Below are 70,416 nucleotides of genomic sequence, written 5' to 3'. Positions count from 1 at the left end.
GCAGCGGGGCGGGCGGAGTCCCGGGCAGCCCCAGGCGGCTCCAAGCGGGGCAGGGCGCGGGCCGGGCACGAGGGGGTTAATGAAGGGCTCATCCCGCCGCAGATCTGCGCATCGCCCAGAGCCCCAACGGCACCAACCCTCCAACGGTCCAGGGAGAGGCTCCAACGCCCCGCGCGAGCCAGGCAGAGCCCGCAGCGCCCAACGCTCCTTCGCAGCCCAGCTCCGCCTCCCCCGCCCAACGTCACTTTCCTCTCGGGAGAGTCGGAACTACATCTCCCAGCCTGCCCCGTGGTCACTACCGCCCTCCTCCACAGCTCAGGTAAAGGAGGCCCCATCTCATCCCCGCCCCTCGCAGAGACCCCGCCCCGCCCCCGTCACCCGCCCCAGGAGCAGCGGCCCCGCCCTCGTCACCGCCCCAGGAGCACGGCCCCCGCCCTGAGCCCCCAGCCCCGCCCCCTCCCACGTGCCGGTCCCTGCCCGCGGCCGGGGGCGTCCCCCTCGCGCCAGAGCCCGAGACCCCGGGAGCAGCTCGCGGGGCCCGAGACGCAGCGGCCTGTGGGGGGGAGGCGGGGCCGGGCTCTGCCCGCAGCAAGGCCGGGAAGGGACCGGAGGGGAAAGTGCCCCCTGGAAGACTGTCCGGCCCCAGGTTCCACCGCCTGGTCCTGCTGCTGTGCCAGCGCCCCCCCCCCCGCTGCTGCCCCCACCCACCGCTGCCCAGCACCCCCCCCCCAGCTGCCAGTCACCCCCACGCCCTGCTGCTGCCCCCCCTGCCCAGCGCCCCCCCCCAGCTGCCAGTCACCCTCCGCCCTGCTGCTGCCCCCCCCTGCGCAGCGCCCCCCGCTGCCAGTCACCCCCCCCGCTCTGCTGCTGCTGCTGCTGCCCCCATTGCCCAGCGCCCCCCCAGCTGCCAGTCACCCCCCCCGCTCTGCTGCTGCTGCTGCTGCCCCCATTGCCCAGCGTCCCCCCAGCTGCCAGTCACCCGCCCCCCCTGCTGCTGCTGCCCCCCCCAGCGCCCCCCCAGCTGCTGCTGCCCCCCCAGCGCCCCCCAGCTGCTGATGCCCCCCCTGCCCAGCGCCCCCCCAGCTGCCAGATCACCCCCCCGCTATCCTGCCCCCACTGCCCAGCGCCTCCCCAGCTGCCAGTCACCCCCCCCCGCCCTGGTCCTGCTGCCCCCCAACACAAGCGCCCCCCCAGCTACCAGTCACCCCCCCGCCCCTGCTGCTGCCCCCCTGCCCAGCGTCCCCCCAGCTGCCAGTTCACCCGCCCCCCCCTGCTGCTGCTGCTGCCCCCCCCAGCACCCCCCCAGCTGCTGCTGCCCCGCTGCCCAGCGCCCCCCCAGCTGCCAGTCACCCGCCCCCCTGCTGCTGCTGCTGGCCCCACGCCCAGCGCCCCCCCAGCTGCCAGTCACCCGCCCCCCTGCTGCTGTTGCTGCTGCCCCCCCTGCCCAGCGCCCCCCCAGCTGCCAGTCACCTGCCCCCCCTGCTCCTGCTGCCCCCGCCCCCCCCCAGCTGCCAGTCACCCCCCCCCTGCTGCTGCTGGTGCCCCCCCGCCCAGCGCCCCCCCAGCTGCCAGTCACCCCCCCGCCCCTGCTGCTGGTGCCCCCCCTGCCCAGTGCCCCCCCAGTTGCCAGTCACCCGCCCCCACCTGCTGCTGCCCTGCCAGCTCCCCCCCAGCTGCCAGTCCACCCCTCCCCTCTTCCCCCCCGGCCCACCGGCCCCCCCACCCGCCAGTCCCCCTCCCCCCAGCTGCTGCTACCCCCCCTGCCCAGCGTCCCCCCCAGCTGCCAGTCACCCCCCTCCCTGCTGCTGCTGCCCCCCCAGCCCAGCGCCCCGCAGCTGCCAGTCACACCGCCCACCCTGCTGCTGGTGCCCCCACTGCCCAGCACCCCCCCAGCTGCCAGTCACCCACCCGCCCTGCTGCTGCTGCTGCCCCCCCGCCCAGCGCCCCCCCAGCTGCCAGTCACTCCCCCGCCCTGCTGCTGCCTCCTCCCCACTGCCCAGCGCCCCCCCAGCTGCCAGTCACCCCCCCCGCCCTGGTCCTGCTGCCCCCCCTCCCAGCGCCCCCCCAGCTGTCCGTCACCCCCCGCGCCCTGCTGCTGCTGCTGCCCCCCCCTGCCCAGCGTCCCCCCAGCTGCCAGTCACCCCGCCCCCCTGCTGCTGCTGCCCCCCCCAGCGCCCCCCCAGCTGCTGGCTGCTGCCCCCCCAGCGCCCCCCCAGCTGCTGCTAGCCCCCCTGCCCAGCGCCCCCCCAGCTGCCAGTCACCCGCCCCCCTGCTGCTGCTGCTGCTGCCACCCCCTGCCCAGCGCCCCCCCAGCTGCCAGTCACCTGCCCCCCTGCTCCTGCTGCCCCCCCCAGCCCAGCACCCCCCCCGCTGCCAGTCACCCGCCCCCTGCTGCTGCTGCTGCCCCCCCGCCCAGCGCCCCCCCAGCTGCCAGTCACCCGCCCCCTGCTGCTGCTGCTGCCTCCCCTGCCCCAGCGCCCCCCCCAGCTGCTGCTGCCCCCCTGCCCAGCGCCCCCCCCCAGCTGCCAGTCACCCGCCCCCCTGCTGCTGCTGGTGCCCCCCCCTGCCCAGTGCCCCCCCAGCTGCCAGTCACCCGCCCCCCCCTGCGCTTGCTGCTGCCCCCCTGCCCACGCCCCCAGCGCCCCCCCAGCTGCTGCTTGCCCCCTGCCCAGTGGTGCCCCCCAGCTGCCAGTCACCCGCCACGCCTGCTGCTGGTGCCCCCACTGCCCAGCTCCCCCCCAGCTGCCAGTCACCCCCCGCCCTGCTGCTGCCTCCTCCCTACTGCCAGGGAGTTTTCCTGCTCCATAGTCCCCCTCACGTACCCTCTTAAAGCACCTCCCCAAAGGGCTCCCCTGCTGCCCATGTGAAGGGTGGCGGGGGGGGGGGGAATTATTACTGTCTGTTTATGGAACTTCCATATACAATCCCGTCACACTGTCCAACTACTGTCACTTACTTGGTATAAAATCTCTTCAGAACCGGGTGCTTTTCTCTCATTATCAAATATTTCTTTTTAGACCTATTTCTTCCCCAGTTCTCCAGGATAGATTTAAAATATCCCGTGTGCGGTGCTGTAGTAGCCATGGTGAGCCCAGGATATTTGAGGCTGCCCCCGTGATTTATATACAAACGTTCCGTGTTATTCTCCATCCCATTCCTTATGGATCTGAACACGTTCGCTTTTCTGCTGGCCGCTGTGCAGTGAGTGGAGCTTTGCATTGATCTGTCTACAGCAGTGCTTCCCAACCTTTTTGTGGCCAGTAGCACATTCATGTTTTCAGAAGAGTGTGGCGGGCGCCAACCATTTTTCAAGGCTTATTTTCTGTTTTTACATTAAATATACAAAAAAGTCATTTAATATTACATAATATATGAATCCATAAGATAAAAACGTTAATTTTACATGTAAAAGGTATTAACTAAATTATTCGGCAATTACTCTTTCACCTTCCCATGTCAATTTGCTCTTTTTTATCTACAAAATATTTTACAAAATAAATATCATAAGCAGTTTTCATCTTCTTTATTTTTAAAAAAGTAAAACATTGCTGAACTTCCGGTCCAAATATATTTATTATCCTTCCTTTAACATAGACTGAAGCCTGCAGCCCCAGAGTTCTCTGTTCCCAGCCGGGGCTGGGCTGCAGCTTCTCTCCAGCTTCGAAGCCGCAGCCCCGCGCCTGCCAAGGACAGAGAACGCCGGCGCCTGCAGCCCTGGAGAAAAGCTGCAGCCCCGCGCCTGCCAGGGACAGAGAGCACCGGCGCCTGCAGCCTGCAGCCCCGGAGAAGCTGGAGAAAAGCTGCAGCCCCGCGCCTGCCAGGGACAGAGAGCACCGGCGCCCGCAGGCTGCAGCCCCGGAGAAGCTGGAGAGAAGCTGCAGCCCCGCGCCTGCCAGGGACAGAGAGCACCGGCGCCCGCAGGCTGCAGCCCCGGAGAAGCTGGAGAGAAGCTGCAGCCCCACGCCTGCCAGGGACAGAGCACCAGCGCCCGCAGCCTGCAGCCCCCGGAGAAGCTGGAGAAAAGCTGCAGCCCCGCGCCTGCCAGGGACAGAGAGCACCGACGCCAGCAGCCCCCGAGAAGCGGGAGAAAAGCTGCAGCCCCCCACCAGCCACGGACAGAGAGCACAAGCGCCCGCAGCCTGCAGCCCTGGAGAAGCTGGAGAAAAGTTGCAGCCCCCGCGCCTGCCAGGGACAGAGAGCACCGGTGCCTGCAGCCTGAGTTCTCTGTACCCGTCAGGCGCAGGGCCACAGCTTCTCTCCCCTGCTGGGCAGTAGGTGGGTGCACATAACTGCCCCAGCGGGCGCCATGGTGCTCGTGGGCACCGCATTGGGAGCCACTGGTCCTACAGCCACGTGCAGATCCCTTTCTTTAGTTGTGTAGCCGATATGTTTCTGCTGACGCTGCTAGGCATAATGCATGTTCAGTAGGGGGTTCTCCCCTACTAATGCTGCAGTGTCCTTCTCCTCTAGGTTAGTATATTAATGATCTCATTTTGGTGTCACGTGTGTCAGTTCATTGCCATGGCACTCGTGTGCTCAGACATCTGAGGATGCTCTGCAGAAAAGCTCCTTGAGTGGGGTGATCCTCAGGGAGTAGCTCAAACCTCCAAAGTGCCTGGCCGGGGCAGGACATTGGCACAGCGAGGGAGGGGTGTGGCAGTGATATCACAAAGGCCTTTTGCAGGACCTCAGACTATTGGTCCAAGGTGGTGGGGAGGTGGTGACCTCACAGAGAGATGCTGACATCAGCCAGGCAGGACAGGGGCGAGGGGCCAGGGAAACCTCAGAGACCCCTGTGGCTTTGCTTCAGCAAGTCTCCTTCTCCAGGTCTCTCTCTGAGGACTGAGAGAGTATTCGGGTTCATGGACATGAGTGCCAGGAGGAACCTCTTTCGAGTTTTCTCCTTCCCTTTTAGTGATTTTAGTAGAAAACAGCCGTCCCTGTTTTAGAAGGTTAAGAGCCTCCTGGAGGTTTGAAACCTGTTCAGTCTGATCCATCTGGTGGGAGTTGAATTCTAGGCATGGAAAACACGAGCTTAAGGAGGCAGAATTTTATTGCACACCTGGGATTTTGTCCCTTAGAATCACCGGGGCCATTAGGGTTTGTCCTTTTTGTTTCACCTTTTCCTCCCTCCCTCCTTTCGCTTCTTCTCTTGCTTCTTTTGTCCTTTCTCCTGTTCCCCTCCCAACACCAGGAGGTAGGATGGGGTGGGTGTGTGTTTTGCGGGGGAGGGCTCTGCAGCTCCCACTGTGGGAGGTTCCACCCAAAAATGTGGGGCTGAAATAGTGTTCAGGCAGTCAGGACCAGATTAACCTTCTGTGGGTCCTTGTACCAAACATATTTGTAGGCCCCTATGTAGTCACTGTGGGCTCCGAGTGTGGGCCTGGTGGGGGCAGTGCCATTGGTGCCATAGCAAACCCGGTACTGAACCTCAGAGACATTTTTCATTTGATCACACACCTCTCCATGACTGTATGCATTGCCATACACAGCTCCCTCAGCCCCCAGGTTTTCTTATTGAGCTGTACACCCAGGTGGGTTTACCAGTGTCCACAGTGAGCAGAACTTTCATAGTGATCAAGGAAACTCCCCACAGATTTATCTCCTTCCTCATTCAGACCTTCTCTAGCCATGTCTCCAATACCCACCCCCCCATGTCACCAGTCACGGCATTGCTTGAACCTTGCAACGGCAGCACTAGGGACTCTAAATCCTCAGCCCTGGCCCTAGGCAGCTGCAGACTCTGCAGTTAGGCACTTCCCTCCTCTAGCCCATGGCTTTAAATACCTGTGATTCCCATCACCTGCAGCAGAGGCCACCAATTCCCACGTCCCCCTCAGCCAGCACCTAGTCGTGCAGAAAGTGAAGCCTGGATGATTTTGGAGGCTGGGGTGCCAGGAGATTCCCGTCCCGGAGCAGCAGCTCTGCAACAAGCTCACATGCCCCCCCTCCGCTGTGAGACCAGGACCATGTGAAGACAGTGGGGTTACCCCGTGTATAACCAGTTCTGGCCAAAGCCTGTCGAAGTGAGTGGGAGGCTTTTCATTGTCTTTAATGGGCTGTGTATAGACGCAAAGGCCCCATTCTAGACTCCAGGAGCAAAGTGCCTGCTGTGCGGCACTGGTTTACTAGTGTAACAGGAAGGTCTCACATTACCTAGTGAATAAGCAACACCTCCTACAGCACCTAACTTTTTCTGAGACGCTTCCCACCCAATTACTAAATGTGAACCTGCTTCCCTTACAAGGGCTGAACATATCAGGTGAGATGGTCACAAAAGCAAGGCACTTCTGAGTTCAGCAGGGATTTTGGATGCGCACAGAACACAGACAGGACTGGTTCCCGCATGGTTACTGCAGTAAAGTGGAATAATTTTCAGCTTGTGTGATTGGAAGATGTCTGGATCCATCTTATAAGACTGTCCTACATAAATGAGGAAAACTTGAGGTGCCTTTATTATTCTTTTGTTCCACTCTTTGTTTCTATGGGGGATTTGCCAGTGCAATATCACTGTCTTCCTTTTAAACAAACAAAACTAAAAAAAATGGTAATGGCTGTTGAAAATAGCAATTCCAGCCCTAGTGAGCACTGGGAAGACCCCAGCATTTGTTGCTCAATTTTATCCTACTTTTTCTACAGCAAATGATAGTGGATCAGCATATTTGATTTGGGAGAAATGAAGTAACAGCTGCCCAAATTGAGCTTGAGCACTCCTGAATTTTGAGGGTGTTCAAATCTGGAAGGCAGGCGCTAGATTCCCTTTCTGAACATTAGCTAAATATGGAAAGGAAAAAGTCAATTTCTATTTTCATGGCTCAGAAGTGGAAATCCTCCTGTGCTGTTGCTGAAGCTGCCCAGGTCCTCTAGTAAAGCCTCCCCTCCCTTACTTACCATTTTAACTTCTGGTGGGATCCACATACCTCCCTTGCCAGGCTTCAGATAGAAGGGGACACTGTCCATTTAGTCCACCCAGTTCCTCCCTTGGGGGCTGCCAGGCGAGGTCACACCAGCATCCCTAAGCCAGTCTGGGGAAGTCTTCTGAGGGTGCTACCTGGGCTAAAGCCTTTGTCATGAATAGTTAGTAAAGGGTTAAAGCATAGTACCTGGTGGGCATCTGACCTGAGGACCAATCAGGGAAGAGAATTTGAAACTCCTAGGAGGGAACTTTTCCCTCTGTTTGGGGGGGTCTTTGTCTTTGGCCGTTTGGAGTTCAAGAGACCAGACGAGTTAATCAAGTCCCTACAAGTTCCACCTTTCTGAACTAATTTCTTCTAGTCAAGATAGTGAGTATTAGAAGGATACTTTGTGTCCTTATCTAATAATCCTATGTTTGCAATTCTGTGTGTTTGTTATTGATTATTCTTAATTCTGCTTGTACTGGTTGTACTGAGAAAGAGAGAGGATTCTCTCCAGAACTTAGCAAGGTTATACCCTATGAGTGCCCAGCTTGGATTCATAGAGATTCTGTATTTTCTTTTGTTCTCTTAATAAATTATTTTCTTTTCTTTGGACTTGGTTAATTCCTTCCCTTGGGGAAATTCAGGGGAAGGGGAGGGGGAAGTGGGCTGCTTCCCTGTGTGTAGAGATTCAAGGCGTTTGAATCCAGGCATCTCTGTCTCCAGAACAGGCTGGAGAGAGGGAAGAGGGGGGGAGGTTCCTCCTCTGTGAATTGATCTGTGTTCCCAAAGGGGGAAACAGGGGTGTCCCGGCCCACGGAATTGACCGGGTGGTGGCAGCCGAAGGGGAGACCTACCCTAGGATTTTGGGGTGGGGGGAAGACATGCGGGTCCTCACTTTGAAACCGCCCAGTTTCAAGTGAGGGTAGACTCTGACATGGTGGCAGCGGAGTTTCGAACCCATTGTTACAAGCAGTTTTTTTCAGCTGGGCTACGCTGAAGGGAGCTATTCTCTTCTTCTAGAGCAGGAAAGCAACCTGACAGAAGAGGGAGTTTACAGTTTCAGCCAGGTTGGCTGGAGGGAATTAAGTTCCAGCAGGCTTTGTTGGAAGCAGTTTTCTTCTGTTTGCTTGAGGCAGCTTGAGGAAAAGGCAAGTTTCAAGCAGTTTTCAGGGTTAGGAGGAGTTTTTTTCTCTGCTGGCTATGCTGAGGAAAAACTCTTCCCTAGAGGTGTGTCCTTCCTTTGTGATATCAGGTATCACTCAGGATTCCTAAGGTGGGGGGAAGTGCTCGCCAAAGTACATTCCCATCCAACAGGAAAAACAGGTTTGGGGGGGGAAGAGACAAACCCTCCAGCCAGGTTTTTTTTTTTTTTTTCTCCCTGTGTCTTTTGAAAGGATCAGGAGACAGGAGAACACAAATCCCTGAGGAATAGACCAGATTTTTCTCAGGGGTATTGTTAGCAGCAGCCTTTCAGCTGGGCTGCTGGGTACAGCAACTCAGAGCAGAGGGAGACAGAGAAATTTTTTTTTACTCTTTCCCTCTTTCTCAGTACAAACCAGTAACATTACACAAACCACAATTTGCTATACAAAGGATTGATTTCTCTTTCTTTACTCAAGTTATCATAGCCAGGGTTAGGGACTGTCAAACACCACAGACAGTTCACTGACTGCATAGGGGTGTGGCCAGCACCAGAAGGCACACAATCATGAGTACTGGTGAAACAATTAGCAAACTTGACCTGGCCAGGCTGCAGGCTGAAGAAAAACAAAAAGAACATCAAAGACAGATGGAACTAATTATTGCAGAAAGGGCCAGGGAAGAAGCTAACCACAAGAGGGAGCTGGAGAAACAAGAGGCTGAGCACAAGAGACAAATGGAAATCCTGAGGGAGACCCACCAGCAGGCTCTGGAATTAGCAAAGACTAAGCAGCAGGAGCCAACCAATCCAACCCCTTTTCAACCTACTGATCAACCTTCTCGGAGAAAATTTCCTGCCTACAGGGCAGGGGATGATGTTGAGGCCTTTTTAGAAAACTTTGAGAGGGCCTGTATTGGATACCATCTTCCTAAAGATCAATACATGCTGGAGCTGAGGTCACAGCTCAGCGGACAATTATCCCTGGTGGCAGCTGAAATGCCTAGAGACCTGATGGACGACTTTCCACTGTTCCTAACCAAGGCCAGACTCAGAATGGGCATCACCCCTGATCACGCCCGTCAGCGTTTCAGAGCCCAGAAATGGAAACCAGAGATGTCATTTCCAGAGCACGCTGCTTACCTGGAAAAAACACTATTTCTCCTGGATATCAGGATCCAAGGTTAAGGAGCTAGACGACCTACACCTCCTGATATTGATGGAACAGTTCCTAGATGGTGTTCCTGAGAACATTAGACGCTACATCCAAGATGGTAAACCAAAAACTCTCACTGAGGCAGGAGAGATTGGAGCCAGATGGATGGCATCGGTAGACAACACGAAAGCTACTGCCAAGGGGAGCGAATCCAACAGGGTACACACCGACACTAAACCCTACCGTCGCGGACCAATCAAACCCACACCTACAACCCACGGACAGTCACACTCTACCTCTTCTTCTACCTCACCAGTCTCCAGTAGACCAACACAAACCGGTGACCCATCAACTGGGCGATGTTTTCAATGCAATGAATTGGGGCATATCAAAGCCAAATGCCCAAAGAACCTAAACCGAGTGCAACTCCTTGCACCTTCACACCAAGGAAAGCCGGACATAGATGTATCTCAAATACCCTTAGAACATAGGGAAAATTTGAGAGTGGACGAAAAGGAGATCATCGCATGGAGAGACACTGCAGCACATGTGTCAGCTATCCACCGAACCTTCGTGGACCCCAAATTCATCAACCAGAAAACCAAAGTGACAATTCGACCCTTCATGTCAAAACCTGTAACATTACCTACAGTGCGTTTACCTGTCCAGTACAAGGGCTGGTCAGGGAAGTGGACTTTTGCTGTCTATGACAACCATCCGATTCCCATGCTACTGGGGAACGACTTGGCCCGACACATTGAACAGCAAAAAACAGAGGGAGTGGTTACACGCAGCCAAGCCAGACGAGCTGCCGGACCCATCCCTGTTCCTGAGCCATCCACCGGGACCCCGTCTGTGTTACCAGAGACCCAGACAGAGGTGGTGGAACCGGATCCCAGGCCAACACCAACAGCAGCCATAGTTCATCCAGTCCCAGAACCGGAACTGGAAGGACACCCAGCGCCAGCACCGGCGCCAGCTATTACAACTCCACCGCCAGAGGGCGACAACGGGCCTGAACTGGCAGAAGCAGCAAACAACCCTACCCAAGAGGCTCAGCCGGAGCCTGAAATGACACTTTGTGCACCAGCGGGGAGCGGTCCACAGTCAACGGAAACAACCTCATCACCTACATCGCTTCCAGAGGAACTGGTGTCTCCCGCCTCAAGGGAACAGTTCCAGAGAGAGCAGGAAGCTGATGACAGCCTCAAGAAAGCATGGGTGGCGGCACGCAGCAACCCACCGCCTCTCAGCTCTACTACCCGATCCCGGTTCGTTGTGGAGAAAGGACTTTTATACAAGGAATGCCTTTCTGGTGGACACCAGGAGGGCTGGCATCCTCAAAAACGGTTGCTAGTTCCAACGAAGTACCGGGAAAAGCTCTTAAGCTTAGCCCATGATCACCCTAGTGGCCATTCTGGGGTGAAACGAAGCAAAGACAGGTTGGGAAGGTCCTTTGACTGGGAGGGATGGGCAAGGCGGTAGCCACTTACGTCCGGTCCTGTAAGGTATGCCAAACGGTAGGAAAACCCCAAGACCAGATCAAGGCCCCTCTCCAACCACTCCCCATAATGGAGGTCCCATTTCAGCGAGTAGCTGTGGATATTATGGGTTCTTTCCCAAAGAAGACCCCCAGAGGAAAGCAATACATACTGACTTTTGTGGACTTTGCTACCAGATGGCCGGAAGCAGTAGCTCTAGGCAACACCAGGGCTAACACGGTGTGCCAGGCCTTAACTGACATTTTTACCAGGGTGGGTTGGCCCTCTGAAATTCTTACAGATTCGGGAACAAATTTCCTATCAGGGACCATGAAAGACCTGTGGGAAACTCATGGGGTGCATCACTTGGTTGCCACCCCGTACCATCACCAAACTAATGGCCTAGTGGAAAGGTTCAATGGAACTTTGGGGGCCATGATCCGCAAATTCGTCAATGAACACTCCAATAATTGGGATCTAGTGTTACAACAGTTGCTGTTTGCCTACAGGGCTGTTCCACATCCGAGTTTAGGATTCTCACCATTCGAGCTGGTGTATGGCCATGAGGTTAAGGGGCCATTACAGCTGGTAAAGCAACAATGGGAGGGGTTTACACCTCCTCCAGGGACTAACATTCTGGACTTTGTAAGCAACCTTCAAAACACCCTCCGAGACTCTTGGGCCCTTGCTCGAGAGAACTTAAGAGATGCTCAAGCGGAGCAAAAGGTCTGGTATGATCGACATGCCAAGGAGCGGTCCTTCAAGGTAGGAGACCAGGTCATGGTCTTGAAGGCGCAACAGGCCCATAAGATGGAGGCGTCCTGGGAAGGACCATACATGGTCCAGGAGCGCCTGGGAGCTGTTAACTACCTCATAACATTCCCTGATTCCTCTTTAAAGCCTAAAGTGTTTCATGTTAACTCTCTAAAGCCCTTTTATCCCAGAGAATTACAGGTCTGTCACTTTACAGTTCAGGAAGGAGATGACACCGAGTGGCCTGAAGGTGTCTACTACGAAGGTAAAAGAAATGGTGGTGTGGAAGAGGTGACCCTCTCCACAACCCTACAACGTCTACAGCGGCAACAGATCAAGGGACTGTGCACTGACTTCGACCCCTTGTTCTCAGCCATCCCAGGACGGACTGAGCAAACCTACCACTCCATTGACACAGGTAATGCTCACCCGATTAGAACACCACCCTACCGGGTGTCACCTCATGCCAAAGTTGCTATTAAACAGGAGATTGACAAACATGTTGGAGATGGGTATCATCCGCCCTTCTACCAGTGCATGGGCATCTCCAGTGGTTCTGGTTCCCAAACCAGATGGGGAAATACGCTTTTGTGTGGACTACCATAAGCTAAATGCTGTAACTCGTCCAGACAACTATCCAATGCCACGCACTGATGAGCTATTGGAAAAGTTGGGACGTGCCCAGTTCATCTCTACCATTGATTTAACCAAGGGATACTGGCAGGTACCACTAGATGAACCCGCCAGGGAAAAATCTGCCTTCATCACCCATGCAGGGGTGTATGAGTTTACTGTGCTTCCGTTCGGACTGCGGAATGCACCTGCCACCTTCCAAAGGCTGGTGGATGGTCTACTAGCAGGATTGGAAGACTGTGCAGTTGCATACCTCGATGATGTGGCCATTTTTTCTGATTCATGGCCCGAACACCTAGAACATTTGAAAATGGTTTTAGAGAGCATCAGGCAGGCAGGACTAACTGTTAAGGCCAAAAAGTGTCAAATAGGCCACAACAGAGTGACTTACCTAGGACACCAGGTGGGTCAAGGAACCATCAACCCCCTACAGGCCAAGGTGGAGGCTATCCAACAGTGGCCTGTCCCAAGGTCAAAGAAACAGGTCCAATCCTTCTTAGGTTTGGCCGGATATTACAGGCGATTTGTACCACACTACAGCCAAATCGCTGCCCCACTATCTGATCTGACCAGGAAAACCCAGCCAAATGCAGTTAAGTGGACTGATGAGTGTCAGAAAGCCTTTACCCAGCTTAAGGCGATGCTCATGTCGGACCCTGTATTAAGGGCCCCAGACTTTGACAAACCCTTCCTAGTTACCACCGATGCATCTGAACGTGGGGTAGGAGCGGTACTAATGCAGGAAGGACCGGATCACAACTTCCATCCTGTCGTGTTTCTCAGCAAGAAACTGTCTGAGAGGGAAAGCCACTGGTCCATCAGTGAAAAAGAATGTTACGCCATTGTGTATGCCTTGGAAAAGCTACGCCCATACGTTTGGGGCCGGCAGTTCCAGCTACAAACTGACCATGCTGCGCTAAAGTGGCTTCACACCAACAAGGGAAACAACAAGAAACTTCTCCGCTGGAGCTTAGCTCTCCAAGACTTTGACTTTGACATTCAACACATTTCAGGAGCTTCCAACAAAGTTGCTGATGCACTCTCTCGTGAAAGTTTCCCAGAATCAAGTGGCTAAAAACTGTTCTTAATATGTTTTCATGCTTAGTAGTCGATGTAATAGTGCATGTGTTTTATTACTCTGGTTGTTTTACAGTTCTAGGAGGAAATCGCCGCCAGTGGATCCCACTGTGACGATTTGGGGGGCGTGTCATGAATAGTTAGTAAAGGGTTAAAGCATAGTACCTGGTGGGCATCTGACCTGAGGACCAATCAGGGAAGAGAATTTGAAACTCCTAGGAGGGAACTTTTCCCTCTGTTTGGGGGGGTCTTTGTCTTTGGCCGTTTGGAGTTCAAGAGACCAGACGAGTTAATCAAGTCCCTACAAGTTCCACCTTTCTGAACTAATTTCTTCTAGTCAAGATAGTGAGTATTAGAAGGATACTTTGTGTCCTTATCTAATAATCCTATGTTTGCAATTCTGTGTGTTTGTTATTGATTATTCTTAATTCTGCTTGTACTGGTTGTACTGAGAAAGAGAGAGAATTCTCTCCAGAACTTAGCAAGGTTATACCCTATGAGTGCCCAGCTTGGATTCATAGAGATTCTGTATTTTCTTTTGTTCTCTTAATAAATTCTTTTCTTTTCTTTGGACTTGGTTAATTCCTTCCCTTGGGGAAATTCAGGGGAAGGGGAGGGGGAAGTGGGCTGCTTCCCTGTGTGTAGAGATTCAAGGCGTTTGAATCCAGGCATCTCTGTCTCCAGAACAGGCTGGAGAGAGGGAAGAGGGGGGGAGGTTCCTCCTCTGTGAATTGATCTGTGTTCCCAAAGGGGGAAACAGGGGTGTCCCGGCCCACGGAATTGACCGGGTGGTGGCAGCCGAAGGGGAGACCTACCCTAGGATTTTGGGGTGGGGGGAAGACATGCGGGTCCTCACTTTGAAACCGCCCAGTTTCAAGTGAGGGTAGACTCTGACAGCCTTCTACTCCTTGGGCACACTTGTTCCCCATTCACACTGCCACCCCCTTCTAGCAGCCAGCTCCCCAGCCACAGCAAGCTGCAGCGCATGGAGTCTCGCAGCTTCCTCCCTTCCTTTTCCTGTTGATAGCAGCCAAGGGAATGCTGGGAAATGTAGTTCCTTCCCTGCTCCAAGGCAGGGAGCTGGCCAAGGAACTACAGCTCCCAGGGCCCCGTGGGGTCTCAGCTCCCATGCTGGATCCGGGCTGCTCTAAGGCTCCGTTTCTGCAGAGGGGAGGAAGCGAGTGTTACAGGCCTGGAAAATCCTTGGCGTTCTCGTTACACAGGCATTCCCCGGCATGTCTTGCTGACTCAATCGGTGTATCCCCTTGATCCTTTCCATGGATTCATTGTACTGCTGATGACCCTGGACGGGCCATCAAACAGGCTAGGCAGTGCTGATGCCAATAGATCTGAGGGTGTCACCCAGAAACACAGTCCACAGTCTGGAATACTGATATACCCTACGTATCTATATCTCACAATACAAAGGTGATACAAACAAAAAAAATGATCATACTTGGAAAATTATAACATTTTCCCTGACACCTAACATGGCATATCTAGCACAATTCATTATTAATACCAATATGATAAAATTGCAAAGTAATAATAATAGGAAGCGTCTCACAATTCCATGCAGTGTCACACTTAGTAAACCAGGTCCTTGAAGATGCAGAACACTTTGCTTAGGAGGGATTGAAAAATCCACATATCTGCTGGGAACACACACACAGGCCCTGTGTCAGTCTGTAATCCTATGTTCACTCTTCTGGAAAATTATGATCAATTTTGTACACAGTATGGTTTGTGAAGTATCACTTGAAATCACATAATCTACTGAATATTATCCTCCTGTTAAAATGTGTAGCAACACTGTATGTAAAGTTATGAGATTTTACTGTAGGATATTACAAAAAGTTACAATTCTGGGGAACACCCACAGACCAGTTCCTCAGAGACAGCAAGGCAAACAGCAATTCGCTGGCAGGGGGAAGGTGTGAAGAAGACATTTACATTCTATCAGAGGGAGACCTGAAACTCATATCTCCAACAGACAGCCTGTCACCATGACTCAGCTGAGAACTGAAGTTGTTTCTAATAGAAAGGACTGAATTATAAAAAGAGGTGAGGAAAATGCTTGGGACTCTCTCTCTCCCCTTTCCCTCTGCCCATGACAAATCCTGAAGAACTGAACTTGGGAGGCAGGGGCAGGTTACGGGGGAGTCCTGGCTGAAAGGAAAGCCAGCCTGTCTCAGCACATGGAGAGAGAAGCATTTGCTTTGAATCCATTTTAGCTTGTTAACTTAGATGTTAATTTGTGTTTTATCTTTGCATTTATTTTGTAAACAATTCTGACTTTTATGCCTCATTACCCTTAGCCACTGAAAAGATTTTTTTCCGGCAGTTAACAATTTTGTTTTATTGTTTTACCTAACCAGTGTGTTTGGATTCAAGTGTGTTGGAAACTCCATTTGGAATGACAAGGTTGGCACATGTCATTTTCCACTGATGAAATGACAGATTTCATATGAGCTCCCATTGTTCAGTAGTGTGCTGGACAGTGCAAGATGCACATTTCTGGGAGAAGTCTGGGAGCAGAGAATTTTCTGGGGTTCTCCTGTGGGGTGCTGTAATTTGTGAGTCACTGACTAGCAGCACTCAGTACTGTGTAGCTGGGAGCGAGTTACATGCTGGAGACTGTGTGTTACCTGCCCAGGAGTGGCTGTTCTCACAGTAAAGCAGTGTAAAAGGCACCCCAGCTTGGGAACTGAGTCTCACAGCTGTTCAACAGTCCAGATTGCACTATGGTTAATGTCACAGACACTCAATTTCAAAGAGTCTCCTAGAACACATAGAAAGTAAATCCATGTCCCAGAAATCAAAGTCTCTAGAGAGAGGGCAAGTCTCCCTGGCACTGCTTCTTGCTGACAGACAGGTCCAGAGACAATGAGAGAGTCCTGGGGAAGCTGGGAACAGTAACTATGGGCTGGTGGGGTTCAGGGGAGAAAGGGAACAGGAAGGGCAGGGATATCACTGATTGCAGGATCTCAGCAGTACTAGATGTCAGGATAACACATAGTGCAGCTCATTGGAAAACAATCTCAACTATACATAAAATTATGGGGTCTAAATTATGTTTCCACTCGAGAGATTTTGGAGTCACTGTGGATAGTTCTCTGAAAACATCCACTCAACGTGCAGTGGCTGTCAAAAAGCAAACAAGAAGTTGGGAGTCATTAAGAAAGGGATAGATAATAAGACAGAAAATGTCATATTGCCTCTCTATAAATCCATAGTACACCCACATCTTGAATACTGTGTGCAGATGTGGTCTCCCCATCTCAAAGAAGATATATTGGAATTGGAAAAGGTTCAGAAAAGAACAAAAAAAATGATTAGGGGTATGGAACAACTTCTGTATGAGGTGAGATTAAAAAGACAGGGACTTCTCAGCTTGGAAAAGAGACAAAGGGGGGATATGAGAGAGGTCTATAAAATCATCACTGGCGTGGAGAAAGTGAATAAGGAAGTGTTATTTACTGCTCATAACACAAGGACTAGGAATCACCAAATGAAAATGAATAGGAAGCAGGTTTAGAACAAACAAAAGGAAGTATTTCTTCACACAACGCACACTCAGCCTGTGGGACTCCTTGCCTGAGGAGGTTGTGAGGGCTAGGAATATAAGAGGGTTTAAAAGAGAACTGGATAAATCCATGGAGGTTAACTCCATTAATGGCTATTAGCCAGGCTGGGTAAGGAATGGTGTCCTTAGCCTCTGTTTGTCAGAGGGGGGTGATGGACGGCAGGAGACAGCTCACGAGTCCAGAACGCTGTGGAAGATAGTGCCATAGTGTAGCACTCCTTCCCACTTCCCTCACCCTCCAGATCTAGGACAAGGAATTGGGCAGGAGTTTTCCCAATGGAACTGGAAGTTCCTGCAGTTTTCAAGAGGGGAGAAATGCAAAATCTGTGATTTCACCTCACAGTGTTTGATAAGTGGCTAGAAAGTTATCACGGTGACTGGGCCTGGCCGGGGAATGTCGGGCAGTGCTTGGAGCCAGGATTCTGGCACAAGCTGATCAGAGAGAAGGAACATGGTTAGTAGCAGCCCCCAGAGCCTCCATCCAGGGGCCCCCAACACCCAGAACCCAGATCCCCCCAGCCAGGGTCCCACCAGATATTTCCTGGGATCCAACTCCCGGAATCCCTGGCCAGAGAGATCCCAGATACCCATCAGAGCACCACCGGCCAGAGAACCCCCACCAGATCTTCACTGCCAGGCTGGGAATCCCACCAAGAGCCCCCACCAGCGAGGGACCCCAATTAGGAACTCACTGCCTTCCTGGGATTCCCCCACTGCCCTCCTAGGACCCCCGCCTGCCCTTCAGCAGAGAGGTAAGACATGTCCATGCCCTGTCACTAGCAAATAATGGTCACCATGGAGCCACCCCAGAGGTGGCTACATCACAGAGACCATTTGTCATGGGGTTTACGATACTTCTGGACCCACACTGCACTCAGAGTGACCTCCTCATCCCATGCCAGCTGGAGAAAAGAAAAGGGTCCAGCCAACTCACCCGTTACCAGCTGGGAACCACTGATCCCCAAACAGGGAGAGACCTCTGGCTTTGATGGGTATTAAATATCTGGCTGGTCTTTCTTCGGCAAACATTTTAACAGAGGTAAAGGAGGGAACAAATGATTTGCAAAGGAGACGAGAAAGATGATCTCTGGGCAATTTAACTCCCTACAACATCCAGGATGGAGAAGAACTCAAGGCAACAGGTTCCCTCGAAGGAAGAAGTTGGTGGGATTTAGAAACACGGGGAACAGCCCCAAACCACAGAGGATTTTTAACTAACATTTAATAATGATATAGAAAGAGGGAAATCCTGAGCTTTGAGAGCAACGTTCAGAAATGAAAGAGAAAGGGTGGAAATCTGAGAGATTTTGGATCCATTTTGCAAATTATAGAGAGGAACGTGGAAAATCAGAGGGATTTTATATCAGTTGTTGATAGGAGGCAAAATCTGAGTGTTTCACATCAATATTTGATAAATGAATAGAGCGGAAATGGGCAACATTTGCAAACATTTTATATCCATGTTCAAGAATCTGAGGAAAGGTGTCAATCTGAGATTTTCTTTGTATTTTATCATGAGAGAGACAAGGAAAAAAATCTCAGGGGATATTCACTTAGAATTAGACAACTATAGAAAAGTGGGGCAAATGTTTAGAGTATTTTATATCAGTCTTTGAGATTTGCAGAGAAAACAAGCCACAAGCTAAGCAATTGATAACATGAGAGAAAAATACCAAGATCTGAGGGGGATTTTATGTTGCTATTAAATAACTAGAGGGAAAAGGGAGACTGTTCGACTGCATTTTATGAGACTATCCAATATATAAACACAAAGTGATGGTTCCCCACCCCCCCATTGCCACCATTCACATGAGCAGCAGGGAGCCTGGGAGGAGCTGATTTAAGGGGTGGGGGGAGCTGGAAGGCTCCCTGGATAAAGGAAGCGGGCGGAAGTGGGGGACAGGCAGGTGACTGGCACCTGAGGGCTGGGGGAAACTGTGTTGGTAGTTTGGGGGCAGTGGTGGGATTGGGAAATGGGGTCTGGACAGTCTCCATGGGGGACACATACTCTTCCCGTCCCCGCCTTGGCAGAGAACGGGCACCTCCTCCCATCCCCACCCCAGGGGCAGCCATGTGCTGGGGAATGACTCATGGCAACAATTTCCCACCTAAATGAGGACAAATAGCTGCAGATAAAGTGTGGGGGAAAAGCTGCCCCATCGGAGAGATTTTAAATGGACACTTGGGAAGTATGGAGAGACCAGGGGAAATCGGGGGAGATTAGAGAGCTCATCATTGGGGGCGGGGGGGACTCTCCCTGGATTTTATAGCCACGTGTGATAATGGGGGAAAAGGGGAAAAGCTGGAGAGACTTTGTAGGTGGGAGGACGGGGCACAAACAGGGCAGGATTCAGTGAACTCACCTCCCCCCCCCCCGCGGGAATTTCCTGGCTGCACAAAACAGTTCAAATGTCCCGCCCCAATGACCTTCCCCCCCCCAGAACCCCGACTCCCCCCCTGCGCCCCCCAGCTCAACTCCTGCTCCCCCCGCCTGGATCTTCCCTTTAGCCCCCCCCAGCCCCGCCCCCATCTGCCAGACCCCCCCCCCCATCAATTCCCTGCTCAGCCCCCGGCCCCAGCGGAACGTTCCGGCTGATGCGGGCGGGGGGAAGGGCAGCGGCTTCAGCAGCTGCTACTGAGCATGCGCAGTGCCCGGGAGCAGCACAGGGCTATTGGGAGCGATTTAATGCCCCCCCCCGCCCCCCATCCCAGCGGGGGGGGGCGGATCCTGCTGCGGCTCCGCTGGGGCCAAGGCGGCTCCGAGGCTTCTCCCGGGTTCCCCGGGGCAGAGTCACGTGCCCGCCCCCCCCAGCGCCCCCCCCCCCGGGGTCTCTCACTCCCCGGGGGCTCCGGCCGGCCCCCCCCCGGGGAGCAGCAGCCGCTCAGCCCGGGTCCGGCTCACGCGGAGGCGGCAGCAGCAGCAGCTTTGTTCTCCCGCCCCCAGCGGGGCTCGCACGGAGCATGCGCAGTAATAGCTACTGGAACCCTCCCTTCCCTGGGCTGCGGAGAGGGCGGAAGCGGCCCCGGGGCAGGCTGGGAGATGTAGTTCCTGACTCTCCTAGGAGCGGAAGTGATGTCAGCGGGGGAGCCGGAACCGGGCTGCAAAGGAGCGTTGGGCGCTACGGTTCTGCCTGGCTCGCGCGGGTCCGTTGGAGCCTCTCCCGGGCCGGAGAACGGTTGGTGCCGTTGGAGCTCTGGGCATGCGCAGATCGCGGCGGGAGAGACCTTCATTAACCCTGGGGTCCCTGCATGGGGCGGGGCGGGCGGGAAATGTCGGTGCAGCCCGGACATGGCCGGGGGGGGGGGGGCAGGTGACCCCCGAGGAGCGGGGAGAGAAAGGGGGGGGCTGAGATCCCCTCGGATTTAAACGCTGCCCCCTCCCGTGGGGACCCCCCTCCCCTCCCGTCCTGCCCCCTTTCTCCCTAGAGAGCCACGAGCAGCGCCCAGGGTGACCCCCCCTCCCCCAACCCCTGAGAAGTTCCCTGCCCCCACCCCCGATTGTGCCCCATTTTCTCTCCCCTTCGCCAGTGCCCAGTTCAGGTCTCAGGTTTGGGGGGTTTCCCCCATTTCCACCTGCAGGGATTTGTCCTTGTGCGGGTGGGAAATGGTTCCCCCCAGTGATTCCTGAGCTGGGCAGAGGGTGAATGGGCCGAGGCTGGGGGGGCCCTGAGACAGGGACACCTCTGGGCTGGGCTGGGGGGGCCACTCTCTGCTGGCAACGGGGCCTGGGAAGGGCCAGGAAGGGGAGGGAGGAGCAAGTGTCCCCCATGGAGACGGCCCAGTCCCAGGTTTCCCAGTCCCAGCTACTTCCCCTCCCCCAACCTGCCCAACCCAGCAGCCCCCCCTCAACCCACCAACTGCTAGTCCAGGGGTAGCCAACCTACGGCACACGAGCTGATTTTCAGTGGCACTCACACTGCCTGGTCCTGGCCACCGGTCCGAGGGAGGCTCTGCATTTTAATTTAATTTTAAATGAAGTTTCTTAAACATTTAAAAAACCTTATTTACTTTACATGCAACAGTAATTTAGTTCTATATTATAGACTTACAGAAAGAGACAGTCTAAAAACATTAAAATGTATTTCTGGTATGCAAAACCTTAAATTAGAGTGAATAAATGAAGACTCGGTACACCACTTCTGAAAGGTTGCTGACCCCTGTACTAGTCACATTCCCAGACCCCACTGCCAGCCCCTCCCCATAGCCAGTGACCTCACTCCAGCCCCACTCCTCTTCCTTGTGAAAGCCACATCACCCAGGGATCCCTGCTGGCCATGTGAATGTGAGGCAAGAAGAATCCATCCCCTTCTGTTGTTGATTTAATATCGCTGTATAATCCCTTCAAATTTCCCCTCTTTCGTCTTGAGTGGTTGAATGGTGACATAAAATCTCCCCACATGATGCTTGTCCCTTATATTGGCAAGTATTTGGTTTGTGCCCCATTTTCTCCTCAGTTCTGAAATACTGATATCTAATGCTCAAAAATCTTCCCACTTTTCTCTCCAGGTGTGTGACTGAGATCAGGGCTCTTATCATACTGAGCGTGGCCCTGTGCTGCAGAGACCCCAACTGAGATCTGGGCCCTGTTCTGCCAGGCACTGAAGAGACCCCAGGTGAGATCAGACCTCACTGTTGTGCCAGGTAAAACTGAGACCTGGACCGAGATCATGGCCCCCCTTGTGCCAGACAGCGCATGACTGTGACCCAAACTGCTGCGTCCATTGTGCTGGGCATTTCAGAGACCTCGACTGAGATCTGTGTCCCTGTTGGGTCTGGCACTGCACTGACCCTGACCCAGATCACACCCCACCACTGTACTGGGCACTGCACAGACCCTGACAGAGATCCTGCCCCCACAATTTGCCAGATGCTGCAGGGAACCCGAACAAAATCAGAGATCCTGCAATGCTGGGAGTTGCAGAGTCCCCGACTGAAGTCAGGCCCCTGTTCTGCAGGGCTTTGCATAGACACTGACCAAGATCAGGGTCCCCATTGTGACAGGTGCTGCACAGACACCAAGGGTATCTCTACCCTGCCACTAAAACCCCCCAGCTGGCCCATGCCAGGTGACTCAGGCTCACGGGCTCAGGTGAAGGGGCTGTTGAATTGCAGTGTAGGTGTCTGGGCTCGGGCTGGGGCCAGGCTGTAGGACCCTGCGAGGTGGGAGGGTGCCAGACCTTGGGCTGCAGCCCCAGCTGGACCATAGACACCACAATTAAACAGCCCCACAGCCTGAGCCGTGTGAGCCCAAATAGCGGGCACGGGCCAGCCACCGGTGTCTGACTGCAGTGTAGACATGCCCACAGGGACAGGCCTTGCCACAAAAAGCTCAAAGGCTAAATAGGCCAATGGTGGGAGGCGACTCTCCATTTTACAGATGGGGAAACTGAAGCTCAAAGAGCTGAAGTAATTTACACAAGTTTGCATGGAGAATTTGGGGCAAAACTGGGTACTGAACCCAGATTGTTTGAATTCTTGCCTCTCCCCTTAACCCCAAGCCCAGCTTGTGTGTGTACAGCGTTGTTTTGGTCAGTGTTTGCCTTGCATTGGCTTCTAAGGGAGGCTGTCGAATTTCCTTCATTGGAGGCTTTTAAGACCAGGTTAGAGATGCACCAGTCTGGGAATGTCTAGGGATACTTGGTCCTGACTCGTCACAGGAGGCTTGAGGAGACGACCTCTCAAGATCCCTTCCAGGCCTACAATGAAATAATTCTCTTTTGTGCTGTGTACTGTTCTACGCTGAGGTTTTTTTGCATGGTGCCATTTGGAACTGTGATCGCACCATGTTGTGTAGCAGTTTTATGGTGCATTGTTTTGCCTCAGCATGTTTGGTGCCTGTGTTGTGCTGGTTTGAGATGAGCTCTTTTTTTTTTTTTCATTGTGTAATATTGTCCTAGGTGTGTTAGTTTGCATCGTGTTTTCTTTTCCTCTGTATTGTCATTTTATGCTGTGGCTTTTGTTGTTTCTTTTTTCCTTTTTTTTCCTGAGTTTCCTGACATTATGTTGTGGTGGGTTTTACTCTGTATGTTGTGTTTTATACGTATATATTTCATGGCATCCTAGAAATGTAGGGCTAGATAGGACCTCAAGATGTCATCAAGTCCAGCTCTCTGCTGAGGCAGGACCAAGTATCTGTAGATTATCTCCGACAGAGGTTTGTCCTACTTGTTTTTAAAAACTTCCAGGGAAAGAGACTCCCTAGCCCCCCTTGTAAGACTATTCCAGAGCTGAACTGCCTTAGCTCTGGTGACACCCACACAGACTGTAGTGGTGAGCAGCTCTGGAGAGAGAGGAGACCCCAATGAGTGGGCAGCTGGGTAAAGAGACTGAAGTTGGGAGGAGAAACATTGACGTGTCCAAGGTCACCCAGGCTGTCTGTGACCGAGCTAGAAATAGGTTCTAGTGCCACCGTACTGCTGTTTCTGAAGGTCTCTGCCACACTGGTGTTTTAGGCACTAGTGCAAACCCTTAGTGTAGACAGAAGTTACACTAGTGCACTCTGATTGGTACTAGTGCGCCATGTCCCAGTTTGAAGGTTTGAGGTGGTGGGGGCGGGGGGCAGTGACCTCACAGAGGCCTGGGGCTGGCTGAACAGTGCAGCTGGGAAGGGAGGGGCAGCAGTGAGTGCTGGAGGTATGAGCCAGGAGCACAGCCCCACAGGACTGGACACTGACTTCTCCTGACCCAGGGCACACACCCAGAGGCGTTGCCAGCAAAATGCAGCTGATTTTCGGTTCACCGGCCAGTATGCGGGCACACTTAGACGCCCTGGTGGACGCTGTGGCATCCGCAGGCACCACGTTGGGGACCCCTGTTCTAAGCTGTCAACCCTCTCTGCCTGAGGCCGCGGGGCCCTTTCTTCCTCTCTCGGGGCACCAGGTGAAACAGCACAAGAGTCGACTGTCGGCAAACAAGGGTAAATAAAGGAATGAAAGAAAAGAAGTGGGGGGGACTTTGGACAGATCCCAACAGGATATGGGGCCCTGGGAGACTCTCAGTCCCCTTCAGAGTTCACTGGGTCTCCAGCATTGCCTTTGAGGGTGCTGCTCCCACGCCCTCCCCTCCCCCTTTACTACCACCACAAAGCCTGTCACCGTCACTTCCTGAGAGGTGACCCCAGAGGGTGTGTTTTGTTATCCCTCCCCGAACCGGACCCCTTGTGCACCCTCCGTCACTCACCTCTGAGGAGACAAGGTGGATCGTGAGGCGCGGGCGCTGCTGTGCTGGAGATGGGTGGCAGCCTGGACCCTCCTAGAAGGTTGCCGGGATGCTGACGTGCCCTGGAGGACAACGGGGGCTTGTTGGAGACCACAGACCCTTTGGCCCACACTGTGTCCCTGTGAAGCCTGCTCTGCAGTGCTGCCAATTGCTGCTGGTGGCGTTGTGCCCGTAAGTCTCTGTAACGCTGTCCCCAGTGACTGGAGAGCACGAGCACTGGCCTCAGGCAGACTGGTGAGAAGCAGGGAACAAACCCAAATTGGGTGTGAGGTCTGTATGGAGATTTCACCAACCAAGTATCCAGTGTAAACGCTTCAGGCTCTGTAACAGCATTAACATGGAACCACAGACAGTCCCCTTGGGTGATCCCATATATCTCACCACGCAGGTGAGCTCACCTTTGTGACAGATGGTGCCTGGCACTGGGCGTTCTCAACCTTTTTCTTTTGGGGGCCCCCCTCCCCCCAACACGCTATAAAAACTCCACAGCCCACGTGGGCCACAGTAACCAGAGCTGGCGTTCGGGGGGATGCCACAGGGGCCCCCACAAAGCTCCATCGCTCAGGCCAGGGGTCTCAAACACCCGGGCTGCATGCGGCCTGCGGGGCTCTTGGGTGTGGCTGCCAAGCTCCCCTCTGCCTACCCGCGGGATGGCCCCCATGGTGCTGCGAGCCCCGTGCCGCTGTCTGGAGCAGCTGGCAGCTCGCCCCTCCCGGCCGGGGGAGGGGGAAAGAGGCAGAGGGCTCCTGCATTGCCTCCTTCTAGGCACCGCCCCCCACAGCTCCCATTGGCCGGGAACAGGGAACCGCGGCCAATGGGAGCATCGCGGGAGGTACCTAGAGGGAGGCAAGAGAGCGCACGCCCAGAGCCCTGACCCGCCCCTGAGGCTGCAGGGACATGGAGCAGCGCGGGGCCGGGGGCCAGGGCAGGCAGGCAGGGAGCCTTCCTTGGCCCCGGTGCCCACTGCTGCCACCCCGGAGCCGCTCTAGGTAACCGGCGCCGGGCTGGAGCCTGCACCCCAACCCCCTGCCCTGAGCCCCCAGCCACCTCCCACACCCCACCAGCACCCCCGCTCCCAGCCCTGAGCCCCCTGCCGCATCCCACACCCCTCCTGCACCCCAGCGCCCTGCCCTGAGCCCCCTGCCACGTCCCACACGCCTCCTGCACCCCAGCTCCCAGCCCTGAGCCCCCTGCCACATCCCACACCCCTCCTGCACCCCAGCTCCCTGCCCTGAGCCCCCTGCCACATCCCACACCCCTCCTGCACCCCAGCTCCCTGCCCTGAGCCCCCTGCCTCATCCCACACCCCTCCTGCACCCCAGCTCCCTGCCCTGAGCCCCCTGCCGCATCCCACACCTCTCCTGCACCCCAGCTCCCTGCCCTGAGCCCCCTGCCACATCCCACACCCCTCCTGCACCCCAGCTCCCTTCCCTGAGCCCTCTGCCACATCCCACACCCCTCCTGCACCCCAGCTCCTTGCCCTGAGCCCCCTGCCACATCCCACACCCCTCCTGCACCCCAGGTCCCTTCCCTGAGCCCCCTGCCACATCCCACACCCCTCCTGCACCCCAGGTCCCTTCCCTGAGCCCCCTGCCACATCCCACACCCCTCCTGCACCCCAGGTCCCTTCCCTGAGCCCCCTGCCACATCCCACACCTCTCCTGCACCCCGACCCCCTGCCCTGAGCCCCCTGCCACATCCCACACCCCTCCTGCACCCCAACCCCCTGCCCTGAGCCCCCTGCCACACCCCAACTCCCTGATCTGAGCCCCCTCCCTCACCCTCTTGCATCCCACCCACCAATGACCTGCCCTGAGCTCCCTGCCTCACCCTGCACAGCACCTGCACTTCAACTCCCTGCCCTGATGTCATGGAGTGTGGGGGAGTCAGGGCCCTGCACCCCCGGGCTCCCTGCAATTCACCAGGACTCTCAGCCAGTCAGTAAAGCAGAAGGTTTATTTAGATGACAGGAACACAGTCCAACACAGGTCTTGCAGGCACAGATAACAGGATCCCCCCTGTTAGGTCCATCTTGGGGTCCCAGGAGTCCCGCAGCCCCCATAGGGATCAGAGCCCTGTCTGTGCTTCCCTTCTTTCCCCAGCCAGCTCCAGTCTGCCCAACCCCCTCCGGCCCCTCCTCTCTGCTCAACTTCTTTCCCGGGCCAGGAGGTCACCTGACCCCTTTGTCTCCAGCACCTTCAGCCAGCACCTTTGCAGGGAGGTGCCCGGGCCATCAGTTGCTAGGAGACAGAGTGTCAGGCCTTCCGCTGCATGGCCTTTTGCTTTGCTAGATACTTAAGATCTGCACACAGCACCCCAGTAAGAACAGTCCCACTTCGTCACACCTCTCCCCCCTTCGAGACCGAACTGAGCGGGGTCACTCCAGCCAGTGACCTGGGCAAGTTCGAACCCACCTACATTGCCACCGAGGCCCCAGGGCCCCTCCAGTGATGGGGGAAGAGTTACCCCAGGCCATTCCAGTTTCCTGCCCCCCTGTAGGTCGGGGTGACTCGAGGGCACTTGCAGATTGCAGGGGGGAAGGCTTATGCCGCCCGTGCCCCTTCCCTACAGCCATTTTCCCCCTGTCCCGGGCCTTCCTCCCCTTCTGGCAGAAGTCACAGGAGCGGCAGTGCTGCCGGACATGGGGGAAGACCCCAGGCCAGTAAAAGCTCCGTAGCAGCCTCTGCTGGGTACGCCAGGCTCCCTGGTGGCCTGGGGGGGGATGTCATGGGCCCGATACAGCAGATGGCGGTGATACTTCTGGGGAAGCCACCAGCTGCCTCCTGATCCCCTCTGACTCCATTTTCCCTGGGGGAGCCCATTCTCGGTACAGGAACCCCTTCTCCCACAGGAACCTTTTCCGGCCACTTCCCCCCATGGTCTGTCCCCCACCGAGGTCGGCCAGGTCCCTTATCTTCCGCAAGGAGGGGTCTTCTCGCACCTCGGCCTGGAACTCAGCCGCTGGGGCAGGGACGGGGATCTGCTCTCTCTCAACGGCTGGGTCTGAGGCCGCAGCCCCTCTGGGTCGTGCCCCTGGGCGTTCCTTCCCCACCAGGTCAGGGTCCGGCGCCTCGGGCAGAGTACCTTCCCCGTTGTCAGGGCACAGGGCCCTGCATCGGCTCTGACTACAGTTCACGACCAGGGCACCCCGGGTGTTACTTGGCCAGTCCTCGAGGTCTCCCCCATTAACACCTCTGTGGGCAAATGTGGGTGTACCCCCACATCCTTGGGGCCCTCCTTGTCCCCCCACTTCAGATGCACCCTCGCTACAGGCACCTTGAATGGGGTCCCGATCACGCACCTCAGGGTCAGGTAGGTGTTGGGCACCATCCGATCTGGGTCCACCACCTTGGGCTGGGCCAGCGTCACCTCTGCGCCCGTGTCCCAGTACCCAGTGACCTCCCTCCCGTCTACCTCCATGGGAACAAGGCACTCACTCTGGAGGGGCAGCCCTGTGCCCACCCTGTAAACCCAAAACTCAGGGCGAGGAGCATCCAGCCCCTCGGAGGGGCTGACCCAGGGCCTCCCTCCCTCCTTTGCAGGTGGTACGTGGCCAGCCCCCCTTTCCTGTGAACACTGCCCCTCATTCGGCTGGGTCTCTACCAAGTTAACCCGGTGTGGGGTTGGTCTGCTCAGTTTGTCCTGGAGCTTGGGGCACTGGGCCCGTATGTGGCCTTGTTGGCCACAGCGATAGCAGCCCATGTCTCGTGGGTCCCCTCGAGTGGGACGGCTGGACCTGACGCCGGATGTTTCCCTTTGGTGGGGGTTCTCCCTCGGCCCCTTCTGGGAGGTCCCATGGTGACTCTCTCTCTGCGTTGAGGTAGACCTGCTCCTTCGAGACGCCTCCCTATTATCCCCTGCCCGACTGTCCATGTATTGGTCGGCCAGCTGGCCTGCATGCTGCGGGTTTTCCGGCTTCTGGTCCATCAACCACAGCCTCAGGTCCGACGGGCACTGCTCATACAGGTGCTCCAGTATGAATAGGTCAAGCAGGTCCTCTTTAGTTTGGGCCCCAGCCGTCCACTTGCGGGCATATCCCTGCGCCCGGTTGACCAGTTGTAGGTATGTGACCTCCCGGGTCTTATGTTGACTCTGGAACCTCTTCCGGTACATATCCGGGGTCAGCCCAAACTCGCGGAGCAGGGCCTCTTTGAACAGGTTGTAGTCCCCTGCCTCCGCGCCTTTCATTCAGCTGTACACCTCCACTGTGGTGGAGTCCAGTAAGGGGGTGAGGAACGGGATCCTGTCTGCAGGGTCAACCCGGTGCAGCTCGGAGGCATTCTCAAAGGCCGTCAGGAAGGTATCTATGTCCTCCCACTCCTTATGCCGGGCCAGGAAGCTCTTATCCAAGCTCTTTGTGGGCTTGGGTCCCCCCTCACTCCCCGCAGCCGGGGCCTTACTGTTGTTCAGCTGGGCCAGTTCCAGCTCATGTTTACGCTGCGTCCCTTCTCCCATTCCTGCTGGCGCTGGTTCTCCTCATGTTTACGCTGGTTCTCCTTCTCCTCCTGCTCACGTTCCCTCTGTCTCTCCTCATGTTCCCTCTGTTTCTCACGATCCTCCAGCTCTCTCAGTTTTATCTCTCTCTCCCAGTCCAGCCGCCTGCGCTCCACGGAGGCCGAGCATCGCCGGGACGATCCCCGGCTGGGGGGTGAGCTTTGTCGGGCCGATCCCCTGCTGGCCGGGGGGGTCACGGTGCCCTTGGTAGTCGCTGGGTTCCTCCTCCTCCTCCCGCTAGGCCTAGGGGTGGGAGGTCTCGGGAAGCCCTCAGCGGCCAGCTGACCACTCCCAGCGGGGACAGACACTGGTGCCTGCGCTGCATCTGCCAGGCTGCTTCCCTCAGAGACAGGGATCGGTTCATTCACACGATCTTCGTCCTCCAGCTGGGCAATCAGCTGGTCCTTGGTGAGCTTCCCACTGCACAGCCCCCTCTACTTGCACAGCTCCACCAGGTCGCACTTGCGCTGCTTGGTCGCTCGCAGGCCGGGTGCACGCCGCTCCCCACGGGTTCCAGGGGGACCCCTAGTGTGCCAGTCCTTGAGGTCACCACCTCTCTGCCAGGGTCGAGCTGCAGACTCCTCCACCCCTGGGACCGCTCGCTGCGATCCCTTGGGGACCCTGTTACTGCAAAGTCCTTCTCTCTGGTCACACTCTCCCAGGGGTTAATCCCCCTTCGTTTTACTGCTCCCCAGTCACTTACTGCAGGAAGTGCCCTCCACGGGGTGCAGTAGATCCCACCGCTACCACCAGTTGTCACGGAGTGTGGGGGAGTCAGGGCCCTGCACCCCCGGGCTCCCTGCGATTCACCAGGACTCTCAGCCAGCCAGTAAAGCAGAAGGTTTATTTAGATGACAGGAACACAGTCCAACACAGGTCTTGCAGGCACAGATAACAGGATCCCCCCGTTAGGTCCATCTTGGGGTCCCAGGAGCCCCGCAGCCCCCACTGGGGATCAGAGCCCTGTCTCTGCTTCCCTTCTTTTCCCCAGCCAGCTCCAGTCTGCCCAACCCCCTCCGGCCCCTCCTCTCTGCTCAGCTTTCCCGGGCCAGGAGGTCACCCGACCCTTTGTCTCCAGCACCTTCAGCCAGCACCTTTGCAGGGAGGTGCCCGGGCCATCAGTTGCTAGGAGACAGTGTGTCAGGCCTTCTGCTGCATGGCCTTTTGCTTTGCTAGATAAGATCTGCACACAGCACCCCAGTAAGAACAGTCCCATTCGTCACACCTGAGCCCCCGCCACACCCTGCACCATTTTTGCACCCTCTGGGGGCAGCGTTGGGGTGGGGACTTCGGGGTAGGGGTTGGATTGGGGCAGGGAAGGGGTGGAGTGGGGGCAGGGCCAGAGGCAGCAAAAGTGGGTGTCAGTGATGCGGCCCTCGGTTCAATGCACTAGTCCTCATGTGGCCCTTGTGCTCATTTGAGTTTGAGACCCCTGGCCTAGGCTTTGGCTTCAGCCCCGGGTGGTGGGGCTAAGGGCCCTGACTTCAGCCCCACGTGCTGGGAGTTCAGCTTTCTGCTCTCGGCCTCAGCGAGTCCAATGCCGGCCTTGCTTGGTGGCCCCCTGAAACCTTCTTGTTGCCCCCCAGGGGCCCTAGACCCCTGGTTGAGAACCACTGCCTTACCCCACAAATCACAGCAATGTTCAGGTTACTGCCAGTCCCAAAGGACCAGTCACTTCCGTAGGTCCATTGAATCTTAGATCTCCCAACAAAGACAACACTTGTAGCCAGTCCTGTCACAACCTATATTAATATTTTTATTTAAAAGGAAAGGAGAGTTGTTTACAAAGTTAAAGCAGGTAATCCTCTAGATGCAGACGAGTTGCAGTCTTAAATTTCAAAAGGTAATAGAAGCTTCTATAATAAGCAAGCTCTATATCTTCCTTAGGACTAACCCCGGCTAATCAGCTGGGGATCTCTTGCTGATGCGTAAAAACCCCCCCCCCCCCCCCCCGAGTCCAAGCAGCATACAGATTATCAGTTCCTTCTGTATGGGGGTTTTCATCCCCTTCCTGCCATGTGCTCTGAGCTGCCAGCTCAGCTAATGGGAAGTCAAGAGCACAACAACAGCCTTGTGTCTTCTTTAACGTCCCATAATAGTGTCTCTGGTGTGAATGGACCTTTCCTGCCAGGCAGGGTGTAATGCATTCGGTTGCCAATCAGCACTTCGCATAGGTAAAGTCTCCCTTCTGTCTGGTGATTTACAGAGCCACAGAGGCTCCCAATGCAACTAGTCAGATATTAACCCAGGCAGAAACTCACAAGCATTTAACGAAGTCTAAACGTGTTTTTATAATCCTAATACCTGTTTTAACAATACTAACACAGGTGAGTCAGACTGATTCCACTATGTGTTTGTCCATGTTTAGTTAAGACATAGAGGCTTGTGTAAGAGCTAACACCTCATCTGCCAGTGTCACAGGCAGGCTGGGCAGGGATGGTGTCTCTAGCCTCTGTTTCCAGAAGCTGGGAATGGTTGACGGGATGGATCACTTGATGGTTACCTGTTCTGTTCTTTCCCTCTGATGCACCTGGCATTAGCCACTGAGCTAGATGGACCATTGCTCTGACGCAGTGGGCCCTTCTTATGTTCACAGTCTCTATCAGGAGTATCTACTCATTGGGACTCACTGGGGAGCCACAGAAAGGAACAAGATGTGCTGAGGCAAGAAGGCCCAATCTCAGAGCCCCCAGGGTCACGCTTCCCAAAAGCTAAAACTAGGCCCAGCCCATGAAAGGGGCACTGCCAGGAGAGACTGTATAAAGGCTGGAGCATCCAACAACTTAGTTAACCTGAGAGAGCTGCCTTGGGGACAGTGACAGGGAGAATCCCCCAGAGTGACTCCTTTGATTCTGCTCTTCACTGGCCTTTGGTTCATAGAATCATAGAACTGGAAGGGACTTTGGGAGGTCATCTAGGCCAGTCCCCTGCACTCAAGGCAGGACTAAGTATTATCTAGACCATCCCTGAGGTGTTTGTCCAGCCTCCTCTTAAAAATCCCCAATGATGGAGATTCCACAACCTCCCTACGCTATTTGTTCTGGAGTTTAACCACTCTGACAGTTAGGAAGTGTTTTCCTAATCTCCATCCTAAATTGCCCTTGCTGCAATTTAAGGCCATTACTACTTCTCCTATCCTCAGAGGTTAAGAATAATTTTTTCTTCCACATCCCTGTAACAACCTTTTATGTACTTGAATACTATTATCATGTCTTCTCTACTCCGGACTAAACAAACCCAATTTTTTTCAATCTTCCCTCATAGGTCATGTTTTCTAGACCTTTAATCATTTTTGTTGTTCTCTGGACTTTCTCCAATTTGTCCACATCTTTCCTCATATGTGGCCCCACAAATGGACACAGTACTCCAGTTGTGGCCTAATCCACACAGAGTGGAGTGGAAGAATTACTACTTGTGTCTTGCTTACAGTACTCCCTCAAATACATCCCAGAATGATGTTTGCCCTTTTGCCCTTTTGACTTATACTTAGCTTGTGATCCACTATGGCCCCCAGCTCCCTTTCCACAGTGCTCTTTCCTGGGCAGGAATTTCCCATTTTGTACGTGTGCACCTGATTGTTCCTTCGTAAATGAAGCACTTTGCATTTGTCCTAATTGAATTTCATCCTATTTACTTCAGGCCTTTTCTCCAGATCATTTTGAATTTTAATCATAGAATATCAGGGTTGGAAGAGACCATAGGAGGTATCTAGTCCAATCCCCTGCTCAAAGCAGGACAAATCCCCAGACAGATTTTTTCCCCAAATCCCTAAATGGCCCCCTCAAGGATTGAACTCTCAGCCTTGGGTTTAGCAGGCCGATGCTCAAACCACTGAGCTCTCCCTCCCTGGTCTATCCTCTAAAGCACTTGCAACCCCTCCCAGCTTGGTATTGTCTGCAAACTTGGTAAGTATAACGGAGGATGTTACTGGGCGGGTTTCTCCGTGTCTCAGAGGGTTACACCCTGGTGGGAGGGGGCTAGGCCTGTACTGGAATAAGGTCACTCTGTGCTTCACAGTGTGGCAGAACCTAGAGTGTCCATTAACAGGGAAAAATCCGGGGGGAATCAGCATGTGGAATGGACAAAAGCCCCCTCTGCATTCTCTCACATTGCCCTTCTCGTCCTGGCAGGCTACAGAATAACGTCCACGTTTTGCTCCAGATCATCCCGTCCTCCCAGGGGAAGGAAATGGCTGCAATGGAGCTGGCTCAGGTAAGGGATTCTCAGGGAGCTGGTGGTGAGTTCTGCTTGGAGGGAGAGGAGCAGTAAATGCATAGGAGGGTGTGAATTGCTAGAGGTGGTGGGAGGCAGGAAATATCTCGGGTGGAGAAAGGGAGGGGACAGGATGTGACAAACCTGCTGACACTAGTGTAGTTTAGGGTGTGATGGGTTGTCACCCGCAGGGGGCAGTCTGGGGGGCTTCTGGGAACCGCTGTGCCCTCTAACCCTCAAGCTGGGCTGGCCCTTCTCACGCTGCTTTGCTGGAGATTCCGCCAGCCTCTCCAGGGCCTGTTATCACCCAACACGACAGCAGGTGGCGCCATACACCTAACTAAGCTACCTGAGTGCTTTACCTGAGCCACTCAAGGACAGATAGAGACAACAGCCAATTTCCCAGCTCCCCAACCTTGCACACCTGCTGTAGTATAAATTTAGAATTGTTCCATCTTATAGTGCACAGGGATCTGTATAATGTAAGCTCATTAATATAGTTCGCCTTCCCCTCGATATGGGAAAGATGTGCACAACAAGCCAGTGCTAACCAAGCTCAGCTTTTCCCCAAACACTTCACTCAAAATGCACTGATTAAGATAAAGCATAAAACAAGTTTATTAATGGCAGAAAGGTAGATTTTAAGTAATTATTGTTAGAACAAAAAAGGAGCCTGTTGATCCAGAAGCGGATATGAATACAGGCTTCTTTATTGTGTTACTTGTTCCCCTTGACCCAACTATCAAGTAAGCACTGGATTAGTTACATCACATGTCTTTTATCTAAGTTTGTATGTAAACATCTACATCCATTAACAACACCCCAGAACCCCTTATTAAGTAGTAGAAACGCTCATACAATTAGTATACCCACCCCTATCCACTGTCACAGTATCATAGAGGCGTTTTTACTTTGAAAATACCGTTCTTTGCAATAATGTGTTGCCACAAATTTCCCTAAACAGCAGTTCTCGGGGTATGGAGGAAGGGTCAATGAGCAGTTCTCGGGGCGGGACGAAGGCGTCATAAGCCAGGGCTTGTTTATGTAGCTGGGAAAGGAAGGGAGGGGGAGGTAACATTTCTTTTACCTTCTTTCACACAAAGGACATTCATTCCAGCAACTACATTTCTCATGCAGCTGCATCAATGTCAATTCTTACAAGCAATAGAGAGAGGAAAAATATGGCAACTTAATTGTTAAGCAAAGAATTACTGCCTGCTTATGCCTTTGTCCCCAATGCATGTCAGCACATTAGCAGCTTCCCAGCTCTTTTACTGAACCCTAACATATCCCAACAATTCTAAGTGATAGCAAACAGATCAAAGCAGATTACTTAGCAGATAACCAAAAACTCAAACTAAGGCCTGGTCTACACTACGCGTTTAAACCGGTTTTAGGAGCGTTAAACCGATTTAACGCCACACCCGTCCACACTAAGAGGCCCTTTATATCGATATAAAGGGCTCTTTAAACCGGTTTCTGTACTCCTCCCTAACGAGAGGAGTAGCGCTAGTATCGGTATTACCATATCGGATTAGGGTTAGTGTGGCCGCAGATCGACGGTATTGGCCTCCGGGTGGTATCCCACAGTGCACCACTGACCGCTCTGGACAGCAATCTGAACTCGTATGTAGTGGCCAGGTAGACAGGAAAAGCCCCGTGAACTTTTGAATATTTCCTGTTTGCCCAGCGTGGAGCTCCGATCAGCACGTGTGGCGAGGCAGTTAAAAATCAAAATAAAGAAAGAGCTCCGGCATGGACCATGCGGATGTGATCGCTGTAAGGGCAGGCAAATCTGTTCTATCAGCGCTCCGTTACGGAAGACAAAATTCAAAATCATTTTTAAAAAATCTCCAGACAGACGCCGTAGCAGGGACTCAGCTCACTGCTGCGTGACAAGCGTAACGGAAAGCCAAAGAATCAAATGGACGCTCATGGCCTGGAGGACTCAAGCTATCCCACAGTTCTTGCAGTCTCCGAAAAGTATTTGCATTCTTGGCTGAGCTCCAAATGCTTCTAGGGTCAAACACAGTGTCCGCGGTGGGTCAGGGCATAGCTCGGCAATTTACGCACCCCCTCACCCACCCCCAGAAGTGAAAGGGAAAACAATCCTCTCTTGACTCTTTTACATGTCACCCTATCTTTACTGAATGCTGCAGATAGACACGATGCTGCAGCACTCAACACCAACATCCTTGCTCCCCCCACGCCATGGGTGGCTGATGGTACAATAAGATTGATACCCATCGTCATCATCAGGCTATTGGCACATGGGGCAGTGCAAAAGGACTGGTAACCATGCGTACCAGCATCGGTGAGGTCGATCAAGGGTGCCTGGTCCTAATTTTTCCTGGTAGATGGTACAGTATGGCTGATAACCATTGTCGTCATAGCAACAGGGGGCTGAGCTCTGTCAGCCCCCACCCTTCATGTGTAAAAAAGAGATTCAATTGCCCCTGGACTAGCAGAGGGATGCTGGGCTCCTCTGCTCCACACTCCTTACTGTCCTGACTGGACTATCATAGCAGCTGGAGGCTGCCTTCCACTCATTTCTCACTAACAAGTCAGTGTGTCTTATTCCTGCATTCTTTATTACTTCATCACACAAGTGGGGGGGACAATGCTACAGTAGCCCAGGAAGGCTGGGGGAAGAACGGAATCAACAGGTGGGGTTGTTGCAGGCACACCTCCTGTGAATAGCATACAGCTCATAATTTCTGCAGGATCTGACACAGAGCAGCTGTGCTCTCTGATACAGTGGTTCTCTAGTACACTTGCCCATATTCTAGGCAGGACTGATTCTATTTTTAGATACCAAAAAGGAGGGATTGACTCTGGGAGTCATTCCCAATTTTGGCTTTTGCGCCCCTGGCTAAGAGCAGCCAGGGGCACTTATGACAGCAGCAAATGGAACAGTGCAAAAGGACTGGTAGCCATGATCATCTTATTACCAATTTATGGATTGGTAGATGGTACAGTATGGCTGATAACCATCTCTGCTGTCATGCAAAAGCAAAAGCATACTGCTGTGTAGCGCTGCTGAATCGCCTCTGTCAGCGGCATCTAGTACACATACGGTGACGGTCACAAAAGGCAAAACAGGCTCCATGATTGCCATGCTATGGCATCTGCCAGGGCAATCAAGGGAAAAAAGGCGCGAAATGCTTGTCTGCCGTTGCTTTCCCAGAGGAAGGAGTGACTGACGACATTTACCCAGAACCACCCGCGACAATGATTTTTGCCCCATCAGGCACTGGGATCTCAACCTGGAAATGCCAAGGGGCGGGGGAGGCTGCGGGAACTATGGGATAGCTACGGGATAGCTACCCACAGTGCAACGCTCCAGAAATCGACGCTAGCCTCGGACCATGGACGCACACCACCGATTTAATGTGTTTAGTGTGGCCGCGCGCACTCGATTTTATAAAATCTGTTTTACAAAACCGGTTTATGCAAATTCGGAATAGTCCCGTAGTGTAGACGTACCCTAAGCCTAACATACTAGATGGATAGAATTTGAATTAGCAATTTCTCACCCTGACTGATGGTTCAAGCAGTCCCCCAAGTTTCCATACACAAGCTAGAAATCCCTTTACCCTGGGAGCAGCAGTTCCCCCAGTTCAGTCTTTGTTCCTCAGGTGTTTCCAGGAGTTCGCTTGTGTGGGGAATGAGGCCAAGGGATGCCATCACACCCCACCTTATGTAGCTTTTCCATATGGCAGGAACCCTTTGTTCCAAACTCAGTTCCCAGTCCAGTTTGTGGAAAAATACAGGTACCAAAATGGAGTTGAGTGTCAAATGGTCTGGTCACATGCACTAGCATGTCCTGCTGAGTCATAGTAGCCATGACTCATATGTTGGCTGAAACATTCACAAGAAGGCTCAGCTCTTCCATGGTCCATTGTCTTTGTTGATGAGCCATGAACACTGTCTGGCTTCTTTGTTGTACCTGAAAGGGTCGTTGTGGGTGTTACCCAGAGTAAGCACATTTGAAATACAGATACAGAGTCAATATCCATAACTTCAAATACAAACATGTTGCATGCACACAAATAGGATAATCATATTCAGCACATGACGCATCTTGCACAAAATGCATCATAATTATGTCCTAATCATATTATAACCATACCACTATGCTGAATATGGGGTGTAGTGTCAGATAGGGCCTAATTTCAAGGCACGGGATTTGGGAATGGAACTTCTCTTTGTGGAACAGGAAATAACCCTCCAGCCAGGGCTGGGACTACTTCCCAGACTCCCAGTGCTGGAGCTTGAATCTACTGGCACTTCATTAGTTACCACCACCCGCAATCTTTGTGGTAACTGCAAACTTTATCCGTGATGATTTTATATTCTGTTCTAGGTCATTGATAAGAATGTTAAATAGCACACGGGCAAAAAGCAATCCTTGTGGGAACCCGCTAGAAATAAATCCACTCGACCATGGTTCCCCATTTACAATCCCAGTTTTTAATCTATTTAATGTATGCCGTGTTTATTTTTAGTCAAAATATTGTGCTGAATCAAGTCATATTCCTTACAGAAGTCTAGATATATTACATCAATAATATTAGCTGCAACCAAACTTTTGATCTCATCTAATAAGGATATCCAGTTAGTTTGATAGGATCTATTTTCTCTAAACCTTTGTTAATAGGTACTAATTATATTACCTTCCTTTAATTCTTTATTAACTAAATCCAGTATCGACTGCTCCATTATTTTGCTCAGTATTGATATCAGACTGACACTCTTGTAATTAGCTAGGTCATCTCTTTTACACTTTTTAGTATTGGCTGGCACTGCATTAGCTTAATTCTAGTCTTCTGGAATTTCCCCAGTTTTCCAAGTCCTAATTACAATCAACATTAATAGTCCACCACGCTCCTCCACCAGGTCTTTAAAAACTCTTGGATACAAGTTATCTGGACCTGCTTATTTAAACATGTCTAACTGTAATAGCTGCTGTTTAATGTCCTTGTGAGTTCTTGTTGGAATGGAAAGAGTGTCGTCGTCAACATCTTATGATATGAGTACAGCATCTGTTTTTCTCCAAATCCAGGAGAGAAATATTTATTGAACACTTTTACCTCTTCTGCATTATTTTTGATAATTCTGCCATTTCCGTCTAGTAATTTATCACTACCGTTGTTAGGATTAATATACTTTTCAAAACTTCCTTCTTATTTTCATTGATTGCTCATTGATTTCTGATAGCTTCCCTTATCAATTTTCTACAATTCTGACCTTCTAACTCAGGGTGAGCAACCTTTCAGAAGTCTTCATTTATTCACTCTAATTTAAGGTTTTGAGTGGGCCAGTAATACATTTTAACATTTTTAGAAGATCTTTCTCTGTCTATAATATATATAACTAAACTATTGTTGTATGAAAAGTAAATAAGGCTTTTAAAATGTTTAAGAAACTTCATTTAAAATGAAATTAAAATGCAGAGCCTCCCCGGACTGGTGGCCAGGACCCGGGCATTGTGAGTGCCACTGAAAATCAGCTTGCGTGCTGCCTTCAGCACCCGTGCCATAGGTTGCCTACCCCTGTTCTAACTAATATTCTTTACTACTGACTTCCCTTTTCTTCCTTATATTTTATTTGGAGAGTGTTTCCTACCAGGGAGCCATTAGTAGGGTCCAGAGCCAGCCCCATCTCCTATATCAAACTCTGGCTAGTAGGTATGTGATAAATGTGACGACCCTGCCTCCATCTGTCAGCTGGGAGACGCAAAGGTTCTCTCATTCTACCCTCTGATGCTTCCTGGCTGCTCTAGGCAAGGTGGGGTGGGACTCTGTTAACATGTGCCTCCCGGAGCTTCCATTTACCTGGTGCTGCTGTTCCGTGAATAGTGGGATTGTGAGTGGGGCAGCAGGTACTGAGTGTTGGACTCTTGCTCTTTCAGGAGTTGGTGACTTTCGAGGAGGTGGCTGTGTATTTCACCAGAGAGGAATGGGCTCTGCTGGACCCTGTTCAGAGAGCCCTCTACAGGGATGTCATGCAGGAGAACTATGAGACGGTGACCTCGCTGGGTAAGGAGTCCTGTCTCCTGGGTTATTAGAAGCTGTGGGGTCTCTGAAGAACCTGAGTAGTAATATCTTTATACCTTTATTCATCATACAAGTTTCCTTGCCCCCCCCCCCACCCTTATCTTTTGCCTTATCTCCCACCCACTAGTATCATTTTTGGACATGTGCCTTTTTGGTGCCATCAGACATTTTAAAATTGCATTGAATGTATCCTTATTGGCTACATTCATAACTACATTAATAACTGTAGCTTTCATGCCTTTTCCTTATTTTAAGAGGAAAATATGCTGCCTGTAGAATTCTAAATTGAGTAAATAGGTGTGTGACCAATGCATGGCTTGTGTGACAGTCAGATTAGCTCCTCTTTTGATAGAAGAGAGTATAATGTTGTCATTCAGGAGCCCAAAGGTGAAAGGAGAACAGAGCCATGTGAGAGGAGGAGAAGAGGGGGAGTAGATAATTCTGTGGTGTCTGGACATGGGGAAGGTGTGTGCAGGGTTAGAGGTAAGATGGAGAAAGGAGAGATGAGGTTGTGAGAGACGAGGAGGGAACAGAAGATGCTCCCAAGGTGCCGGGAGGTGGTGCTGGCTGAGAGTAATGGGAAGAAGGGGAGGGGAGTGTGGAGGAAGGGCACCCAGGAAGTGGGGTGGGTGGGTCAGTGGGAGGGAGGAGAGGTTTGGGGATCTAGAGCTGTGGGGGATCCCAGACCTTTAACCCCAAATCCCTACCGAAGCCTTGTTGCTTTAGAGCCTCCACTCCAGTTTTATTTCTGTTCAGTTTCACTTTATTATACATTTTTTCCCCAAATATTATTATTTTAACTCTTGACCTCCCTCTCCCACTCATTACCCCCCTCCTCACATAACCTCCCCGTCTCTGTGCACAGAGACCCTGGCCACCGATCCTGAGTCCTTGCTGCATCCTCCCTCCCAGAGCAGGGCCCCTACCCAGGCACAAATGGGCACTTCGTTGATGATGTCACAGGGTGGTATAGTCTGTACAATTTTTACACCTATAAGATTACATATTCCGAAGCCCTTCACGCCAGTCGGGCTTATCTCTATATGCCGATACAGTCTGTTCCCCAGTGTTTCCTTCCCAGCTCTGATGCCGCAGAGCCTTGCCTGTGTCCCTGTTCCCGTTCTCCCCCTAATCAACATTCGACATTCATGGGGCCTCATCTGGAGCACTGTGTCCAGTTTTGGGCCCAGCACTATAAGAAGGATGTGGAAAAATTGGAAAGCATCCAGCGGGGGGCAACAAAAATGGTTAGGGGACTGGAACACATGACTTCTGAGGAGAGGGTGAGGGAACTGGGATTGTTTAGCCTGCAGAAGAGAAGAATGAGGGGGGATTTAATAGCAGCCTTCAACTACCTGAAGGGGGGTTCCAAAGAGGATGGATCTAGACTGTTCTCAGTGGTAGCAGATGACAGAACAAAGAGTAATGATTTCAAGTTGCAATGGGGGAGGTTTAGGTTGGATATTAGGAAACACTATTTCACTAGGAGAGTGGTGAAGCCCTGGGATGGGTTCCCTAGGGAGGTGGTGGAATCTCCTTCCTTAGAGGTTTTTAAGGTCAGGCTTGACAAAGCCTTGGCTGGGATGATTTAGTTGGGGATTGGTCCTGCTTTGAGCAGGGGTGGGGCTAGATGACCTCCTGAGGTCCCTTCCAACCCTGATATTCTATGATTCCAATTTCCTTCCCCCCTCCTGTTTGACCCCATTTATAGAGTAATATTCTCAGCTATACCTTAACCAATCATTGTGCTGAAATTTAACTAAACAATTCTAACATATTGTGACATAATTCTCTAACCCAGGCGTCGGCCACCTTTCAGAAGTGGTGTGCTGAGTCTTCATTTATTTACTCTAATTTAAGATTTCATGTGCCAATAATACATTTTAACGTTTTTAGAAAGTCTCTTTCTATAAGTCTATAATACATAATTAAACTATTGTATGCAAAGTCAGTAAGGTTTTTAAAATGTTTAAGAAGCTTCATTTAAAATTAAATTAATATGCAGAGCCTTCTGGACCGGTGGCCAGGACATGGGCAGTGTGAGTGCCACTGAAAATCAACTCGTGTGCCGCCATAGGTTGCCTACTCCTGCTCTAACCAATTATAAACCACTACCCTAATTAACTTACACCTGGCAACATTAATTATACAGGAGAGAGAAACAATAAGAGAACCAGACTGATTAACAATGTAAAAGTGGTGGCCATAAAGATAAAGCAATACAGAAATGAGGGTTTCACAACCACAACCATTGATAAGGGATTTCTTGCCAGACAGAATGCTATCAAATTAAGGTTTCTTTAACCATCTTAAGATCTGGACAGGATCGAGTTCCTAACAGCCCAATAGCACCTTATTTCAGTGTGACTGGTTTGGGATGTGAGGATATGACCCTTCGCTTCCCAGCTTATGGCTGCCCCTGCTGCTTAGCCAAAGGCCTTAGCCTAAGAACAAGGCCTCAGGCTGTCCTAGTGAGAGAAGGCCCATTCACAGGCAGACTGTGATTTTGATTCTTTGTTTTCATACTCCTGTAACTAGCTAAGTGATAAAAATACGCCTAAGTTCTTAAAATATAGGCTTTGCAGGCAGGCCTGAATATCTCTATTCTAACAGGGTTCTACCCCTTCCCCCGTGCTGTGTCTGTCTTGTCTATTTAGACTACAAATTCTTCAGAGCATGGGCCATCTACTATTCTGCATTTGTACTGTGCCTAGCACAACGGAGACACACTGTTAGTTGGTCCTTAAGCACTAGGTAATGCGTATGATTAATAATAATAATAACTCTCCTGCCACTTGGAGCCAAGGAAGCTGGCCTTGGGATGTTACTGCTTAAAAATGATCTGAGCTTAAAACCATGGACTATTCTTTGTGACAAGTATCCCACAAATTCCACCGACCTCCCTTGTTTTCTTTGTCTGGCATAGGGTTTCTAAATTCCAAACCTGATGTGGTCTCACAGCTGGAACGAGGGGAAGAGCCGTGGGTCCCGGACCTCCAGGGTTCTGAGAAAGAAGTGGTCCCGAGAGCTGCCTGCGCAGGTGAGGACTTGGTTAAAGCAAGTCAAAAACTGTCCGTGAATACAGGAAACATTTGGGATGCCGCACAAAGACCTTGTGAGCTCTCCAAGTTCAGGATTGTTCCCTGCAGATGTGGAATAATTAGGCAAATGTCACTCATGGCTTCCCACCTATCCTGACTAACAACTGGCAGCAGATTCCTACCTGATCCCACTTTCCCCTGCATGTTCTGGTGAAATGCAGACCAAAACTGATCCCTTCCTCTCTCCTCTGGGGAAAATCAGCTCCTGATAGTTTTGATCTCTCCTGCACATATTTTGGTTTGTTCCCCCTTTTTCCATTCCTCTCTCTGAGATTTCCTTTCTCTCAGGCACAGGGAGTGACCTATGTCTGGATTCTCTCTGTCTCCCATCAGGTGATAGGATGGTGCGTGAGAATGAGGAGCAGAAACCCCAGCAGGAAGATGCTGAGCAAGGACAGCCACATGGGACGTTATCAGGAAGACCCAAAGGGAATGTTTCCAGGAGTTGTGCACTCCGAGAAAAAGTAAAAGCATCTGAGACTCAGCAGAGGCCAGAGGAGAACTTCAGTAGCCACTCAGCCCTTATTACACATGAGAGAATCAACTTGGAAGAGACACACTACACATGCCAGGAGTGCGGGGAAAGCTTCAGTCAGCGCTCAGTCCTTATCACATATCAGAGAATCCACACAGGCGGGACGCTCTACACGTGCTCTGAGTGCGGGAAAAGCTTCAATCGGCGCTCAAACCTTATCACACATCAGAGAATCCACACAGGGGAGAAGCCCTACACATGCTCTGAGTGCGGGAAAGGCTTCAGTCAGAACTCGGACCTTATCAGACATCAGAGAATCCACACAGGGGATACGCCCTACACGTGCTCTCAGTGTGGGAAAAGCTTCAGTCTGTGTTGTCACCTTATCACACATCAGAGAATCCACACAGGGGAGAAGCCCTACACATGCTCTGAGTGCGGGAAAAGCTTTGGTCAGCGCTCAAACCTTATCACACATCAGAGAATCCACACAGGGGAGAAGCCCTACACGTGCTCTGAGTGCGGGAAAAGCTTCAACCGGCGCTCACACCTTATTACACATCAGAGAATCCACACAGGAGAGATGCCGTACACATGCTCTGAGTGCGGGAAACGCTTCAGTCGGCGCTCAAATCTTATCACACATCAGAGAATCCACACATGAGAGATCCCCTACACGTGCTCTGAGTGCGGGAAAAGTTTCACTGAGCACTCAGACTTTGTCAGACATCGTAGAATCCACAGTGGAGAGAGACCCTACACATGCTCTGCATTTGGGAAAAGCTTCAATCAGATGTCATTCCCTATTAGAGATCAGAAAATCCCAATCAGAGAGAACTGTAAGAAATGCCTTTATTAGGGCTTCCCAAAGATTTGTTTTAAAAAAAATCACATTTGCTAATTCCAATATAGTGATCTTTGCACCATCTTCACTGTGGTCTCTCAGCTCTGCCGGATGAGTTGCCTGCTTCTGACTTTTGCAGTTCACCCTTCTTTGGGATCAGTCCTGTGATCTTTTCTATCAGCTCCTTTCCTTTTGACTTGTAGGAGCGTGTGTCCCTCCAGCCAGGAATTTCATCAGCTCCAGGTGGGGGAGAGAGGGTTGATGCCAACAAGCTACCCTGAGGCAAAAGTTACCTGTGCCTTACATCCACTAGGACTGTACATGGAATTGGCTGCTCAAGTTAGTGATTTTGGTGTAAAAAGACAATTATAGTTGTAGAGCAGAAGCAGCCCAGGGAGTAAACCGGACAGACAATGATCAAGTGATCTCTCTCCTGCCATCCATCTCCATCCTCTGACAAACAGAGGCTAGGGACACCATTCCTTACCCATCCTGGCTAATAGCCATTAATGGACTTAACTGGATAAATTCATGGAGGTTTTCTTTTAAACCCTGTTATAGTCCTAGCCTTCACAACCTCCTCAGGTAAGGAGTTTCACAGGTTAATGGTGCGCTGTGTGAAGAAAAACTTCCTTTTATTTGTTTTAAACCTGCTGCCTATAATTTAATTTGGTGGCCCCTAGTTCTTGTATTATGGGATTAAATAAATAACTTTTCCTTATCTACTTTCTCCACATCACTCATGATTTTATATACCTCTATCATATTCCCTCTTAGTCTCCTCTTTTCCAAGCTGAAAAGCCCTAGCCTCTTTAATCTCTCCTCATATGGGACCCGTTCCAAACCCCTAATCATTTTAATTGCCCTTCTCTGAACCTTTTCTAATGCCAGTATATCTTTTTTGAGATGAGGAGACCACATCTGTACATAGAATTCAAGATGTGGGCATACCATGGAGTTATATAAGGGTAATAATATAGTCAGTCTTATTCTCTATCCCCTTTTTAATGATTCTTAACATCCTGTTTGCTTTTTTGACCGCCTCTGCACACTGCGTGGGCATCTTCAGAGAACTATCCACGATGACTCCAAGATCTTTTTCCTGATTTTTTGTAACTAAATTAGTCCCCATCATATTTTATATATAATTGGAGTTATTTTTTCCAATATGCATTACTTTACATTTATCCACATTAAATTTCATTTGCCATTTTGTTGCCCAATCACTTAGTTTTGTGAGATCTTTTTGAAGTTCTTCACAGTCTGCTTTGCTCTTAACTATCTTGAGCAGTTTATTATCATCTGCAAACTTTGCCACCTCACTTTTTACCCCTTTCTCCAGATCATTTATGAATAAGGTGAATAGGATTGGTCCTAGGACTGACCCTTGGTAACCGCTAGTTACCCCTCTCCATTCTGAGAATTTACCATTAATTCCTACCCTTTGTTCCCTGTCTTTTAACCAGTTCTCAATCCATTAAAGGACCTTCCCTTTTATCCCATGACAACTTAATTTATGTAAGAGTCTTTGGTGAGGGACCTTGTCAAAGGCTTTCTGGAAATCTAAGTACACTATGTCCACTGGATCCCCCTTGTCCACATGTTTGTCGACCCCCTCAAAGAACTCTAATAGATTAGTAAGACACGATTTCCCTTTACGGAAACCGTGTTGACTTTTGCCCAACAATGTATGTTCTTCTATATGTCTGACAATTTTATTCTTTACTATTGTTTCAACTAATTTGCCCGGTACCGATGTTAGACTTACTGGTCTGTAATTGCCAGGATCACCTCTAGAGCCCTTTTAAAATATTGGCGTTACATTAGCTAACTTCCAGTCATTGGGTACCGAAGCCGATTCAAAGGACAGGTTACAAACCTTAGTTAATAGTTCCGCAACTTCACATTTGAGTTCTTTCAGAACTCTTGGGTGAATGCCATCTGGTCCTGGTGACTTGTTAATGTTGAGTTTATCAATTAGTTCCAAAACCTCCTCTAGTGACACTTCAGTCTGTGACAGTTCCTCAGATTTGTCACCTACAATTTGGCAATGTTTATGCTCCTTTCTAGGATTTGACTTCCACTTTTTAAAGGAAGACTTTTTGTCTCTCACTGCTTCTTTTACATGGTTGTTAAGCCCCGGTGGCTCTTTTTTAGTTCTTTTACTGTGTTTCTTAAATTGGGATATACATTTAAGTTGGGCCTCTATTATGGTGTCGTTAAAGTGTCCATGCAGCTTACAGGAATTTGACTTTAGTCACTGTACCTTTTAATTTCTGTTTAACTAACCCCTTCATTTTTGTATAGTTCTCCTTTTTGAAATCAAATGCCACAGTGTTGGGCTGTTGAGATGTTCTTCCCACCACAGGGATGTTAAATGTTATTATATTATGCCGTTTATTTCGAGCAACTGCAGTTATTCGGGAAAGTACAGACAGGCAGGTTTCCCCTCCCGAGGTAGGTCTCGGTTAGATAAACAATTAAGGCAAGCATTTATACCTTTTGCGACATACAGTAAGGAGCAACAACTGCATTTTGTTTGTACATATTCCTTTCTGATAGCTTACTTCTCTCAGCAATTTCTGCTACAATCTGCATTCTATTCTTATCTAACACAAGGTTGAAAACCAGCATCTCTTACAGTTCTTTTCCGCTCGCCCACACCCTGCTTGGAAGTCTCCCGTTATTAGCTGTTAGTTAAATATCTGGTAAATATCAAGTCCCTGAGAAAACACAGTTATACGAAGCAAAACGAAATCACAAACAGAAATGTCATTGGAAATTCAAAAATTAAAAAGGAAAATGCAATTCCCATCACTTCATTGTATCTGGGCCATTCCTGTATCGAGAGTACCCGCTAAGGGCCCTGTGTGCTTATGGGAAACCTGGAGGAACTCATAGCACAGCCTGGACATGAAACTCAACTGCTCCCAGGTGCCACAGTAAAACCCTTTCCCTGCTGTGATGTTGATGATTTTATGAAAATATGCTAATAGGTGTGAATATAATGTAACTGGAACATGCTTCATGCAAAAGGTCTCTTGTGCAGTATCATTACAAAGCTTATTATCTACTGTGTGTGTTCAGCCTATTTGTATGAACCGATCATTCCTGTATCTGAAGCTAGAAATATGAACTATAACTCTGAGGTCCTGTTGTAATGATACAAAGTGTGGGCCATTAATAGTGGTTTGGACTCTTGATGGCTCCCATTAACCAGGACAATTGACTGGAGATGGCTCTGTCCTGCACCATCTGTGAGTCAGGCCAGGAACAATGAAGGCTTGGGGTCTCACAGGGCATGTGGCCATGTCACCTGGTACAGGAATCCATCTTAAACCTGGGGCTTTTCCCCAGGAGAGAGACAAAAGATTCCTGCCTTGTACCAAAGCTGTTTAAGGGGGTGGAACAGAAGAAAGATGGCTGCAGTCATGAGAAATCCCCTAGCTACCACCTGAGCTGGAACAAGGACTATACCAGGTGCAAAGATTGGGCCCAGACAAGAAATAAGTCTAGTCTGCAAAATCTGAAGCAGGGAGCAGAAAACCATTGTCTTTTCTGAGGTGTGAGCTCAGGACCTACTGAGTATGAGACTGACATGCTGCTAACTATGCTAAGAAGGCCCAGGAAAATGTTTAGGCTCAGTGCATATAGGACCCTCCTACAGCAGTGACTGGGGCAGGGAAGGAGCTGGAAGAAGCAGGGAGATCCTGGTGCCCACAGACCTGTCCTGGCATCTTTCTCAGCAGCAAAGAAATCAATTTGCCCTTCCAGTGAACAATCTGCTGGAACTAATGGCAGCACAGGGGCGATGTTTCTAAAGTATGCACCCACCTCTACATTTTAGAACTTACTCTCCTTTTTCTAGTATAGCACTTTGTATATGAATTAGGCAAAACAAACTACACAGGTAAGAGAAACAAGGTCTTGAGAGAGAGCTTGAACTCATAACCCCAAGAGATGGCCCCTCTGCACTAACCAGTTGCACCCCTGAAGATGTTTTTTAAACACATTTGGGAAGCAGGCAGTTATCAGTCTCTGTGGTTCACACCTTTGCCTGGTAATTGAAAGGCTGCTGGTTCAAACTTAACTCAAGATGCGGCTTTTCAGCGATGAGCCTCCAGTACATTTTAACAGGAAGAAAATCTCCTCTATTCTGGCTTTGACCCATTTGACTCCTTCTGCCCATCTTCTCCCCCTCCCCCAGTCTCTTTCCTTCCCCACTGGGGCCATGCAGAGAGGAGCCCCAGTCACTCTCTGTCACAGAGAGTCTGTATCCCATAAAGGGAGGGAGGGGTCTCTCTAAAACATTGATAATGGGGAGGGGATTGGTGCATGTTGTTAGGGGGAGACAGGATGGAGAACTGACAGTGGGGCACAGAGAGATTCCCCCAGATTTGGGAGATCCCCTGCTGCCCCCCATCAGCCAGCTGTGAGAAGAACAACTGTGGGGGTGGGGGGTCTCCACATGCTGCCCCCGCCCCAACTGCCAACTCTGCGAACTGTGGCAATGGGAGCTGCGGGGGTGGAGTCTGTGGGCAGCGGTGCACAGAGACACCCCCGGCCCTCCAGCTTAGGGACTGCGGGTTGCTTTCGGGAGATGCCCAAGGTAAATGCTGCACCCCTCACCCTCTCCTGCAACCCCAACCCCCTGCCCCAGCCCAGACCCCACACCTGCACCCAAACTCCCTCCAAGAGCCTGCCCCCCACACTGCCTCTGCACCCCAACCCTCTGACTGAGCCCAGACCCTGCACCCAAACTCTCCCAGAGCCCAACCCCTCTCCCTCCCACAACCAAACTCCTTCCCAGAGCCTTAGGCAGGTGTGTGGGGCAGGACTTGGTCCCATTCTGGGCACCACCAAAAATTATACAAACCTGCCACCCCTGTCCAGCCCAATCTTCTGCTGATGCACCTCAGCCCACACCCGTGCAGGGTTTGAAGCTTTCATTGCTTAAATTCCAGGACACGGAGGGATTTCAGCTCCCCTTTGCCCAGAGGGAACCTTCACCCCACTCCTAACCTGGTTCTTGTCCATGGGATCACTGTAGGGGGGCTGGGTCCCTCGGTGTCTTTTCTCTCTCTAGGACAGGCCAGGGTGCAATAACTGGGGGCATCTGAGCACCCAGGACCTTCTGTGGGGCTGCCATTCCCCTTCCCCTTCTGTGGTCCCATCTGCCATTGACTCCAGCCTTTTTTCTATCCATCGTCAGCACCATCTCAAGCCAGCAGCACTCGCCTCAAAAAGACAGAGTCCTGTGGCACCTTACAGACTAACAGACGTATTGGAGCATAAGCTTCCGTGGGTGGATACCCACTTCGTCAGGTGAATGTAGTGGAAATTTGCAGGGGCAGGTATAAGTATGCAGGCAAGAACCAGTCTAGAGATAAGGAGGTTAGTTCAATCAGGGAGGATGAGACCCTCTTCTAGCAGTTGAGGTGTGATCACCAAGGGAGGAGAAACTGCTTTTGTAGTTGGCTAGCCAGGCACAGAATTCCCACTCCATTCATCTGACGAAGTGGGGATTCACCCACGAAAGCTCATGCTCCAATACGTCTGTTAGTCTAGAAGGTGCCACAGGACTCTGTCGCCTTTTACAGATCCAGACTAACACGGCTACCCCTCTGATACTCAAAAAGACAGTGTCCCCTGCTGGGAGTAAATCATTGACCCCCCTCCTCCCTGAGCACTGACTGCCCCTCTGTTTCCTTGCCTCTCAGGCTGTGCAGATGGGACCTTTCCCTCCAGTGCTGGAGGATTCGCCCTTCTCATCTACCATTGTCCCAAGCAGCACAGCGGATGGGAATCTTAAATGTACTGAGGTGACTTAGGAGCAGAACCCACCCCCGGACCTTCCATGCAATTGTCACTTGCCCCTCACTGAGCAGGACTGAAACTGATGCAGGGAGACTGGTGGGCCACATCCCCTCTGGGCATGAGCAAAGCAGCAGGGTGAAAAAATGATCATGAAGATGCTGGGGATTGAACCCAGGGCCTCGTACATACAAAGCATATGCTCAACCACTGAGCTACATCCCCTAGCAGGTTGTGTTTGCTATGGGTTACACTCAGAGCCCTCCTGTTTCCAGAGCATCCAGTGACCTATAAGCTTCACGAGAAGCCCATTCCCCTCTCTGAGGACCAATCCTGCTCTCCTGGAGGTGACTTGTTCATAGGGGTCACTTTTCAGCAGGGCCAAATTCTATGTGTGGGGCAGAGAGAGTGGCTGCCCTGGTCTCAGGGTGCAGAGATACACTCAGCCCTCTCCCTTGCATTGGGTTGGGGGTGCGGCAATCCCCTGCTGCAAGGTCATAGTGGGGGATGCTGTGAGCAGCGCAACACCTCACCCTGGTGGCAGAAGTGGTGTGTGGAGCTCCAGGTGTTTCTAGGATCTGCTATTTCCACCTGCCTGTAAACTCTAGCTTTCCCCAGCACATTCACTGCGGTGCAATTGGGTCACTGTTTCCATGACTGAACAACAAAGAATGGCTCCCAGTTTCCCTTCTATCGGCAGCAGGATTAGCCTGTGTCGGTGGTTAATGAGGTGGATCTAGTTGTAGATTATTCGTTCCCCACCTTGACAATTCACACAGTCCCTTTCCCAGGCAGATTCCCAGCACCTCAGTGATCCTGGTAGCAGGGTTGGGTCCTGAGATTTTCAGGGTTCTTTTCCCCTCCACCTGGAGTGAACTCAGCTTTTTCCCCATCCCAGACAATCCATGAAATAGCAGCAGCAGCATAAAGAAAGAGGGGAGAGAACATCTCACGGCCAGGGCTGGATGTGCCCAGAGCCCCCTGCTTGTCCATTGTTTCCATGGAATTTGGCCCCCTGCTTTGCACAAGGGACAGAGAAAGATCTTGCTGTTCCTGTGTCTGTGCAAAGAAAATTGTGCTTCTGTATGAAAGAGAGGCGGGAAATGGCCCCATGATGGGGCAATAGCCTCAGGGTTAAGAGCAAAGGACAATGATGGGAAGGTTCACAATTGACTCAGTAGTTGCATACAAAGGTGCACGTTTGGCAGTTACATTGGGAAATTCTGGCTCCTTCTCAGGCTCAGGTTGGCCACCCCGGTCTAAGTGTAGAAGTGACAACATTTAAACTTGAAAGAGGGGCCAATTTCCCCATCATTTCACACTTTTACACCCAAACACGATGACTTTCTGAATGAACCCTCCTCGTTCAGCCAGAAGATCTTGGGGTGGATGTAGGAGTCACTGGGTAAAATTCTCTGGACTCTGTTCTGAATCAGGTCAGAGCAGAGGTACCTAGTGATCTAGTCTGGCTGTAAAATCTATAGATCAACACCATTAATATGAAATTAATCCTCAGAAACAGCTGTTCCCCACCCAGACCCCAGCAAAGGACTCTCCAGGGAAGGGGCTGTTGAGGAAGGAAAGAAGGAAGAAGTCCTTCTCCCCCTGGAGGAACTGGGCTCTGCGCTTTGGACAGAAAGGAGGGGAAGGAAATGGCCACACGATGGCAGCAGAACCTAAGAAATGAAGCACAATAGGCTTATGTCCACACTGCAATGAAACACCCAGAGCTGCCCCATACCAGCTCAGGCTCCTGGGGCTTGGGCTGTGGGGTGGTAAATTTGCAGTGTAGACATCTCGGCTCAGGCTCAATAACGGGCTCTGATACCTCATAAGGCTGGGAGGGAGTGTAGCAAGTAAAAAAGGTAGAACGGCAGTGGAGTATTACCCTGGTCTCAATGGCATTTCTCCATTGGTCTGTCTGCTTTGGGGCAGGGACAATAACACGTCCTGCTGCAGTCGTTATTTCAAAGGGTGGTTTAGGATATTCATTCTCACACATGGTGCACAAAACAGGACTCAACCCTCGGCATAAACTAAACGAGCTGCCCACAGATTCTGGCAGCCACAATGAGGCATTTGGTGTGAGAGCTCAGATCTGCCCCTGTCCCACAGGGACGGGGTCATCTGTGAGGGGACTGGGCCACTGACCTACCAGCTCCTAACTCCCAAACTTTCAGTAATATCATCAGTGCCTGTGAGTGTAATTTAAACCATCAAAACAGTCATAGTGGGCTAGACCATAGTCTGGACTTTGGGTCTGGAAAAGAGCTGCCACAATCCATAGACCAGGTTGTTATATAACATGCACATGGATTTTAACCCTTCACATACAGTAATGGGAAAGTTCTTGGTTCAGGCTTGTAGCAGTGATGGAATAAACTGCAGGTTCAATAAACAGCTGGGATGGGTCATTCAGTCCTTTGTACAGAGCTTCAGTTTGTAGCAAAGTCTCTCCAGAGGTATGAAGCAGGATTGAAGACAAGATGGAGATGAGGTATCAGCCTTTTATAGTCTCTTGCCATGTGGTCTTTGCTTTCTTTGTCCCAAGGACACTCTGTCCAGCACGTGGCATAGAAAAACCTTAGAGTTCTGTCCATAGGCAGGTCCCTGCAGACCTTGCTGAGTTACAAGGCGTATCTGCCTTCTCTCAGTGGGTCGATTGTGTAGCTGATGGTCTTTAATGGGCCATCAAGCAGGCTAGGCAGAACTGACACCAACTTGTCTGGCTGGGGTGTTTCCCGGAAGCAGAGCACAAGTTTGAAATATGGACAGAACAGAGCCAATACTTATAACATCAACTACAAAAATGATACACATCTAGAGATAGCATCATTATAATCAACCAATCAGAACCTCTCCATAGACCCCTTACATGACAACCTTTCTACAATATTGGCTGCAAATATAGAACAGTGGTCACAACGGTGATCTATACAGTTACAGATTATGTCAGTAACGCCACAGGAGGTGACACGGCATCAGTGAGACTGATACTGGAATAGCCTCCAGATTTGATGTCCTCATTTGAAAAAGATGTTGTGAAATTGAAGCTGGGGCAGCAAAGAGCCACCAAATGTCCTGAGGGCTGGAGAAAAATGCCTTCTAGTGAGCTACTGAAAGAGCTCAACCTGTCCAGCTTATCAAAAGAAGATTGAAAGGTGACTTCATTGAAGTGTTGAAGTGCATTAATGGAGAGAAAAGATTGGATAATAAAGGGCTTTTTAGTCTAGCAGAGAAAAGCATAACAAGACCCAATGTCTGGAAGGTGAAAAGAGACAAATTCATATTACAACTAAGGCACAAAGATTCAACAGTGAGGATGATTGACCACAGGAACAAGCTACCAAGGAAAGTGGTGGATTCTCCATCTCTTGATGTCATTTCATGAAGACTAGATGCCTTTCTGGAATGTGTTTGCCCCCAAAGTAGCTCTTGTGTCATACAGGAGGCCTGTGATATGCAGGGGGTCAGATTAGATGCTCTAATGGTCTCTTCTGGCCATAAAGGCCATTACTGAAAAACTGAGTGTAGCATTGAGAGCAGCATCTGATGTTTTCCTGTCTAGCCGGCTTGCTGCCTAGAACGAACGCTCCTTGATAGGGGTGATCCACAGGGAGTAGCTCAAACCTCCAAAGTGCCTGGCCAGGGGCAGGCCATTGGCACAGCAAGGGAGGGGTGCGGCAGTGACATCACAAAGGCCTTTTGCAGGACCTCAGACTATTGGTCCAAGTTGGTGGGGAGGTGGTGACCTCACAGAGAGATGCTGACATCAGCCAGGCAGGACAGGGGTGAGGGGCCAGGGAAACCTCAGAGACCCCTGTGGCTTTGCTCCAGCAAGTCTCCTTCTCCAGGTCTCTCTCTGAGGACTGAGAGAGTATTTGGGTTCACGGACGTGAGCGCCAGGAGGAACCTCTATCGAGTTTTCTCCTTCCCCTTTAGTGATTTTACTAGAAAACAGCCGTCCCTGTTTAGAAGGTAAGAGCCTCCTGGAGGTTTGAAACCTGTTCAGTCTGATCCATCTGGTGACAGTTGAATTCTAGGCATGGAAAACACGAGCTTAAGGAGGCAGAATGTTATTCTGCACCTGGGATTTTGTCCCTTAGAATCACTGGGGTCATTGGGGTTTGTCCTTTTTGTTTCCCCTTTTCCTCCCTCCCTCCTTTCTCTTCGTCTCTTGCTTCTTTTGTCCTTTTTCCTGTTCCCCTCCCAACAGCAGGAGGGTGTGTGTGTGTGTGTGTGGCGGGGGAGTGCTCTGCAGCTCCCACTGTGGGAGGTCCACACAAAAATGTGGGGCTGAAATAGTGCTCGGGCAGTGATCCCCACCAGTGACCTGGGCCATCCTTTGGGCTCTCTGGTGAGAACCCTCAGCCTCCCGTCCTCAGTCTCTACCCTGATTGGCTGAGCAGGGGGTTATTGACAGGGAGGAGACTCAGATCCTTGTTGTTCTCTTTTAAGACCAAGGAAATAAGTCAGAACCAGTTCTGTGTTTGATGAATTTTGCTGCTTCTCTGCATTAATGGTCTCTGAGCAGTTCATGATTCTCTCTAACATTGCAGTTCTCCTCAAATACTTGCTGAATAATTCCTGTGCACTGTTGTTGGTCTGTAGCTCATCTGAGAGCACTTTATTCAGGTCATTCAGTGTCTGAAATTCAAGATCCGATGGTTAGTTTGAAAATCAGGGCTCTTGGGTCCTATTCCCAACTCTGCCACTGACTGGCTGTGTGACCTCAGACAACTCAATTCTCCTTTCTCAGCCTGAGCTTCTCCCTCTTTCAAGTAGGGATAATAATGATCCGCTCCTACCTACCTCACGGTGCGTGGAGGCAGGGCTGGCTCTAGTTTTTTTGCCACCCAAAGGAAAAAAAAATTTAGCTGCTCCCACCCACACCCTCCTGCTGCCCAACCCCTGGGCTCCCCCCCCCCATTTGAACCCTCTGCTGTCCCCGCTCTGGGCCTCCCCCCACCCACAGCCCCCTGCTGCCCCAGTCCTGGGCTCTCCCCCCCCCACACACACACCCCTGCCACCCTAGCCCTGGGCTCTGCCCCCCTGACCTGCACCCTCCTGCCGTGGGCTCTCCCCCACACATGCCCCATGTTGCCTCAGCTCTGTGCTCCCCCCTCCCCACCAGTGCTCCCCCACCCACACACCCTCTGCTGCCCCAGCCCTGGGCTCCCCCTCCCCCACCTGTACCCTATGGGTGGCGTAATTTTATATTTTTGCATTGGGTGCAAAAATAGCTAGTTACAGCTCTGGGACCCCATATTGCGCTAGGTGCTGTACAATCCCTGGCCAACACTGGGACACCCAGGGGGTCCCCCTCAATTTCCCTGAGCCTCTGCTGCCCAACTGCTTCTGACTCCATCTGGATCACCCCCCCCCCCCGCAAAAAACCCACCTTTCCAAACAGTCCTCCTTTCCCTGCCCCCTAATTCTGCTTTCACACCCTGGACCCATCTCCTCTCTTCGTCCCTCCCCCCAGGTGAGCAGAGATGGAGGCAACTTCAGCCACTGGAGCCAGCCCCAGCGAGCGCTGCAGCCTGCCCGGGGGGGTGTTTGCAGACACAGGAAGGGAGCAGCTGGGAGCGGTGGGTGCTGGGAAGAAGGAGGCAGGAGAACAAATCCCAGCGGTGGGGGGCAGCTCCTGGAGGCGGGGCTCTGGCACAGCCCGGGGGCGGGGCTCTGGCACAGCCTGGGGGCGGGGCAGCTCCTGTGGGCGGGGCTCTGGCACTGGCCAGGGGCGGGACTCTGGCGCAGAGTGGGGGCGGGGCAGCTCCAGGGGGCGGGGCTCTGACACAGCCCGGGGGCGGGGCAGCTCCTGGGGGCGGGGCTCTGGCACATTGTGACGCAGGAGCCCGGGCTCAGCAGCTGCTCCCTGGTGGCCACGTGCTGCCAGCAGCGCTGGAGCCGCCCGGGCCGGAGCGGAGCCGCTGTTCTCAGCTGCAGCAGGAGCTGCCCCCGGCCCCGCTGGGCTCCAGGTGGGGACAGAGCCTGGGGCCCGGGGTTCCCCTGGGGGCGGCTGGCGGGAGGGGTGAGGCCGGAGCTGCGGGCGGGGAAGGGCGGGGGGGCAGGCGGGGGGTTGATCGGTCTCTGGGCACCAGGGGAGCCCCGGGGCAGAGTGTGTGTGTGAGTGTCCCGGGCCCAGGCGTGCGCAGGGGGGGAGCCCCGGCACCCCAATGCCCTGAGCCCCGGCTGGGGAGGCTGCTCCCCTCCTCCCGTGGGGGCTCTGGGGGGGGGAGGAGGCTGCAGGTGGGTGCTCAGCCCCCCCGGGACTGACCTGCTGCCGGCAGCTTGTGGTGCCTCCTCCGCTGAGCTTTTCCCCGGGGGCGGCCTGGGCGCAGCTGCGATCAGATGCTTGCTGGGCAGGCTCCGCTCTGCTGCTCCCCCCCCCCACTCCTGGGGGGCTGAGTGAGTCCCCCCCCCAAACAGCCCCAGGGGTCGGTGGGGGGGGGCGGGGCCAGCAGCAGCAGAGTCCCCCCCCCCCGCTCCCCTGGGGCTGCCCCGTCCCGCCCGGGCTGGGGCCTCTGCCAGGGCCCCCGCGTGAGTCGCTGCTCCCTGCCCGCCAGGCTCGGCTCCGGCCACAGCAGCGGCGGGTGCCCCGGGGAGCCCGGCTGGGCTGGGGCAGGGGGAGGTTTGGGGGCGGAGAAGCTCCAGATACCGGCAGAAGCCGCGGGGGGGAGAGGAGCCGAGCTGGCGGGGGGGAGGAGAAGCCCCGGGCCCCTGCAGGAGCTGCAGTGGGGGGGGGCGATGGAGGGGGCGAGGAGCCACCCTGGGGCAGGCAGGAGAACCCCGGACCGTGGCAGAAGATGTGGGGCTGAAGTCCCCGGCTCGGGAGCACCAGCCACCTTAGTGGCACAAGTTGCAGGGCTGAAGCCCTGACCCCTCTCTGTGTGGAGCTGGCCTGAGCCCCTCTCGCTCCCATCCCCCCTGTGGAGCTGGCTCCCACTCTCCGGCTGTGGAGAAATTCAGCCCCAATCTCCCCATGTTGGTATCTCCATTCCCCTCCCTCCCCCCCATCACCCAGCCATGGATGGATTTAGCCCAGGAGGCAGGGTCAGTGTTGGCCCCATTGGGCAGGTGGGATCTAGGGCACAATGAGGTGAAGTGACTTTCCCAAGGCTGAGCAGGGAGTCTGTGGCAGAGCAGAGACTCAAAACCAGAACGCCTGAGCCTGAGTCCTGTGCCGCAACCTTCCCCCCGAAGGAGAGGGAACCTCCTCTGCCACTTTGAGTGTGTGGGTGGGAGCAGCCACTAGACAGAGCTGCCAGGAGGTGGGGAGGGGGGTTGGGGGTGATTAGGGGTTGGGGGGTCTCTGGAGGGAGTGGTCAGGGGAGAAGGAACGGGGGGGGTTGGATGGGTTGAGGGTTTGGGGGGTGCCTAGTGGAGGGTGGTGGGGGGTCGGGGCAAGCAGGGAGCAGAGGGAGTTGGATGGATCGGGAGTTCTGGGGGTCCTGTCATGGGGTGGGGAGCAGTTGGATGGGGCGTGGGAGTCCCGGGGGTCTGTCTGGGGGCGGGGGTGTGGATAAAGGGTCAGGGGGACGGGTAGGGTCCTAGGGAGGCAGTTACAGTGGGGGGGTCTCAGGAGAGGGCAGTCAGGGGACAAGGAGCAGGGGGGTTGGATGGGTTGAGGGTTCGGGGGGTGCCTGTCGGGCGGTGGAGCGGGATTGGAGCAGGCAGGGAGCAGAGGGGGTTGGATGGATCGGGATTTCTGGGGGCTGTCGGGGCGGGGAGCGGTTGGATGGGGCGTGGGAGTCCCGGAGATCTGTCTGGGGACAGGGGTGTGGATAAGGGTCAGGGGGACAGGTAGGGGGTAGGGTCCTAGGGAGGCAGTTACAGTGGGGGGGTCTCAGGAGAGGGCAGTCAGGGGACAAGGAGCAGGGGGGGTTGGCGGTTCTGAGGGGGGCAGGAAGTGGGAGGCAGTGGATGGGGTGGGGCTAGGGCGGGGCTCCCTGGGTGCACACCCTAATGAAATGTGCTGCACACGCCTATGGTCACGGGGGTGAGCTACTCGCATCCTTTTCCTGTTTGTGCCTTTTCTTTCCATCTCAAAACCTGAGAACAATTCTCTCTGGTTCTTCCCCGTCTCTCTCCCCTCCCCACATGTGGCTAGAAAGTCCAAGGAGATTCCCTCGTTTTCCCTAAAATTACTGACTCTCTAGTCTCTTATTTTCCCTATTTTCTCTGTAATTCTTCAATTCTCCTCAGCTTTGGGATGTGAACCCAGCCCGTTTATCTGCAGCAATTTGTCCTTGGGTAGGTGGAATTTGCTGTCCTGTGTCACTCCCCCAGCGTGGGTGGGGGTTAGTAGGTGCTGGCTGGGGGAGCCCGCAGACACGGCTGCCTCTGCGGGGGGGGAGATGGGGGGGCCGATCTCTGCCAGCGACAGGACATGGCCGCACAGGAGGGGAAGGGAGGAGCCAGTGTCCCTATGGAGCCTGCCCAGCCCCTTTGGTTCTGCTCCTTTCCAGCATTTTGTTCAGAGACTTTATTACTGGGGAGGCTGAAAAATCTCCCTGTGGGCTTAGCCTGGCAGGAGGGGCCAGGTCTCCCCTGCAATAAAGAGCTGGAGCATGTTCCCAGCATGGCAGAACCTAGGCTGTGTCTCTGCAGGGAAAGATCCTGGGGGAATCGTGATGTGACATGAACTGAAGCCTGTTCTGAAACCTCCACAACTGCCCTTCTCGCCCTGCCAGACTGCAGGATGTCGTTCATGTTTCGCTCCAGCTCATCCCATCCTCCCATGGGACAGGGAAGGGAAATGGCTGCAGTGGAGCCAGCTCAGGTAGGGATTATGGGGGGTTGCTGGTGGGTTCCTGCTGGAGGGAGAGGGACACCAAATGCACAGGAGGTGGGAGGCTTGGGCAGCCTGGTTTGGGGGTTGGAGTTTGCCAAAAAATTCCCAGGGTGGAGAATGGGAGGAGGCCAGGGTGTAGCAAACCTGTTGGGACTTGTTCAATATGCGGCTTCCATTCTAGGAACAGACCCACGAGGTAAGCGGGTGGAAATGCTCTAATTTGTGGAACAGGAAACAACCCCCCCTAGGTGGGGCTAGGAAAATTGGCCAGTCTCTCCAGGGCTGGAGCCCGACCTGATTAACCAGCGGCTGCTGTGAGATGTGAGGGGCACCCACCAGGGAGGCTTGGGGGGGTTCTTAACCTTTTTCTTTCTAAGGCCCCCAACGTGCTATAAAAACTCCACGGCCCTGCATGTGCCTGGTTCTCTGCATAGAAAAGCCAGGGCTGGCGTTAGGGGGCGGCAACCAGGGCAGTTGCCTGGGGCCCCATGTGACAGGCCCCCCCGCAAAGCTAACTGCTCAAGCTTTGGCTTCAGCCCCTGGTGGCAGGGCTCACGGCCCCCAGGCTTCAGCCCCAGGCAGGGAGGTTTGGGCTTTCTGCCCTGGGCCCAAGCGAGTCTGACACAGGCCCTGCTTGGAGGCCCCCCCTGAAACCTGCTCGCAGCCCCCCAGAGGTCCAGGGACCCCTAGCTGAGAACCGCGGCCTTAGGGGATGTGCCCCTCCCCCATACCCAGCTCCAGGGCTGGCCTTAGAGAAAATGGGGCCCTGGGTGAACTTGTAATTTGGTGCCCCCCACCCCCCCCGGCCCCCATGGGCTCCCCACCATCATGTCCAGACCCTGGTGCCTCCCTCTAGGGCTTAATTTGTATTGAAAGAGGCGCCAGAGCTCAGCCCTGGCACAAATTCAGCACTGGCAGGGTGGCCTCCCAGCGGCGGCTGCTGGCCGAGCGCCCAGCTCTGAAGGCCATGCCACTGCCAGCAGCAGCGCAGAAGTGAGGGTGGCCTGGTGTGTGGTGTATTGTGCAGCCTTTTATTTTATGTAAAGTGCAGTTTGTAATGTGGCATTACACCTCCGCGGGGTCGGCTCTGGTGGCGACAGTTTCAAGCTTAACAGAGTGAAAGTCGCCTCTGCTACTTGCTTCAAATGTACAGTCTCTAGGAACACACAGAGACCAAGGGTAGTGACCACACAGACACTCACAAGCACAAGGTCTAGTCGGTTTTACAAGTATTATTAAAGTTACAGTTAAGGTTATGACTCCCCAAGCGCAGAGAAATTCTATAAAGACCTGTGCAAAAGTTACAACTCTAGTTCCACTCACATCCTGACAATAGTATTAGGGTCTGATGTGTCTCTCATGGATTGATCATCAGTAGAGGGATGGTTCCTGCTGGAGTTTCACGCAGGGAGCTCAATTTTCCTGCTCTGGGCACCCCCTTTATATAATGTGATTCTGATTATACCTCATTAGCATTGACACACGACCTGTATCCTGTGGTTACGGCACATTTGGAAACAGAGGTGCCTTTACAGAATTTTTTTATTTAAAATTAATCTTCCGGCTAATTTTTCACCCTGTTCCCACTTGGTACCTCTTTTCCCATCATCTTAGGGCATCGGGTTATTCCTCAGCCGTTTACTTATGTCAGCACACAGGAGGCTCCTGGGAGCAACTTGGCCGGGGCAGCTCCAAGTGGGGGGAGAGGGGGCAGGGCTGCAGGAAGAGCTGCAGGGGCAGACAGCTGAAGAGAAGTGGGGGGAGGAGAGACAGGACACCCCTGCTGGAGGAACCCCCTCAGCACGGCCCCCCTGGACCATCATGTCATCTGCCCCCCCACTGAGTCTGGCCCCGTCCAGCTCTTCACAATGAGAACAGCGCTGGGCTCCCTGCCAGTGAGCTCTCCCTGCACCTGCCAGGGCCTCCATCTCCTGTGCCCGTCTGTGGCTAGTAGGGGGGGGATGGCTCTGCTGGGAGAGACAAGGGGCTCTCGCTTCGTCCCCTCCCCCTGGCGTTTCCTGGATGCTCTGAGCGGGGTGGGGGTGGGACTCTGCCTGTGAGCCACCCAGAGCTTCCATTTGATTGGCTCCTCTGCCCCATGAGTGTGGGGCGGTGAGTGGGGCAGCAGGTCCTGAGTGTTGGACTCTTGCTCTTTCAGGGGCCGGTGACCGAGGATGTGTCTGTGTATTTCACCAGGGGAAAGGGGGCTCTGCTGGACCCCACTGAGAGAGCCCTCTACAGGGATGTCATGCAGGAGAACTATGAGACGGTGACCTCGCTGGGTAAGGAGTCCTGTCCGCTCAGTTATTAGAAGCTGTGGGGTCTCTAAAGAACCTGAGAAGTAATAACTTTATACCTTTATTCGTCATACAAGTTTCCTTGCCCCCACTTTTTTGCCTTATCTCCCACCCACTAGAATAATTTTTAGACACTTGTCATCAGTCATTTTAAAATTGCATTTAATGTGTCCTTATTGGCTACATCAATAACTGTAGGTTTCATGCCTTTTCCTCATTTTAAGAGGAAAATATGCCTCCTGTAGAATTCTAAATTGAGTAAATAGGTGTGTGACTCATGCATGGCTTGTGTGACAGTCAGATGAGCTCCTCTTTTGATAGAAGAGAGTATAATGTTGTCATTCAGGAGCCCAAAGGTGAAAGGAGAACAGAGCCATGTGAGATGAGGAGAAGGGGGGGAGTAGATAATTCTGGGGTGCCAGGACATGGGGAAGGTGTGTGCAGGGATAGAGGTAAGATGGAGAAAGGAGCGATGAGGTTGTGAGAGACGAGGAGGGAACGGAAGATGCTCCCAAGGTGCCGGGAGGTGATGCCAGTTGAGAGTAAAGGGAAGAAGCGGAGGGGAGTGTGGGGGAAGGGCACTCAGGAAATGGGTTGGGTGGGTCAGTGGGAGGGAGGAGAGGTTTGGGGATCCAGAGCTGTGGGGGATCCCAGACCTTTAACCCCGAATCCCTACCCAAGCCTTGTTCTAGAGCCTACACTCCAGTTTTCTTTCTGTTCAGTTTCACTTATATACATGTTTTCCCCAAATATTATTATCTTAACTCTTGACCTCCCTCTCCCACTCATTACGCCCTCCCCGTATAACCTCCCCATCTCTGTGCACAGTGACCCCGGCCACCGATCCTGAGTCCTTGCTGCATCCTCCCTCCCAGAGCAGGGCCCCTACCCAGGCACAAATGGGCACTTTGTTGATGATGTCACAGCCTGGTGGTGTAGCCTGTACAATTTTTACACCTATAAGATGACGTGTTGGGGCACAACTTGCCCTTGTACATGGCTACTCACAGTTAATTGAGAAGATGAAATTGGGTGAGAAACACAGAAACTTGATTGAATGGAGACAGTTATAACTGAAATCATAGGCAAGGATCAATCTACATAATGTACCCGTTGCCGAATTGCTGCCGAATCCACGGGACCGGCGGACCTCCCGCAGGCAAGCCGCCGAAGGCTGCCTGACTGCCGCCCTCACAGGGACCACCCGGGCGGCCCCCGCGGCTTGCCATCCCGGGCACGTGCTTGGATAGGGACTCACATGCCTCTCCTTTTTCACCAGGGTGTGAGGATTGCAGCTTGTCCTCCACTGTGTTCACTGGACTAATGTCCAGTTCCTGTGCGTTGCTTTCTCTCCAGGGGCTGTGAGCAGTGTGTGTGTGTGAGAGAGGTGGGAATTTTGGTGATACTTGTATGATGCCAATACACACCTCAGTTTCCATGTATGGTTGGTATTGCTGTGATTATAAAAAGCAGGAGACATGGGGTGTTTTGTCACGTAGCTGTCATGGGGTGATATGAATGGGTCATTAAGGACAGGCTGGGACCAACCTACATCAATGGAATACCCGACAGAGACAAGGGAATGATTGTCACCTGTCCATGGGAGGATCTCCGCTTGGCTGAGTGAAGCACACATGGACTCGTTACATTTTTTGGGAGCAGGAATAACTGGGCTCGCAGACGCAGGGAGCTCTACTGGAGCAAAGACAAATGGACAGGTGCAGTTAAAGGAAACCAAAGCGTTTTCTACAGCAGCCTGGCTCAAGGGCATTGGTCAGTATGGACTATATTGTCTTCTTTGCTTCCCTGTGCTAATCTAAGGACTTTCCAGTGCTGTGTTTCGGTTCACTAATGAACCGTGCTATGTTTTAACAGTCTGCCCAGTGCCACAGCAAAAACTTGCTCTGTGCATTGACTGAGGAACAGTCTCTGAACAGGAGTGTCGTTCAGCTGGACCTGCTGGCACAGCTCACAGGTTGAAGTAGGAGTGTTGAAGCCAGAGGACTATTTAAAAGCCCAGGCATTGCACAGATCCCATGGATCCATGACAGTGCCAGTGTGCCTAATGGGGAAAGGATATAAAACAAGACAAGGAACTAAATGCATATTTTGCATGGTCCCCTCATCAGTGCTCGTGGGAATCCCTGATCATTTTCAACGTGTATTAAAATCTTCCTTAAAAGCTCACCTCTTAGTTATCAGGTCATGTCAGTTATGTTAGAGGCCTCCCGCTTCCCTGGTTCTTGTCACGCAGACAGCAAGCAGCAAAAGACCAGAAGTCCGAAGCGCAGACAATGCCATGTTTATTGGGGTTAGTTTCTAAGCAAGCATATTCCGAAGCCCTTCACACCAGTCGGGCTTATCTCTATACGCCCATAGAGTCTGTTCCCCAGTGTTTCCTTCCCAGCTCTGATGCCGCAGAGCCTTGCCTGTGTTCCTGTTCCACGTTCCCCCCGTTAACAAACATGATTCCAATTTCCCTTCCCCCTCCTGTTTATATAGTAATATTCTCAGCTATACGTTAACCAATCATTGTACTGAAATTTAATGAACCAATTCTAACAGATTGTAACATAATTATCTAACCAATTATATCCCACTACCCTAATTAACTTACACCTAGCAAAATTAATTATACAGCAGACAGAAACAATTAGAGAACCAGACAGATTAACAATGGAAAATTGTGAGACGTAAATATAAAGCAATACAGAAATGAGTTTCACAACCATTGAGAAGTGATTTCTTGCCAGACCAGCTGCTGTCAAACTAAGTTTTCTTTAACCATCTTAAGATCTGTTTCTTTATCTGGTGGTGATGGGTGCTATCAGGACAGGATCATCTTCCTAACAGCCCAATAGCACCTTATTTCAGTGTGACTGGTGTGGGATGTGAGGATGTGACCCTTCGCTTCCTAGCTTATGGCTGCCCCTGCTGTTTAGCCAAAGGCCTTAGCCTAAGAACAAGGCCTCAGACGGTCACAGTAAGACAAGGCCCTTACAAATACAGACAGTGATTTTGATTCTTTGTTTTTATACCCCTGTAAGTAGCTAAGTGATAAAAATACACCTAAGTTCTTAAACTATAGGCTTTACAGGCAGGCCTGAATATCTCTATTCTAACAGTGGGGTCTATCCCTTCCCCCGTTCTGTGTCTGTCTTGTGTATTTAGATTGTAAATTCTTCAGGGCATGGCCCAGCTACTATTCTCTGTTGTACTTTGCCTAGCACAATGGGGACCCACTGTTAGTTTGTTCTTAGGCATGAAGGTAATGCATATGATTAACAACTCTCCTGCCACTTTGAGCCAAGGAAGCTGGCCTTGGGATGTTACTGCTTAAAAATGAGCTGGGGGTAAAACCATGGAATATTCTTTCTGACAAGTATCCCACAAATTCCACTGACCTCCCTTGTTTTCTTTGCCTGGAGTAGGGCTTCCAGATTCCAAACCTGATGTGATCTCGCAGCTGGAACGAGGGGAAGAGCCGTGGGTCCCAGATCTCCAGGGCTCTGAGAAAGAAGTGCTTCCAAGAGCTGCCTTCACAGGTAGGGAATTGGTTAAACCAACTCAAAAACTGTCTGTGAATTCAGGAAACATTTGGGATGCCCTACAAAGACCCTGTGAGCTCTCCAAGTTCAGGATTGTTCCCTGCAGATGTGGAATCATTAGGCAGATGTGACTCATGGCTTCCCACCTATACTCTGACAAGTGGCATCAGGTCCCTGCCCAATGTAGCTTTCCCCAGAATGTTCTGGTGAGATGCGGACTAAAGCTGATCCTTTCCTCTCTCCTCTGGGGAAGGGGTTGGGGAAAACCAGCTCCTGATCGGTTTGATCTCTCCCACGCATATTTTGGTTTGTTCATCCCTTTTTCCGTTCCTCTCTCTGACATTTCCTTTCTCTCCGGTGCAGGGAGTGACCTATGTCTGGATTCTCTCTGTATCCCATCAGGTGTTGGGCTGGTGAGTGAGAATGAGGAGCAGAAACCCCAGCAGGAAGATGCTGAGCAAGTAGAACCACATGGAACGTTGTCAGGAAGATCCAAAGGGAATGTTTCCGGGAGTTGTGCACTCCCAGAAAAAGAAACAGCCTGTGAGACTCAGCAGAGGTCAGAAGAAAACTTAAGTAGCCTCTCAGACCTTATTCCATACGAGAGAATCAACTTGGAAGAGACACGCTACACATGCCATGAGTGTGGGAAAAGCTTCAATGGGAGCTCAGACCTTGTCACTCATTAGAGAATACACAGAGGAGAGAGACCCTACATGTGCTCTGAGTGCGGGAAAAGCTTCAGTCAGAGCTTTACCCTTATCACACACTGGAGAGAAACCCTACATGTGCTCAGAGTGCGGGAAATGTTTCAATCAAAGCTCTGCCCTTATCACACATCGGAGAATCCACACAGGTGAGAAACCTTATGGATGTTCTGAGTGCGGGAAACGCTTCACTGATAGTTCAGCCCTCATATCACATCAGAGAATCCACATAGGGGAGATGCCCTATACATGCTCTGAGTGCGGGAAGCGTTTCAATTGGGGCTCACACCTTATCACACACAGGAGAATCCACACAGGTGAGAAACCTTATGGATGCTCTGAGTGCGGGAAACGCTTCACTGATAGTTCAGCCCTCATATCACATCAGAGAATCCACACAGGGGAGATGCCCTATACATGCTCTGAGTGCGGGAAGCGCTTCAATTGGGGCTCACACCTTATCACACACAGGAGAATCCACACAGGTGAGAAACCTTATGGATGCTCTGAGTGTGGGAAAAGCTTCAGTCAGCACTCCCACCTTATCACACATTGTAGAATCCAAACAGGAGAGAAGCCCTACACGTGCTCTGAGTGCGGGAAAACCTTCAGTTGGAGCTCACACCTTATCAGGCATCAGAAAATCCACGTAAGAGAGAACTGTAATAAATGCCTTGACTAGGGCTGAGCAAAGATTTTATTTTTAAAATCACATTTGCTAATTCCCGCATAGTGATCTTTTGCACCATCTTCACCGTAGTAGCTCAGCTCCCCCAGATGAGTTGCCTGCTTCTGCCTTTTCCAGCTCACCCTTCTTTGGGGTCAGTCCTATGATCTTGTCTATTGAGCCGTAGGAGTGTATGTCATAGAACCATAGAATATCAGGGTTGGAAGGGGCCTCAGGAGGTATCTAGTCCATTCCCCTGCTGAAATCAGGACCAACCCCAACTAAATCAACCCAGCCAGGCTTTGTCAAGCCAGGCCTTAAAAATCTCTCAAGATGGAGATTCCACCATGTCCCTAGGTAACTCATTCCAGTGCTTCACCACCACCTTAGCAAAATTAGTTTCTTAATATCCAACCTAGATGGCTCCCACTGCAACGTGAGACCATTGCTCCTTGTTCTGTCATCTGCTACCACTGAGAACAGCCGAGCTCCATCAGCTCCAGGTGGGGGGAGAGGTTTGATTCCCAACAAGCTACAGTGAGGCAAAAACTACCTGTGCCTGACAGCCACTAGGGCTGTACATGGCGTTGGCTGCTCAAGTTAGTGATCTTGGGGTAAAAAGACAATTATAGTTGTAGAGCAGATGTAGCCCAGGTGCAGGGGTTGGCATTAGCTTCCCTCTTGTCCTGACCTAAACTCCATCACTTTCCCTAGTCTAAACAAACCCTGAGCATCACGGTTATACTGTTCCCCCATTTCACAGCAATTGTTAGTCATCGAGTTCCCCCTTTGGGAACAAATTGTTTCATTCCCAGTTGCTCTGATGTTGGTTCAGGTTGTGCTGGGGAGCAGATATTTTTACTACCATTTTCCTCACTTAAACTATATTGAACTATAACAAAGAGCAGGAACAGGGCAGGGATAGGGGAAAATGTCATTTCACCCTCTGTAACAATAGAAGGAGATAGGGTAAGTCAGAGGGATTCCCCATCACCATTCCAATCCCTCTGTTGTGCAGTTGGTTAGGTCAATCTTTTTTCTAAAGGGCTGGCAAGATGATACCCTAGTAAATGACTTGGAACTAAGCAAAATACCCATGCATTGGGCTCCCAAAGCCATTGTGGCCCAGGCCCTATCGCTCCTGAAGATATCTCCTTCCTAATCAGGTGCATGTTGCCTATTATTTGGGAAATGCAATCCGTATCTAGCTAGAGATGGGGAAAAATGGAAGTGACATTTCTGTTCAGCTCACCCCTGGGAGATGCTGCAAATGTGTAGAAATTGAAACCCATGTTGAATGTGATATAGCTGCAGAAAGATACCTATTTTTAATAGAGACCTGACATTTGGTGTCTTACAGGGATTCTAAGTCACACCTGAATTTAGTCCCTAATTTAAATCTGTGCCACTAGATTAAAGAAATAAAAGGGCACAGTAGGGGGAGTTGTACCTCACTGTCGCTACTGATCTGTTGTGCGGTTGGTGAAGAATTCTACGCCAGAGAAGTGTCAAATTACTCCAAGTAAGGTCAAAGATTTGACAAGAACTCATGTAGAAACTGCAGGTACTGGTGGTTGATTTTCACCCCAGATATGGAAGCTATGGTGTTTTTAGAATCCTGCTCCCTAGTTAAGTGGCATTGATCACATTCCTAAAGGACACCATGATTAAACTGGGCACAACTGTCTTTTACCATCTGGCTCCAAAGTTAGATGAAGCACAGAGAGAAACAGCTGATTCCTTCAGAGCCATTCCATGCCTATGGGTCCCAATCTGGCTACCTTGTTGGACAAGAAGCACTTCCCTGCTGGGCAAACAATGGTAGCCAATGAGGAAATGTATCAGATGCGAAGTTCAGGCTGCAGGATACTTGAATGCTGAGTCCAGAGTCTGTGGTTTGGTCTCTTAGGGCAGGTCTATGCTACCCACCGGATCAGCGGGTAGCGATCGATCTATTGGGGTGTTGATTTATCGCATCTAGTCTAGACATGATAAATCAATCCCTGAGCGCTGTCCCGTCGACTCTGGTACGCCAGCACCGTGAGAGGCGCAAGCAGAGTCGACAGGGGAGCAGCAGCAGTCAACTCAGCGCTGTGAAGATGCCGAGGTAAGTCGACCTACATACGTCGACTTCAGCTCTGCTATTCCCGTAGCTGAAGTTGTGTATCTTAGATCAATCCCCCCTCCTAGTGTAGACCTGTCGTTAGTTTTTCTCTTGAGTCTAATGCATTTGTATCACCTCTCTGCCTCCTGCTTCTTTGAAAAATTAGAAAGTGTGAAAATAGAGCACAGGTGGTTCTACTTGCTCAGCATCTTCCTGCTGGGGTTTCCCCTCCTCATTCTCACTCACGGTCCCATCACCCGATGGGAGACAGAGAGAATGAGACATAGGTCACGCCCTGCACTTGAGAGAAAGGAAATCTGTGCCAGTACCTGGTTCCTAAACTGCAGCTACAGTTCCTACTCCGGGCGAATCCAAAGCCCGAGAGGTGCAGAGATCCAACCCCTTATTATCTTAGAAACGTTTTGTTCCCTTTTCTATTTTTTGTCTGTTTCTTTTTATGAAGTTGGAGAACTCCCAGTCTTTCTATTCGATTGGGATGTAACAGTGCAGCTTGGTGAGGGTGTGAACACCTCTGAAATCTACAACGGGAAGATGCTAGGAAGAATAGTTCCCCAAATCTTAATAGTCTTAAAACCCTGCCCTATGGAATGACTGAACGCATGCGCCTCATCTATGCAAGCATCACAAGGAATTGAGTGGTCAGATGTGTATTGTTCAGCGAGAGCTGTTTGAATTCTTTTACTAATGTCTCTCTAAGGTCTGTATGTGTTCTGGAGCGAGAGGGTGAGAAGTATTAGCTACAGAATAGTGAAATCTAAGGAGAAAACTGTAATTAGCATTGAGGTTGTGGGCTAAATGTCAGCAATAATTAGGTTTTGGCATTGAAATATTCAGCTGGGTAAATCTGGGTTGCACTGCCTGGGTGAAAAATCTCTGGGGTTTCGGCATCACTAAATGTGCACCTGCCTCCTTGGGTTGCTCTTTTAGGATTTATAGGGGTTGGTTTTTCTGCTGTATTAATCTGATGGTTTGACTAAATTGACGACTTGATTCCAGCGCAATATCCGTGTTAACTCATTGATTTACTGATTTGGCCTGAACTTTATCACTGTGTTGTTTAACCCTTAGCTGAGTGGTGTCTATAGTCATTTAGCCTTAGTGACATGCGCTCTTGGATTTATTTGTTCATGTTAATAAAACCTGTAACTGGGAAATTGAGTCATTTCTTTCAATAAGCAACAGGGGCTGGAACTTTTCTTTGTGTATTTCCCTTTAATTCAATCTCCATTTTCTTCATTTCACACTGTTCTAAGTTAAGGAACGTGGAGCAACAAAAACTGACACGAACCTGTTGCTGCCCCATTCTGTGCCCATCCAGCAGGAGCAGAGAACAAACCCCTCCTGGAGCCGGGATTGTCACACTGGACTGGAAATACAGACGCGTGTTCCCAAGCTTTGCTGTCTTTCTCCAATCATGGCATAGGGGTGACACCTACACCTGCTTGTAATCACGCCTGGCAGGAAGGAGACCCCTATGTGCATTGCCTTGGGAGCAGGGGGATCTGGGAGACACTGGGGCCTATTTACCCAGAGCTCAGGAGCAATCTGCTCAGGGGTGATGCAGTAGAAAAGAGCTGGATGCTGCTTTCCTCACTTATTTCTCCTTATCCCCTTTCAATCTCTCCTCTTTCCCTTTCTTCCTCCTCCCCCACCCTCTGGCAGGGAGACTTGGCCACTTCTCTGCTCCCAGGGGTGCTTACTCTCCCGTAGCTGGATTGGCCCCTGCGAGTGCTAATAGGAGCGAGAGCCTGGGTGCGGGTCAGTCCCTGCAGCGGCTCTGGGACACACAGGGGCAGGAGGAGGAGGAGCAGAGATGGGGCTAGTTCCCACCTCAGACAGTCCCTGGCCTGGTGAGTGTGGCAGCTGCAGCCTGGGTTGGGCTTGAAGGAGCCAGGAAGGGGCTGGAGCAGTGGGGGGCTGGTAGGAAGGAAGCAGGAAAAACAAGGAAAAGAGCCGTGGGGCGGCTACTGGTGGCCGGGCTTTGTAAGGTACCAGACACTGCTGGTGCTGCTGCCTCCAGTGTGTGCTGGGAGCCGGGGCTGAGCTCCGGGCTGCTGCTGCGGCGCCAGAGGGGCTGCTCCAGGGACAGACTTTCACTGAAGCACTTTCTGTGCCCATCCGAGGTGGGGACTTTCTCCAGCTGGACCCTGTACCAGGCTCCAGGGGCCAGAGGGACCCCAGGGGCAGCCCTGGGTGGGCAGAAGAGAGACTCCACACACAGGTCCCAGAAGCTGAGGGTCTCGCAGTCCCGGGGGATTTGTTCTTGGGTGGGGTCTGGACAGCGATGGAGCCCCTGCCTCATGCTGCCTCAGGTGTAGTGTGAGAAACTGCTGTGTGTAGGAATTTGCTACTTATGGTGCACTGAGCATGCTCAGTAAATCTGCTGAAGCCACTTCCCTTCACTCTGCCCCTTTCTCAGAATCAGGTTCCGCAGATTGCTATTTACAGGGTGTCATAAACGTATAGCTACAGGTAGCATAAAATACCCTGTAAAGGGTTAAAAAGCTCAGATCACCTGGTTGGCACATGACCAAAAGGACCAATAAGGGAAGAAAATACTTTCAAATCTGTGGGGGAAGGATTTTGTTTTCGTGTTCCTTTGTTCTCTCTGGGTCAGCGAGGAACCAGGGCATGGAAAATACATCTCCCTAAGCACATGGCATAGAAAAACCTTAGAGTTCTGTCCATAGGCAGGTCCCTGCAGACCTTGCTGAGTCACAACGCGTATCTGCCTTCTCTCAATGGGTCCATTGTGTAGCTGATGGTCCGTAATGGGCCATCAAGCAGGCTAGGCAGAACTGACACCAACTTGTCTCCCTGGAAGCATAGCACAGGTTTGAAATACGGACAGCAGAGAGCCAATATAACGTCAACTTCAAAAATGATACATCTAGAGATGGCATAATTATAATCAGCCAATCAGAACCTCTCCATAGACCCCTTACACAACAACTTTTCTACAATATTGGCTGCAAACAGCGGTTGCAATGGTGATCTATACAGTTACAGATTATGTCAATAACGTCACAGGAGGTGACACGGCATCAGTGAGACTGATACTGGAATACTGCCTCCAGTTTTGGTGTCCTCATTTGAAAAAGATGATGTGAAACTGGAGCTGGGGCAGCAAAGAGCCACCAAATGTCCTGAGGGCTGGAGGAAAATGCCTTCTAGTGAGCTATTGAAAGAGCTCAACCTGTCCAGCTTATCAAAAGAAGATTGAAAGGTGACTTCACTGAAGTGTTGAAGTGCCTTAATGGAGAGAAAAGATTGGATATTAAAGGACTCTTTAATCTAGCAGAGAAAAGCATAACAAGACCCAATGTCTGGAAGGT

The 70,416-nt window shown here is 51.9% G+C and overlaps 1 protein-coding gene and 1 non-coding gene across 2 annotated transcripts; one reads left to right on the top strand and one right to left on the bottom strand.

The window, feature by feature from the left end:
• Positions 1–42,874: 42,874 nt before the first annotated feature.
• On the top strand, positions 42,875–64,887 carry LOC123358506 (zinc finger protein 3-like; the record flags this gene model as incomplete). The annotated part of the gene is made up of 2 exons (XM_045000953.1): positions 42,875–42,942; positions 64,353–64,887. Coding segments are annotated over 2 exons (603 nt in total), but the record flags the coding sequence as incomplete, so codon positions are not given.
• On the bottom strand, positions 49,094–49,165 carry TRNAT-UGU. Its single transcript has one exon. It is a non-coding gene; the product is annotated as a tRNA-Thr (tRNA).
• Positions 64,888–70,416: the final 5,529 nt, after the last annotated feature.

The sequence above is a fragment of the Mauremys mutica genome, unplaced genomic scaffold, assembly GCF_020497125.1.
Source record: "Mauremys mutica isolate MM-2020 ecotype Southern unplaced genomic scaffold, ASM2049712v1 Super-Scaffold_100084, whole genome shotgun sequence".
Taxonomy (NCBI): domain Eukaryota; kingdom Metazoa; phylum Chordata; order Testudines; family Geoemydidae; genus Mauremys; species Mauremys mutica.
Note: the sequence above shows the minus strand (reverse complement) of the source record. Positions and strands in the feature narration are given on the sequence as shown.